Source organism: Amblyomma mixtum, chromosome 3, assembly GCF_055824585.1.
Source record: "Amblyomma mixtum isolate Tamu chromosome 3, ASM5582458v1, whole genome shotgun sequence".
NCBI lineage: Eukaryota > Metazoa > Arthropoda > Arachnida > Ixodida > Ixodidae > Amblyomma > Amblyomma mixtum.
Genome location: NC_143014.1, coordinates 334,344,460 through 334,416,548, shown reverse-complemented (window position 1 = coordinate 334,416,548; position 72,089 = coordinate 334,344,460). Strand labels below are relative to the sequence as shown.

Sequence of the window (72,089 nt, the reverse complement as noted above, 5' to 3'; positions counted from 1 at the left end):
GCTCCTTCGCCAAACGTCTCGTTGCAGTCGAGTGAGCGAGACGCATGGCTCCGATGGGGCCCCGTGATTTCGCTTCAAGCAATTTGGGGAAAGCGACAGTGGGTTGGCCTCAAGGCTTTCGCCAAGCACACTTTAAAATTTCAAAAATGTCTTCAGTATTTTTTCGAGGAAAGAAAATGCGCAGTGTCTGTCTCCAACAGCTGCGAAAAGCAGAGGGTAAAATGTGTGAATTGGTTTTTAAGGAAATAAAATGCGCAGTATCTGCCTCACACATCTCGGTCGGTGGACACCTGAACCAGAGTGAAGGCGCATAACTGCCCTATTAGAGGAGTGGACACCTCAGTCGTGCTTTAAGCTACATGGCGGTAGTGACAGATGTGCGCTGCATGCTTTAGCATTGACAACGTTGTGCCAGAAACGCTGCCACCTGTCAGGGTGTCAGGGTCGGGGGGGACTTTAATGCAGATATAAAGACAATCGAGAATTTCTTATCACTTATGCGGGAGAACATCTCATTCCTCTCGCTCGTAGGGCCTCCCACAGCCGTGACAACCTCGCGAAATATATGCGCAGACCTCGTCTTTGGGAACCAGGCATTCGTGCAGCGAGTCGAGCATAGATCTGTCTATTTCGCCGAGATCAAAGCTTCCTTCATGACAATTAAGAACTGTTAGTGGAGTGGTTCTTGAAGAAATATACGTGAAAAATAAGAAGTTGTCTGTAATTGTACGTACATGTCTTGCTCGAATTCTTTGGCTCAATCTATTGAAAAGCTGAAACAGCTGATGAGCTGTGCTCAAATATCGCCTTAGAAAGTAGCGTAATCGTCTGTAATTTTTTTTTAGCTGTTAACCAGTCCTGAAGTCGCCCCAGTCAAGTAATTGCTTTGTCGGGACTAGTTTTGCTCATATCAAAGTTGAAGCGAGTTTTGTTCCTAGTCAGCATAACACGTTCATGTAAGCTCTTCAAGCACACTGCAGAAGTTCAAGGGCACTTGCCTTTGTGCCTAAAAGGCACCTGCATGTACTTGTTTAATGTGTTAAGACATTTCGTGCAGTAACATGACTCCTTTGGAAGACCTAAATAATTCATTCATTCATTCAAGATACGGAAATTACAAAAGTTATATTACAAATCTCAATTACATTACAAAAATTACAGGATAAATGTTCTTCGTCACAGTGAGACATGAATATATACAGATGAGAGAAGGTAACAAAATGCCACGCCCATTTGTTACAGCTGGTGCGACGCTACTCAGAACATACCCAAGCCTCTTTCCATTAGCTGCAGCTTGCCTGACGCTCCGCCCGACGCTGCCCTATCCCGAGCTTGCCAGAGTTATTCTGAGGCTTCATGAAAGGTTCTTGGCTGAGTTTGACCGTGTTAATTAGTGCTTTCGCACTAAAACATCGATGTGCTGTCCATCTCGGAGCATGCTAAAAAGAATTCTGTGTGGCAAACATTATTCTGAAGTCCTCCACTACAATGTCGCTCATACGCCAAGTGCAGCTTCACTCTTAGAACTAAAGGAGTGCAGAGGAGTGCCCAGAACACACTTTGAAGGAGTATTCGCTTGTCCCATATTCCACTCCTTTTTCCAGAATAAAATTACTCCCTCTCGACAAAGAGTGATCCAACACCTACTCAAGGAGTGCTGTACTACTCCTGCAATAGAGTACAGGCACTCCTCCGAGGGAGTAAAGCTACCACATTGAAACAGCATCCTACTACTCTTTCAGGTAGAGTTCCAGGACTCCGTTTGTTAGAGTGACTATACTCCTTCAAGGAGTATCAGCCCAGATCTTATTTTACTCCTTCAAAAGGAGTTTCACGTGTTTTCAATGTATCCTACTAATTTTCTTATTTCACATATTCTTCAGAGCAAGTTGGTCATATGTTTTGCAGGATCCACCTGCGCTACATCTACAAAAGAGTAATGAGCAAAAGGGATTATAATTTTTGCTCATACAACTACTTTATGGCTACACTACAGTTTGCACATTAGTATGGTGCTCTGTCTGCGTTGGGAATAACAATGGTTCAAGAAATAATGACACAAATGTACAACACTGATAACTTTTATTTCTCAAGTCATTGCTGTGATTGCTGTGGCTGCCCAAAACACGCTCGGGAGGCACTCGCTAGGATCAAGCCCCATTAGTGTCTCAAGCAGCAGACAAGCCCGCTTTGTTTTTGGGGTGTGCTTGACATTAAATGCCAAGAACACTGCCAAAAGCAAAGTAAACCCATCTACCAAATCCACCGCAGTGAGCTGTAAGCGCTCAAAAGAAACTAAGATGCTGGATGATGCCGTAGCTTGCTCGGCTGAGTGAAGGAGCTTTGGCTATGCGTGCATTTCTCCGGGTGCCTGCAAACATGAATTAAAATAATGCAAGTAAGAGTCAATTCCAATGCCCTTTTCATACTATCCTGCATATAACCCCATGAAAAAAAAGAAAGAATACAACTAGAATGTACTGATCGTGTGTGTCATGTCGCCACTAGTGTGTACCTATATTGTTACCAAGTGCAGACACCTTTCATTGCAAACCTTCATTCAGAGCTACAATTTTATGAAGCCCAATACAATTATCACTATGCTAGTCCTTTCAAAAGCTGTGTGCATGTAAAACAAGCACATATTTACCAAATGAAAATTTTAACATGAGCAACCTCTTCTGCAAGTATCATGATCAGCCTGACTACGCCTACTGCAGGGCAAAGGCCTCTCCCATGTTCTCCAATTAACCCTGTCCTTCGCCAGCTATGTCCACCGTGTTCCTGCAAACCTCCGCCCATGGAACTTTTTGCTGCTTCCTGCTACGTTTGCCTTCTCTTGGAATCCACTCCGTTACCCTTAAGGACCAGCGATTATCTTGCCTTCGTCTTACATGCCCTGCCCAAGCACCCTTTTTTCTCCTGATTTCGACTAGGATGTCTTCAACCCGCGTTTGTTCCCTCACCCACTCCGCCCGCTTCCGATCTCTTAACGTTACACCTATCATTTTTATTTCCATAGCTCGTTGCGTTGTCCTTAACTTAAGCTGAACCCTCTTCGTTAGCCTCCACGTTTCTGCCCCATAGGTGAATACCGGTAGGATACAGCTGTTGTATACTTTTCTCTTGAGGGGTATTGAAAACTGCCATTCATGATCTGAGAGAACCTGCCTATATGCACTCCGCCCCATCCATATTCCTCTAGTTATTACCCTTCATGATCCGGATCAGCCGTCACTGCCTGCTCTAAGTAAATGTATTCCCTTATCACTTCCAGTCATTTCTAAAACCACACCTATTGTGCTTGACGGTTTCTTGTCACGTAATACATTGTGCAGTTTAAAATATAGGGTAACCTTATGTATCAGCAGCGCGAACACCACACAGGAAGGAGAAGAAGGTAAAGAGCGCTGAACTTCCAACTTTTATTTGAGCAAAAATTGAACCCGCACTTTTATACACATACCAGGTAAAATCCCACCAGGGGGGTAACCAAAGCGTGCTATCGAATTCGGACCAACACGATGTCCAGGGCATCAAAAAGATAACTACTATCGCACTATACAAAGAATTCCATGAAAAGCACGAATGACATGCGGAAAAAAAAAACAAGACAATGTAAAGAACAGGGTTGAGTGTGCGCAAATGGAAAAATGGAAAAACAGGGTTGAGGGCGCGAATTTTGCTAAAACCATGAGAAGGCAAGAACACGGTAAAAAAGTAAAAACAGGGTTGAGTGTGCGCAAATGGAGAAAATGGAAAAACAGGGTTGAGGGCGCGAATTTTGCTAAAAGAAGAAAAAAAAAACATGAGAAGGCGAGACACGGTAACAACGTAAGCGATGCGAAGGGATGAGCGCCAACAATTAACACGGCTAGAACTAAAATGCAGTGTGCCCCTAAAAGCCAGGTAAAATCAGGTAAAACCAGAGGGAAAGGTGATTTCTTTTTCAGATAATGAGATGGAAGGGGTGCTTACGCAACCTTCTTTGAGCCCGGAGATGTAGGTAGCTTCAATGATTTCGCGTGTTAGTTGGTTTTTATGTTTCTTTAAGACGGTTGCTTTCTTAAAATGAGGAATGCACTTCTTTTGGCTGTCACATACGCTGCAATGGGCGGGCAGGTTCCTCAACGGCGCCCCAGTTAGATCGTTCCTATGTTCCATTAACCTTTCGTTTAAGCATCTTCCTGTTTGGCCTATGTACGCCTTACCGCAAGCTAAAGGTATAGAGTATACAACACCCTCCGCACAAGGCACAAAAGGATCTCGGTGCCCGGTTGTACAGCTACTATTCTTTTTCTTTTTATTAACTTTGTTGCACAGGCTTGACAGGCGCAGAGGGGCTGAAAAGACTACGTCTACGCCTGCTTTTCTGCCAATTTTCTTCAGATTATGCGAGATTTGGTGCAGGTATGGCAGAACGGCGACCTTTTTGTTCCGCTGTCGCGTATCATCCGGGGCTCCACATTCATGCTTCATACTTATCAGGACTTTTTTTGCAACAGACGAAAGGAGAGATTGCGGGTATCCTGATTGCGTCAGCCTCAGCACTTGGCTCGAAAAACTGTCCTGCAACCTGTGTTAACAAGATTTTGTGAGTGCGTTCTTAAAAGTTGACTTCACGATGTTCCTTTTTACAAGTTTTGAATGGGCTGAATCGTAGGGTAGGATGGGCTTATTGGCTCTTGGTTCAAATAACCAGCACACATGGTCCTCTCCGAAAAACAACTTTAACTCTAAAAACCGCATGGCGTTTTGTTCTGGGAATTCATGAGTAACTTCAAGAGGTGATATAGTATTAGAAAAAGTGTGGAGGACTTGAGTTGCTTGTGTTTTAAAGGCTTCAGTGTCGCAATCTAAGAGGACCAGGAAGTCATCGACGTACCGGAAAATTTTTAGAACGCTTGAAGACCCAAGCTTGTCCTTCAAGGATCTGTCATGCATAGCGAGTAAAAGGTCGCTCAAAATGGGGGCGATGCATGACCCTATACATATGCCTTACTTTTGTATGAATCTCGAAGCGTTCCACTCTGCCACTGTTGATTTTAGGTAAGCGCATAGCAATTCAATGAAGCCATCCGCAGAAACGCCACACTGCGGCCTTCCAAAATGAGTGTGGCGTTTCTATCCCCTCCCTCCTTTCTTTCTTTTCACTTCTACGCACTGCCTGCTATCCTTTATTTCAGCCGCCCCAGCTCAGGTGCTTCCAGCAGCGATAGCAGATGCAGGGGTAGAAAAAATTCTTCTACCTTCCATATTCAATGCAAAATATTAAAAAAACCATTACTACTACTACTCTTCCTGTGTGAATAGCCTTGGCTCGGATTGAACATGTCCGCATTATAAAAAAATATTTGCATCATTTTTCGCTTTTCCTAATTAGTAATTGGTAACTGAAACAGTTTGCGCGTCATTTTATTTACACAGTAAAAAAAGTGCAGCATATATATCAACTTATTTGTTCTGAAAGCTTCTCTTTGCCGCCGTCATGGCGCTGCCTTCAAGCAACGCAAAGCGACCATCCGCGACCCTATTCTATAGACAGAAAACGTGAACCCGTTCCCCTAACGCTAAGCGCATGCGGATAGGGTCACCCTATTCGCCACGACGCTATTCTAAAACTCTCTAATGTTGGCGGGCACGGAAACAGGTCTTGAGCGAGTCGCTGGCGGCGCAGTTCTTGCCTCCGGAACTGCGGCCGTTAGTTTTCCGCTTACGGGGCGGGTGGGCGGCGGAGCATCGGAGAGCGGGAACGTCGGCCTGGAGACGGTGAGCGGTGAGAGCGGAAATGGTAGCTAGGAGAAGAGGGATCCGGAGGCGGCTCATGTGACACAGGCGAGGAGGTCGGCGGAAGATCGTAGGTCGGCTCACGCGTATAAATGTACGGACGATGGTGGCGACTATGGCACAAGCGAGCCACGTGGCCAGCGACTCCGCAGGCGTAGCAAAAGGGGCGATTGTCTTGCTTACGCCAGGGGTTGAGAGGCTGTGGCTGCGATCTTGGGCGGCCAACCGGACGATAAGTGGTTGGTGCAGGCCACTGGGGTTCTAACAGGTGATGGGGAGGCCCGTAGACAGGAGCAGCAGGCGAAGGCCGCGGTCGCGCCACAGCATCCGCGTACGTTAAAGGGGCCGCGATCAGTGGCTGCTGAGGAGGTGGAGGAGAAGAGGGCAGTACCTCGGGGTCCCGCTCCTGTATGACACGCTGGATGTTGGGAGTGAGCGGCGGCGCAGGAGTAGGTGGGCTGGTCGACACGCATAGCTGGCGGGCGACTTCCTCGCGGACAAACTGCTGAATGTGCTGGAGGAGGGACTGGTGGTCCAGAGCACCCTCCTGGGGAAGAGCCAAGCTGGAAATAGATGCCTCGTGAAAGTCCGCTCGGCGGGTGCAAAGGCGCTGTTTGCGCAGCTCGTCGAAGCTTTGGCAGTAGCTTGTGACGTCGGAGACAGACTGGGGATCTTTCGCGACGAGCATCTGAAAGGCGTCATCATCAATGCCTTTCAGAATATTTCAGATCTTGTCGGCCTCGCTCATGGAAGCGTTGATGCGCTCGCAAAGGTCGACGACATCCTCGATATAGCTGGTAAAATTTTCGCCGCTTTGTTGTGCCCGACTGCGCAAGCGGTCCTCGGTACGAAGCTTACGCACAGCGGGACGGCCGAAGACCTCTGTGAGGCTGGTTTGAAGATCTGCCCAGCTGGATATGTCCGCCTCGTGGCTGCCGAACCAGAGATTGGCCACGTCGCTCAAATAAAATATAGCGTTGGTGAGTTTCATGCTTTCGTCCCACTTATTATACGCACTTACGCGCTCATAGGACGCCAACCAGTCCTCCATATCCGTGCCATCCGTGCCGTTGAAGATTGTAGGGTCGCGCTGACGGAGGGCTCCAGAACAGATAACAGGAGGGCCAACAGGCTGGGTAGGTGGGGCCGGGGTTTAGGGCACAGTAGTAGAGCTTGGAAGCCTGGGCATCTTGGCGTATCACGATGGTGAGAGCAGACAGCACCTCCACCTAGTGTAGTGTAGGACGTCTTCGAAGGCGCTGCGTCGCGAACGGCTAGCGGTACGTCTCGGTTCAGTCCAGAGGCAGCGATCAGTCCCAGCGGCAGCGATAAACGCACACGTTGTTGTTGTTGTTGTTGTCCTCTACGAGCATCGGCGCCGTTGTCTTCGTGGTCTTCTTCCTTAAGCCAGCCGCCGAGGGTTCGGGAGCCGAAGGCCCCGACAATTGTATCTTTGTTTCTCACAAGCCCTATCGCTTGTTCGACGTGAATCCTTATGTTAGCCAATTCTCTTGTGTACTCAACTTCTTTGGCACTTAACTGACGTTTTCCTCTCGTGAAGGGCGGAACATGGAGCCTTGCAGCACCTAATCCAACGCTTTCTGCGATCGGAAATCCCCTGTCAGCAAGTACAACATCGTCGTACTCTAGGATCGGTAATACACCACAGTCCTCAGTTACGTGCTTGTCGCTGCACCTATCTCCACACTCCTTAGATGAAAAACGAATGCTTCCCGGCGCGCAAACTGCAATTAAGAATTTGACGCTATTAAGTTGCTTGTAGTTAGACCAAGTCCCAGCACGCGAGTGTAACACATTGCCCCTATCTGCAAACACTTCAAAACAGTCCAGAATAACGCGCACCTTTCTTCCAAAATTATTAACCAAAGACATAGACATAGTTTTCATGACCTGTTTTATTCAGGCCATTAGATAAGTGGCTTCAGCCTGTCGAAGCAGCCATCGAGCCATTTTTCGCAGACCCGAGACACTGTTGCCTGCGATACGCCGAACCTGTATGCAATGTCTTCCATGCAAATCTAAGACGCAACAGGAATGTCATCATTTCTTCAAAACGTCGTAAGGGCATTGATGCTAGTGTGTGGCAGGTATGGCTGCACAATCTGAAATACCTACATCAACTCCAGGAATGATGGAAGGCCACTAAAGAATGTCACTCGGTCGTAGTCGTGCTGCAGAGCCTATTGTGTGAAATTCACTTTGCCTGCCGCAACCCGAAGTTCATACACCTCTGCATTTCGAAGATGAAGCTCTTGCTCCAGGCTTGCGATGTCAGCAGTAGTGAGGTCAGTCTGGCACAGTGCATTTCTGTACATGGATTAAAATGCAACAAAACATCTTCGCCACTGTACAACTGCCTTCTGTTACACCAAAAGAAAACATAGCATCTTTAATGATATGAAAAAAAATCAAAATGGCAATCATTGCAATTCTTTCGAACATTTGGGCACTAAATTCGACCGATATAACTTGCGTAAGTAGCATGGGTTGAAAGGAAAGTTGGGCAGATGATTTAGGAAGACAACCAAAATATAGTGCGGACATTGATGTTCACCTTCTTTTTAGTACAGAGACCCTGAACCACTTTACGCATAAGTGGAAAGGTCGACACTGAGGGAGAAAGATCTGGAAGAGGTTCTGCACTTTATTTCTGCCTGATGCTCACACTATTTGCAAGGGCTTTATAACTGTTCAGGATAGAAAGCATTGCCTTTCAGCTCTGCCACGGTGTTATTCACATATGCTGGTTGGTCCTGTGTGCCTATAAAGCAGCACTACCTGTATTCTGAGATTTTTTTCTCTCCTAACACCGATCACATAGTCTCTGGCAGAGACGACGTAACAGCGCTTCAGACAGGACAAAGTATGTGTGTCATTGTCTTTGTCCTATCTTAATTGGTGTTACATTCTCTCAGTCAATACGTACCAATCAGCCGGCATCAGCCCTCTTCTGGAACACAGCCTTTCTTGGGCTCTGGACAAAGCATACTTGTGGCAACGCAGATGCACTTTGCATACGGGTGAACAATGTGCGCATTTCAAGAGCAAAGAAGTTTAAGGTAATACTAGTCATTTGTAGCTTACAGAGCATTTCCATGCTTAGATCTCAAATGTGCTTTGCTTATGCAGCTAGTCCATTCAAAAGTCATCTCTATGCTAAGCTAGAAAAGTAAAGTCGCTTGCAAGATGATTACCTGGTTCTGCACGCACAAGAGCAGGCTCAGTTACCAATGCGTATAAACGTGAATCTAGAACAATTTAAAAAAATTAAGAAAAATACTGCTTACAGTTAGTCATAATTTAGAAGGGAGAAGAAAATCTAAGATGAGGGTGACCACAACAAGATACACAGAACAAGAGCAGGAAGGGACATACAGAACGTGACAAGGAGAGCAAGATGGAGTGAATCATTTCAGAGAACACCACAAAGGCGCAGCTAGGGGTATGAAAAGAAATGCACCATCATGGCTCAAGAAAACATCGAAGGGAATACACTTCAGCTCTTGCATTAGAGGATGTTCCAACGTGCTGACGAGGCAACGCCACATGGCTGGTGTCTTTCTTCTGCTCTGCCAGCAGTGCTGAGAACGTCCCAGCAGTGGCAGCTACCTCAAGCAGAGGTGGAACGTTAACCTTAATTGTTCCTGCTGATGCTTTTGTACCTGTGGCAGTGCTTCGAAGAGAAGTTGACAGCAGCGAACCTGAATTTGGTAAATGACAATAACCCAGATGAAACACTCACCAACTGGCTCTATGCTTTCTGACCTCTTGTTTGCTATTTCCTCAAGGTTAAGCACCACGAGACGGTTATTTTAGATGGAAAAATGGTTGTTCGATTGATGACAAATGGGCAGAATTTTTTATGCTGACTTTAGCATCCTATCTCTTACCACACTTTCAGAAGAATAAAGTGTACGAAAGCAGACGATAAGAGTACTGTTCATTGTGCATATCTTCAGTGCTTGAGGGACGCTAAGGCTCTACTGCGCGGTGAAGAAGCACATGAAGCAGCTTGGTTATTTTTGGTAAAGACTGCACTTGTCTGCTTTTCATTTTATCTCTCTTGTCCTGAAGTATGTGTGCTTGAAGTTATGCAATCTACCTTGGCAAGGCCATTGGCAATATATCTGGCAAACTGCGAATTGCTAATGCTTACATAATGCCAAAGGGTAACTGCAACACTAAGTTAAATCATAAAACAGCACTGCAACTCCACACCACTCGCACAAATATTTTCAAGTGCTCATTTGCCCCCTCTCATATAAGCTGCCACCGTGCTTCCCGATTAGAACACTTGGACTGGAAAACCAGTAATGAGTATAAAACGAAGCAGAAGTAAATGTATTTGCAAAGAGCTGATTTCTCAACATAGCAGCAAGGCGAGCTCGCGTGCTAGCAAGTGACTACTCCTTGCCGACAGAAGGGCCAAGTCGCTCACCAGCATCAGCCTTTGCCTCTTCGCTTTGCGAACCAGCAGCAGCAGCAGCTTCCTCGGAGGGATGTTCAGCGGTGTTGTCATGAGCTAGTATGAACAGTTTTGTGTCATGGATTACATGTCATAATGCGCTGCTTGAAATTAGTGTTCCCTCAAAAACAAACTTTCTGCACCTGATGAGGAAGATTCCTGTCTTGAAGAAGGGCATTGCTGCGTCACCGGTGTGTTTGCTGCCAATCGCCGGCGCTGCAGCCGATCACAGCGGCTCGCATCGGTCGTGCCACTGGCGTCGCCGTAACCAAGATGGAAAATGGGCGCCCAGTCTGGATTGCACTGGAAAAAAGTGTAGGCGGTGCCCCTGCACAAATCGGAGAATTCATTTCGTCATGGTTTTCTCAGCGCACAGGAGTCAGTCATGCAGGCGAGGAGTAGGATGATAGCGCTGAAAGAACTACGACGATGCGCAATCAACTCGCCCAGTAAAGTGTGAGTTTACGCTATCGATGTGCTCAAAACAAACGACGCTACACTTACCGCTAAACATATTTCGGTCGAACATTTCAGCATGGAGAAAAATTGCATACGAGCAAGTACTTAAGTAAGGAGCGGTGTCAACTATTTAGATATAACTAGTACATTTCAGTGCGGCAATGCAAACGTGAGAACACTTGTCCGAGCGATCGAGCGGCACAACGCGGAGCGAGGACAGCAGATTTTTAATGCAGGTACACTGTTTCGCCGCCAGTGCTGTTGCTCGATCGCAGCCGCACACCAATGTCGCTGCGCTAACATTTTGTTCTGCAGCAGACTGTTCCATCGCTCTTCAGCCTGTCACGGAAGACCATGGGGACAAGCGGCCAGGGCGCGGCCGTTCGGAGATGAAGTTTGAAATAAATTCCTAGATTACCTGAAACGAAGTGCCGAGAACGAACTTGGTACTTGTCGACGTCCGAATCAAGGTCCTTCCTGTTGATCAACGCAAGCCATTCGCGCCGGCGTCTTTCCGACAACAGCCGTGTCTTCTCACATTCGTTCACGCGCACTTTCGGCACCTTGAAGATCCTAAGGTCCGCTTCTTTGTTCTCAATCTTCCGTTTCTTCGTTTGAGTGCAACTACGCACCCAATGATTGCGCAAAAGCCCATCGAACCGCGGTTGCAGGTGTTAGCACTGCGTCATTCACACTGCATACAGCGATAAGAGGAGGAGCGAACGCGAACTGTACCACAAAATGGCTGCTAATCCCAGCATGCGTCGGTTTGCTGACGTAGGGGAATATCACCTATATCCCATCTTGCTTTGTACATCGCAAAAATGACATGGCCTTCAGCAGAGTTTCCCATACTTGCTTTCAAAGCTGTATTCTGGCTTGTGCAAATGCAATATGAGCTCAGGATAAAATGCTAAAGAACAACCTGATGGCCTGCTGTCTCTGTGCAGTATGCTGTCAGTATAGTCTCCTGTCTCTTTGTAGATCAAGTTTGTAAAAAGTCAGTTTTCTGTCTGGCTACGTATTTATATTATTGGCTTAAATGTACCAAGCGCTTGTGTTTACGTCACTTGTACGTAAGAAACAACATGCACTGAAGCTGCTGCCTGGCAGTCACCAGCAAAGTTAGCACAAGTTAATTTTTTTCCATTACACATTTCGCGTTGGTCCTCAGGCCTTCTTTGGGACAAGCTGTGCACCTCTCTCCGTATACTAATTTCGACGACTGTCCTACTCCCCCAACAACATCAGAAAAAACAGAGTTGCCGGTATCCAAAATGCCGTCAGAGCAATACTTTGGTTGTTGCTGACATCACCTGACGTGACTTTTGCGTCTCAGCTTGCTATTCAGGATAACAGTATTTCAAGGAAGACATTTTATGCTGAATGCTTATCGGCGGTATGATAGAAAGAATCGTTAGGGGATTTTGGGTTCGCGTTTACGTTTCTTTAGAAGCTCTAGCTGAGGTAGTTGCCGAGAGATAGTGTTTATGAATTGTAGTACATTTACAATCAAATACTCTTCTCACAAGAGTGTTGTTGGCCGTCGGGTCTGTTTTTTAAGCAAGCACGTCAAGAGGCCGGGGTCTTGTATGTAGCAACACGGCTCATACGACCCGTGTTGGTGATGGGGCGTGTGTCGGCTCGTCCGGAGGAATTTTTTACGTTTTTTTTTTCAAGCGCCGTCACAGTGACAGCTTTTAGTTCCTCCGCGATCACATCTGATGGAGTATATCCGCATTCTAGTCTATCCGAGTCTATGTGCATTCTTTGCGTTTCGAGCAGCCAGCGCAACAGACTAGTCCTCAAGAGGCGCTAGTGAAACTCGAGTTTCCTAACGACCTCCAAGACCCTCGAGTGGACATGACAATACTTCGCTCTAATCCGTTGGTAAAAAGCGCCTTCATCAAATACAACATGGCAACGTGCTCGTCTGCTCCTGTAGAAGGGCTGTTTTCATTTTCAACGTTTTTAGCATGGCCGAATCGCGGCGCTCTTTCGGACCGGCGGTTTGAGCAAATGCTGTTGCTTAATAGTTTTAAGTAAAGTTAACATCGTAACTACGGAGGCTACAAACATCGTTTTTCCCAAACGAAGGATCTTGCATCTTTCAGCACAGGGAAAAGGCAGAGGTGAATGCGGCATGTAACAAATGAAGATTCTCAATAAATACTTTAAAACTTATACGACTGTAGTTTAGTGGTCACAGAGAAATGCGCGGAAAGAACATCAGCTTAAAAAAATGAGTTTGCTAGTATGCTAAATATGGCCCCTTATTTTCCTTCGCTTGTCTGCTAAAATAAATACGGCGCCAGACCAATGCTTTAGCGAATTCAGCGGCGGCGACGGTGCGCTTTGAAGAAATTGCAGCCTAATTAAACTCGTGCGACCGGGCTAGTTTCAGCCCTTTAAGAATATTTTGCTATATTGTACGCACTTAAGGTTCTAGAATCCATGAAGAAATTATCCTAGCCAATGACAGTACTCTCATTTTAAATAATAGATCGAACACTGTGTGCTGATCTCCTTTTATTACTCCGCCTTCTATTACACCCTAATCTTGAAACAAACAGCTGCACACTGCCTCTTGTATTTCCTTAAAACGGCGACTTTCCGGCTCCACTTTTTGACAATCTATGATGGTCGTCAAATGCTACTCGATCGATGTGAACCATTTTAATGCCCTCTGCCTCTTTGACCCTGCGTTCAATGTTACTTCTAGCCCAATCCTGGTTTTAAGCATAACTATTATTAGCGTTCAGAGTCTTTCTCCACTATGCTTTTATGCTTTTTTCGTGATAGTACTTAAGAGCTATACCTTCCCCGTTTTCTGGAATACGGACAGCGGTCTAGTTCACTTGTTTTGCTAATTCGTGGGGCATGACAACAAATAAGGGCTGAATTCTTTTTCTGGAAATTAAACTGCACGATGGTCGCGAAGGTTGGATATGATAACCTTTTTATCGGTTCGGTGTAACAAACGGACTAACGTACTACTCGGGTCTTACGCTTTTTATTTTTATTTGCGCACTCGACCTGTACCCCCGTGTGGACGCTTTGTCTAATAGTCCTGCAGCGTGAGATGGGCAACCGCTTTGTAGAAATGCTAAATTTGGGCAATTTTCTACTTTAATTTTACCGGTACGACTTTAAACAATAAAAACCCCAGTCCTTGTTCAATTTAAAGCCGCCGTAAAAGTGCGATTGGAACGGCAGAAGCCTGTAGTACCGAGTTTTTGTCAACCAGAGCTGACTGCTTTCGCTCTCATCGGTCATCATCAGCCTGACTACGCCCGCTGCAGGGAAAAGGCCTCTCCCATGTCTGTCCAATTAACCCTGCCTTTCGGCAGTTGCGACCGCCGTATCCCCCGCAGACTTATTCATCTCTTCCGCCCAACTAACTTTCTGCTCCCTCCTGTTACGCTTGCCTTCTCTTATAATCCACTCCGTAGCCATTAAGAAAAATCGGTTTTCCTGCCTTCGCATTGCATGCCCTCCGGAAGCTCATTTTTTCCCTCTTGATTTGGACCAGGATGTCATTAACCCACGTTTGTTCCTTGACCCACTCCGCCCGCTTCCGATCTTGTAACGTTACAGTGATCATTTTTCTTTCCAGAGCTCGCTGGGTTGGCCTTAACTTAAGCTGAACCCTCTTCGTTAGCCTCCACGTTTTTGACCCATAGGTGAGTACCGGTAGGATACAGCTGTTGTACGCTTGTCTCATGAGGGATATCGGTAAACTGCCATTCATGATCTGAGAGTCTGCCATATGCGCAACGCCCCATTCTTATTCTACGCATTTCCTTCTCATGATCAGGATTACTGGTGACTACCTGCCCTAAGTAGACATATTCCCTTACTATTTCCAGCACCTTCCTACGAATTGCAAACTGCTGTTCCCTTGCTAGACTGTTGAACCTTACTTTGGTTTTCAGCATGCTAATTTTTTGACCCATCTTTCTGCTCTGCCTGTCTAAATCATTAATCATGCTTTGCAGTTCAGGTCCTGAGTGACTTAACAAGGCAATGCCATATGCGCATGACAGATTACTTTGGTGTCTCCATTAACTCTTGTCCCCCAATATCTTCCAATATTTGTACATGAAACTCTTCTATACAATTATTGCGCGATGCCTGCACGACAGCTCAGGTTTCCACTGAGTCAAATGCTTTCGGGTAATCAATGAAGGCTACATGTATAGGGGTTGGTTATATTGCGCACATTTCTCTATCATCTGAGTGATAGCGTGAACATGATCTATTGTTGAATATCCTTTACAAAAGCCTGCCTGATCATTTGGTTTATTGAAGTCTAAGGTTGACCTTACACTATTAGCGATACCTTAGCAAATACTTTGTACGCAACGGACAGAAAGCAATCGGCCTAGTTTTTCTAGCATAATCTCTCCTCCGTCCTTCAACAAATCAGCTGTTACCTGATCCTCACCAGCTGCTTTACCCCTTTTCGTTGATACTAAGGCTTTTTTTTCTTCGTCTTTTGTTACTGGTGGGATGTCCTATTGCTGTGCGCTACTGTCTCTCTCATTAACGCTCTGACTGCACTCACTACTCTATAGATTCGTGCAGAATTCTTCGGCTATTTTAACTATCACATCCATATTGCTAATGACAGTGCCCTCTTGGCCTCTAAACGCATACATCAGATTTTAAGCTATGCCTAATTTACTGCTCACCACTTTTAGGCTGCTTCCGTTGTTTGAAGCATGCTCAATTTTCTTGATATCAAACTTTTTCTTAGCTATATTGCGTCTATTTACTAACTTTGATAGCTACGCTAGTTCTATTGTGTGTGCAAAGTTGGGCGCAGGGACCACATCATCGGTCTTCTCTAGACTTCATTAGATTTGCCAACGTGTTTTTTTATTGGTGCAACGGTCCACCTTTTACGCCATGAAGCAATGAACTCCGCATTAGGAATAGTGTCGTCCATGCTCCTTCAGCGTTTCGTCTTGTCTATAGTTTGTATTCTGACAATTTCATGTAATCTTCACAGCACCGTAATACATTGCTTCAAACAACGAAACCTTCCCTTAGACGGCGATTGCGTCGATGAAACCTGCTGCAGTGAACACCTGCGGTAGAGCCACCAAGCCTTGGCCGCCCACTTGATAGCCCGCGATGAGCGGCCGTCTTGCCATGCTATGTGGAGCTTCTACCACATCTTAATGTCCAAAATCTCGGGGATGCCAAATATAAAGAATCAAAAAGGTTTCCGGCTGTAAAAAAAAACATTTATTGTATCCTTACATCCTGACTCTCACACATTATCCTTCTGTTTCTGTTCTCTCATATGTCGAATGACCAAATCGTCCTCGTCTTCATATCCGGTGTCCTCTTCTTCATCTTTAAACAAGGGAATTGCGCTAAAGAAGACACGGACAAGAAGGGGTCAAGGACGGGCGCAAACTCGCGACTGATTTTATTCAGAAAGAACATATATATATATATATATATATATATATATATATATATATATATATATATATATATATATATATATATATATATATATATATATATATATAATTTGATGCTTATACAATCATTGCTAAGGGCACATGCCAGGAAAGTTTTCTCTTTCTTATACAATTTGATAGTAGAATTGTTTACGCATTCATAACCTGACTTATCAATGAATAAAGCCTCTGCGAGTTCATGTGCTATCTGGTTACGACTGCGCCTTAAGATTTTGGTTCTAGCCAGCAAAGGCTAGCATTCCTTGCCAGGCATAGCCAAAGGGCATGCACTGCAATGTAAGGGCAAATTCGACCCTTTTCCGTTATTCATAGAAAGTTGATGTTCCCTTAGTCGTTCATTTATACAACGGCCCGTCTGGCCGATGTAAACTTTTCCACATGTCAGGGGAATTTCATACACAGCCCCTACAGAACACCTGACAAACTTGGTGGCATGACGCTTCGTGAAGTTTCGCAAGCACTCCTCGCCGGAGACAATCCGGGAGCACAAAGAGGCCAACTTGCGCGGGGCAGAAAATACCACCGGCACACCGTAGCGATTGGCTGCATTCTTTAGGTTGTGGGACACCCTATGAATATAGGTGATAACCGCCGGTCTGGTCTTCAATTGACCACCATCTTCTTGAGGTGTTCTAGCCTTGAAACTTTGCAGAAGCTTCTCTGCCATAGCAGCCACCATTGAAACAGGAAAACCAGCTTACTGTAACCTGCCAACCTGATTGTTGACTCTGTCATTTCCCAGGTGAACACATGATTTCTACAAGGCTTCTTTCAGGCACAGCATAAAAATGGCGCGTTTTACCGTCTTAAAATGAGCAGTCTCCAACGGCAACATGTCTTTCCGGGCTCGTGGTGAGTACATCCAACACGTGTGACCTGGTGTTAAAGTGATGCTAATATCTAAAAACTGCAATCTACCTTGTTCAGGTAACTCGTGGGTTAGAACCCTCCCGTGTCGTTTAAAGACAGATCAAGTCTCTTGCACGGTGACCGTTTGTGTCAAACCGGGTTGCTTCTTAAGAATCACCAAATAATCGTCCAAATGGCACCCCAGATCACGATCAATGCTGGCCAATAAAATGTTAGCCAGTACAGGTGCCACACAAGACCAGATGCAAATGCCCTGACGTTGAACATGAAAATGGTTGTCAAAAGTTACAAAAGTGGACTCAAGATAAAATTCCAGTAGCTTCATTAAATTGTCCAGGGTTATGCCGCTGGTGTTCTGAAAAGCTACGACACCCTTGTTTAAGTATGTACGACCGACTCGCCCAACAACGTGCTCTCTTCTTCATCTCCAGATGGAGGCTCATTATAAATGGTAATGACAAGTCAAAAAGAGACGCCATTATTCCTACTATCTGCTCAGCGTAACGTTCTTTAAGAACATTTGGAAGAACGTATGTCTCGTGGAGTGCGCCGTGATACCGCTAGGCAAGGGCGACAGCAGAAGGCGAAAAAAAAAACCTTTCTCACTGAAGTTGGCAAGCGGTAACTCCCTCAAAGTGGGTATACGCCATTTATGCCTGGCGAACAACAAGAAGAAGACGAAGGGTCACATGGTCTCGAGGTAACGCAGCCATTGGGTCCTTCTCTTCTGAAAGACGGTGGACACTCCTGGCCTACCAGCTGCGTTTCCTCCTGTCTATGATCCGAGCACATCCCAGAAGGATGGCCCAATGGAAACTTGCTCCTCGCTACCTTCGGTAAGAGCGGTGGGTCCGATGGCTTCGGAGTGTGGGAAATCCTGTGTGCAGGTATCCGCACTGCCAGTTCCTTCTGCGCAGGGACGTCAGCCCTAGGCGCCATGAGAGCATGGAGCAGCGGTCGGCTAACATGCTCTACTCCGCCGTCTTCGCGTTCCTGGGCGTCGGCTACACGCTCCTGCTCTGTGCTCTTCTCTTAGAAGAAAACCAGGTGCGTATTATCGCGTTAGCGGCCCTGTGTAGCAGAAAAACCGTCGTCAACACTGGCCGGTGATATGGCTGTGCATTTAAACATAACCGCCCGGTTCATAACGTCACAACCACATTACCTCGCGCCGGAACTTCTAACAGCCCCGTGCGATCACACTCTCGCTTAGTGTATTTGTAGGCTGCTCCGTCAACACGGGGAACCGGCGGTGTGGATATAAATTGTTGCTAGCGTGCTTGCAATGCGAACACGTAATTTTTATATGCGAATTAAATTAATTGCGATGAAAAGTAAACTGGGGGAAATTTGATCCCACGACCCCTGAATTCCGAGACGGGCACGCTATCCTTAGGCCAGAAACGATCGTCTGTTTAACCGGGATAGAGGAGTACCTGGTGAGCGCGGTGCGGTCTTTGGCTTGCTGTGCTGTCTTAATGACGTCTACTGGTGCATGCATAGCTAATTTCGACTGTGCTGAACAGTGATTAGGTAACTCAACCACATTAATTCGATTTCTGAGATGGTTCATTGTATCGAACGGACTGATGCGTGTATATGTGTGATGCATCGATGTGTAACGTATGATTCAGACATCACTGATGGGGGAATAGAGAGAGGTATAAACCCGCGGCGAGGCTGCTGAGTGTGTGGCCGCGTGGTGATGCGATACTATTTTCACACTAGGTCTCGTCTCTCTGGAGGAAAATGTCCATCCGAAGCGAAGTCCGTTGTGGGGCGCTAGAATCCCGTTCGTCTGCGGAGGCGGGCGGATGAGCGGCCGGGGCGGTTAGCGGCGGGCCGATAGTGGCTGCGTCCGATAGCGGCTACCGATTAGCGGACCGATAGCGGTTTGCGAAATGGAGCCGATTACTCTATTGAATTCTCATATTAAAGGCCAAGCTTAAGTAGCCTCCAACTTTTTTGCGGCACTGAAGCTAAGGCTAGGGAGAAAAGACAAGACAGGCCTTTGTTCCCTTGCCATGTCACTGAGGTATTGTCACTGCGCGAAGTACTCCGGCAAGTAGTGTTGTTTCCTCCTGCCTCCTTTTCCCTCTGTAAACCAAACAACGAAGCCTGGGTCGAAGACACAAAGCTTTGACCACCGCTTTCTCCCCTGCCGCATAATGAGAATTGCGACAGGCTACTCGTTGGGTCCTTCTGTTCTCGAGCGCGAGAGAGGAGTGGAAGCATTTTGTGTAAGCATGTTAGCTTCCTTACCAACATCTTTAGGACTATGTTCTGATGAGGAATGATGCTTGCGCTTCGGTCCTCCAGCTTTGACTGTAGCGCCACAGAAAGCTGTCCGCGAGTATATCCTGAAGTCGGCCTAATGAAGTAGCGTTGCTGAGAGAGGGGCCGTAGCTAACAGCACCCAATGCAAAAAGGAGTGACAATAGAAAGAAATGGTGAAATTCACTTTTAACACCTCGTATCATTAATGTCCTCTACATCAGTTCTTGTATACTACATTGTATCATTCATGGCAGCCTCGTGGGGCATTAGTGGGCGAAGAGCTACAGTCAGAAACACTTCTGGTTTGGTTTGGTTTATGGGGTTTAACGCCCCAAAGAGACGCCGTAGTGGAGGGCTCCCGAAATTTCGACCACTTGGGGTTCTTTAACGTGCACTGACATCGCACAGCACACGGCGTCTAAAATTTCTCCTCCAAAGAAATTCAACCGCCGGGGCCGGGATCAAACCCGCGTCTTTCGGGTCAGCAGACGAGCACCATAACCACTGAGCCACCGCGGCGGCTGAGAAGCACTTCTCAAAGTGTTATCGCGAAAGCGGGCGCTTTCCAATGGACCAATGGGAGTGGGTGCGCTTGGATCCTGAGGTAGAACAGGCGCAGTTCGCTGCAGCGAGAGCAGTTTAAGCTGCTTCTTCGTAAAAAGCGGAGTGATAGCAATTCACGCGACCTTATAAAGTCGAGCAACACTTGTTGTTGGGCTAGTTGGTAATACATACTTCTGAAGGAACCAGCGCACAAAACACAACGGACAAGAAAAAGGCGGAACACGACGGACAGGAGCGCTGAACTTACAACTTTATTTCGGAAGTACAGATGCAACGTGTATACATATATATAGCCATACATATAGCCATACATATATATAGCCAAGGAACAAGTGGAATCTACAAGGTCATGAAGAGACAAGCGACACAAGCAAACCAAAGATCTTAACTAATATAACAAGTGAAGGTGAGAAGTTTCAATGGAGGCAAGAATGGAGGCAAGAATATTAGTTAAGATCTTTGGTTTGCTTGTGTCGCTTGTCTCTTCATGACCTTGTAGATTTCACTTGTTCCTTCTTTCCTTGTGTGGCACGCCCCCCTGACATGGCTATATATATATATATATACGTTGCATCTGTACTTCCGAAATAAAGTTGTAAGTTCAGCGCTCCTGTCCGTCGTGTTCCGCCTTTTTCTTGTCCGTTGTGTTTTGTGCGCTGGTTCCTTCAGACTTATAAAGTCATATTCTTGCTGTCCGCAGGGTTCGTGTGTGCCATATCGGGGATTGTGGACACTCAATTGAGAGGTTTTAGAGATTGCAAATGGCCATCTAGCGTTGCATTGACAACAGTGATCTGAAATGGACGATTGCTTACATCGCAGGATGTGCGTTGAATGAATGAGAAGCGCTGCTGTGACCCAGCCTGCCGAGCAATGAATATGTTATGCTACCAGCAGCAGTCGTCGGCGTCGCTTGTGGATAACAAATTAAGCCGTTTAATTCAATGAAAACAGGCACTTAACACACTTCTAGATAAAGTGATTTAAACTGATGTTTTGGTCACTCGGGCGAAAGCAGAGAACACCGGTCCTACGCGATGTCAGCACTGCGGCTTTCACTTGCTTATTCCCAGGTGGGCGGTCGCGGTGGCACTTCTTACATAGTTGGCACACTTCATAAACAAACATGGCTGCAGCCTCTAGAAAAATGCAGAGTTTATTTAATGTAAATAAGACGTAGTCTGCGTTTTATGTCATAGCACAGATGCAAACAAGGCTACTGGAATTAATGCAGTCGTCGTCATCGGCGCATTCCTGGGAAGATATCGAGCTGACGCGGTAAATTCTGAATTTCGTGCTGTTATCTTGAAGGGCGAATTTAGTACTTTGCTAAACAAGCAACAGAAAAAAGCAAGCAGCAAATATTGAAATCAGGAGCCAGAGAGCCGATGCACTCGTGTTTGCAGCATGTTTGCTGGGCCTACCATCCGAGGTCTAAATCTTCTCCTGTGCTTAACATCGTCACATTCGGAGGTGGTCTCGTGCTTGAAGTCGGCGCTCACAAAATCATGCGGTCATCAGATGGGCTCTGCCTTCGCTCTTCATTGTGAAAGGTTCGCCGCAGCCGGCTATCCACAATGGCTGTTTGGCTGTGTGTGTGATGCATGCGGAGGTTTGCTAAAAAGCCTCACGAAGAGTCATGTGATGACACCGGGTGAAGGTAGATCGGTAGGGAAGAGCCTACTGTCATACCAGGCGTGCATAAGTTGTCTCATGGCGTGAACAGTATAAGCGCGAAGTACGCAGTACGCGTGGTTTCCTCGGCGCCGAAAAAGTTTAGAAGGATCAGCCCCATCCTAGAGTGCCGGATGGAAACAGCTCCTCAAACTCTATGGGATTTGTGAGGTAAGCTTATTTTAGAAGGTGCCGTTTTCGTGTGGCCGCAACTATTATAAGCCAGAGAAGCCGCTGCGTCTGCGAGCTTGCCATTTCTTTGGGTGGCATGGCAAGCTCACATCTGTCAGCACATTGTGCCACATATAGCCACAAGGAACGAGAAAATAGTGGTAAGAAAAAGAAATGAGTGCCTAAGCCGCTGCTGCATGAAGCACAGATTTTATTTTGTCACCATCATAAGTAAACAAAAGAAGTGTCTGAAGCCTTTCATATCTGGAGAGGTTGGGTGAATGCGTTCGCCGCCCCTCCAATCAGCTGTTTGATAGGGAATCTACATTTTGTTTGGCATTATCGGTGAAAACGCGTCCGGTTGTGGGTTTTCAATTTACGCCCGCCTTCCTGCATGGGCATACCTCAAGATTATAAATCTGCTACTGTCGTTTAATAAACTTTTCAGATGTGAGACAACGCAGTATTTTTTCTCTTTCATCTTGGTCATTCTTTTTCGCGCTGATTTATTTAAATATGAATTATTTCTAACTAGCGCCGTTCGCCGTCCTAAGAGAATAGGCGCTATGAAAAATTCGGCAAGTCAGCTTCTCTGTGCAGCGAAAGCCCCTTCACCATGGCGGCCAAACCTTTGCTCGAGCAGAAATCTGATGTAGAGCTTGAAATACAGTTGCGCCGATTTAAAACGAACCTGGTGGTCGCGTGGATTGCGTTCGTTGTATCCCAGATTCGTAGTAAGTGAACTTCTCTTGTTACATGAAGTCGGACAGCATCTGCTTATAAAACCTACATCCTATTTTAGCGCCTTCCAAGCTCCTCAGTGCAGTCGCATGCTCACCGTCGATAGCGTTGCTACTCACAATCTGCTTTAGGGACGCGATATAACTAACCGCGGTTGAAGCGTCCACGGCAGCTCGTGGTAGGTCACCTACCGTGCACGTCGTCTTCATCAAATTCCTGGCAACGGAAGAGTGTTCGTACTTCGCGCACTAATTTTCTCGTGAGTTTAAGGTACTCCGATCTCAGCATCATCACCAGCAGCAACGAAGCAACTACAGGCAACCTCAGCTCGAGCTAGGTGGGCATCGACGACACGTTGCCACAAATGACGGCACGTTGCCACAAATGCATACGTGTCCGATAACTTGGGTGCTCTGCACCGTCCTCCATCATCCATCATACCTGGGCCTGTCAACTCTGCTCTATAGAAGCAATTGTTTATGCATCTTTATGCATTCCGCAGTCAGTTCCGCCCACGCGTCCTTAACATTCCATGGTGCATGAAAGAGGTCCAAAATGGGACGCTGTCCCCTGGTCAGTCAGTTGCTACCCGTATGCGCTGCTTACACGCCGCAGATAGGACACCATGAGCACGTGTATTATGCTCATGTCAAGAGGCTGGTCTTGCTCGTCGCTTTCGGTGGCAGAAGACCGTGGTCACCGCAGCGAGGGAAGCCGGCACTTAGTGTGTTGCGCAGTTGTCTAGCTCGAGCAAAGCAGACATTTGGGCTAGTTGGTGTGAATTCATGGTTGAAAAAACAGCGCAAACTATGAGAGAAAACACAGAACAAAAGGGGAGACACTACAAGCGCTGACTCGGAACTAAGGTTTATTAGAAAAAAAACCAGACAGAATATATACAGTAACCAAAAAAAAAAACCGCAAACGGTGCGTCAGTGAACCTTCAGTGGCCTTGTCAGATTTGGAATTTAGGTACTTAAATAACCGGGTGGACACGCGCGCTGCTCCTGTTCAGATCATCTTTCACGCCATACATGTAATATCTTTTTCCCCGGTGTTATGACGTACGCAGTCGTGGGTGGTTACTGTATATATTCTGTCTGTTTTTTCTAATAAACCTTAGTTGCGAGTCAGGGCTTGTAGTGTCTCCCCTCTTGTTCTGTGTTTTCTGTCTTAGCTTGCGCTGTTTTTTCCACCATGTCTAGCTCGAACAAGACATTCCAATTCTTTTCTAGCCACTCGAACAATTTTCTTGTCATCTCCATGCACACACAAATTTGCGCCTAGTGGCACGCTCGTTGAGTAAAAAAGGTCGCGTATCATCCAAGCCTTTAGTTCGCGCCTGTAGCGGACGAGAACATAGGTTCCAAAGCGGTCCTCTTAGTGAGTCTCCCTGATGACAAACAGCGACCGCAGATCGCTGTCGTCCATGCCCATGCCCGTGCACAGAAGTACACTAACGCCAAACTTTTATTGCGTAAGCAATACTGCGCCAGGTTTCGAGCCGTCGTGTAGCTCCCAGCGGTGGCCGAGGTGAAACAGATGGAGCGCCGTTGCCATAGCAACCGCTTCAGCCGCGCTCCACCAGGAGGCAGGGCTGCCGCTGCCGCGCGCCTAGTCGAGCGCTCTCGACGCATATGTCGGAATGTGGAGGGAGGGAAACGGGGAATAAACACGCGCGTTCGCCTCGGGCAAAACAGTTGCTGCTTGCTTACGCAACTTGCCCGGTTTAACCAGAGCTAAACCTGAGCTAATTGTTTTTTTTTTGCGGTGACCGCCTTCTATCCTTAGAAAAGTGAAGGGGGAAGGGGGGCTCATGGCAGTTTGGACTCGCTCGTCCCTCTCTGCACAAAGATAATTTATTGTGTACTTACATCACGTACAGAACATACATGACGTCCCCTAAGGGACCTTACAAAACAGAACACAAAGTGCTGTGCGCTCCATACACAAAACTAAAACAGTGCAAGAGGGGAGGGGGGGACTAAGTCTCCCCTACAAATTCACAGCAAAGACCTGTAGGTAACGGGGAGGGGGGTGTTTCGGCTCCGCGGACGAGCGTACAGGGCCTCCTCGTTCTCTGTAACCCAGTTTGCGGCCACAGTTGTTTCTTGCACCTGAGAATCCATGCCATTGCCATAAAGTGGGATACAACTTATAAAAACAGCAGTTTGTAACACTAGGCTACGGTCTGCGGCGTCCTGTCTTACTGCGCTCCCCAATAACAGCAGTAAAGGAAATCGGATTTTTTATGTTTGTCTGTTAAATGAGGAATCAAAATTCTAGAGCCTCTAATTTTTCTTATTTTAATTACCTTCATGATTAGGTAAGAAGCAAAGTTTTAATAAGACTACTTTTTGTCGCAGAAGAATTCTGTGCGTCGCTCCTGAATGTGGGCGGAGCTTCACAACAGAGTTAAGTTGTATCCGACTATAATATATGTATATTTTCATGGGAGCCTCGCTGTTGTTCATAATGAGCGAGCGTTCGTTACGTCTGCGGCCATTATATATGTGGTCAACTTAAATCTATTGTCCGAATAGTGCTGCGTGCCCTTCTTGCACGATTCTGCATTGTGTTACAGCGATAAAAGGATTAAGCAGAGGTTTTCCATGCCATTGGTGCCCAGGCGCAGTTCAACCTGTTGCGACCTTCCGGCGCGACAGTCAAGGGCGACCTTCCGGCGCGACGGTCAGGGACGGGCTAACCCTACCGCCCATTAGTGTTCCTTTTTTGTGTGTGCCATCTCCCACTTGTCATTTTCAGCCACATGTCCTTCTGGCCCGGGGAGCGCCTGGGGGGGTCGTTTGGAGGCTCGCGCTCTGGTCTTCCGAAGTAATCAGTTATGAGCCGTGCCGGCTCACCCAAAGCGGAAGCTCTTTGTGTGAGCGCGGGCGCCGATGCCCCCTCAAAGGTGCCGCGGTTGGAAGGGGCTTGGGACAGCGGGGGGAGAGCGAGGGCCAGTTGTACTCCGGACGCCGAACGACGAGCAGCTAGCTTCGCTGACTGCTCGAGCGTTCCGGGAGATGTGCAGTTGCGTTGCATTTGATTCTTGTATTTAACTTATAAATAAATTCAACAAGTTAAGTTTCAACGACTGGATCAAGTCTGATCATTTGTGATTACGACAACGAATAGCGGCAGCTACGCATAGTTACAACAAAAGTTCTGGTGCCGAAACCCGGGAACGGATTTCTTACATCGACCGGACCCCAACGACAACGACAAGATGGAGGTGCTGAAGAAGAAGAGGAAGGCTGTCAGATCATCAGCGACGCGTCTTACTAAAGAAGCCGACGACATCTTGGCCCGCCGAGACAGCACCCGACATCGAAAAGGTGAGCGTTCTTCTCGAGCGCTTACAATTGGTGCAACGGCAGCTCAACGATGTGGACTCCGCGATCGAGCCACATATCAAAGATGACGACGCAGACGCTGAGTTTGAACAGGTCCTTCAGTATACCGACAAGATTGCCATTAGCATCTGCAGATTAAAACTCAAGACAAATCCTGAAAGCCGGAAGGAATCAGCGACCACCTCTACGACTTCCGCACATCACAAGATAAAACTTCCGAAATTGGAACTATCGAAATTCGACGGAAGAAGAAAAAATTGGCAGGCGTTCTGGCAGCAGTTTGAGCCAGCAATTCATACGAATCCGGACCTCTCCCCTGTTGACCGCTTTAACTACCTAAAGTCGCTGCTTTCTGGACAAGCTGAAGCCGCCATCGCCGGGCTTCAAGCTACAGCTGAGTGCTATACCGATGCCATCGAAATCCTCAAGCAGCGATTCGGCGACCAAGCGGCCTTGATACAGGAACACATGCAGGGGCTCATCGATATCCGGGGTGTTATGTCTGCGGGAAAAGTACGTGACTTACGGCGGCTCTACGACGACGTGCAAGTGCGTATGCGAGGCTTGAGAGCATTAGGTGTTGGCGACGACAGTTACAACGCGATGCTCTATACCGTCCTGCTTCGTGCACTTCCAAGGGAGCTCGTCCTCGCCTATCACCGCGCGCACGCAGAGGACCAACATGCTCCGAGTACAACGTCATCGACAACGGCAGAAGATTGTGCCCGGTCCACGACATCCTCAGCAACAGTGACGGTCAGCCGGACACCACTCAAGTCTCTACTTCGGTTCTTCAGACTGGAGTTGGAGAGCCGCGAGAAAGCCTTCGAGCATCCACCTGACACTGCATCCGGTAAGCCAACGTCTCATTTTCACGGGCCAAAGGAAGAATCAAGAGGGAGCATTCGACCTTCCTCGGCCGCAGTTTTGCATAGCTCAGCATCAAACATCTCCTGCCCAATCTGCGGATCAAGCAATCATGGAGGGGAAGATTGCAATTCAGATCTGGATGTAAAGCGGAAGAAAGCAATTTTAACGTCCAAAGGCAGGTGCTTTCGCTGCACGAAACAAGGTCATAGATCCAAGAATTGCAGAGTGAGATTGATCTGTAAGAAATGCGCACTAAGGCATGCGACCTCCATGTGCGATCCCGCCTTCATTAAGAACTCATCGAAAGGAGAGAGAGCTACCGAAAGAGCTGGAGGAGTCATCCTGCAGGCTTCCGAAGCCGAGGAGAATCGCCCCAAACAAAATGTGCTAATGCCGACGGTGACCGCTTGGAACAAAGGGGCTAGGGCAAAACGAATGTCTCGACTATTATTTGACAGCGGAAGCCAAAGAAGCTTCATTTCCGAAGATTGCTCGCGACAGCTCGGTTGCCGACTGCTAGGAACCGAAATACTCACTATTGGAGTTTTCGGAGGAGTACAGAAGCAGCGCACATTCCGACGCGTCGAAGTGCATCTACTCGGAAAAGGTGACCCCAAAACAGAATGTAAAATTGAGGCCTTGGAGGTACCTACTATATGCGACCAAGCCATCCCTGGTCCCGACGAGCAGATCAGGAAGACTCTGCGCGAGCTCTCATTGTCACCGGGTGACGAATTTCAGCATCCCCACACTGCCCTGATCGATGTCCTGGTCGGTTCAGATCACTTCTGGGAATTTCTAACTGGCAGGATGGAGAAATTGGACGCTCGGCTAACGGCACTCGAAACAGTGTTTGGATGGGCAGTGCAAGGCAAAACTTCATTTTCCTGTCAGGAAGCGACTTGCGCTCATGCAGTCGTATTGAGAGCGACGGTTGCAGATGAACAGGTGGAGCCTGTTTTGAACCTTTTCACACCTGTCGAGCTTGAAGAACAAAGGGGAGTAAAAGCCACGAAGCCCGTCTGCGGAGAAGAAAGCGAACTCCTAGACTTGAATCGATTCAACTCCGTAACTAACGTAAACCGGGTGACAGGTTGGATTCTGCGGTTTGTAAATAACCTGCAAACGAAACAAAGGCATACGGGACCCCTAACGGCTCTTGAATTGGAACGTGCACAACTTTATTGGCTGAAGCAGGCACAGAAATCGACATTCAGTACCGAGCTGCAGCGCGTAGCCAAAGGAGACAGGACGCCGCGTGATTCACCCCTCAACGACTTCGTTTTACGGAGAGATGACAACGGGTTGCTACGGATACGCAATCACCCCTGTTCAGCGGACAAGGACTACGACGAGCGGCAACCTATCGTCCTACCGAAGCAGTACCGATACACTGTCTTGTTAGTGCGTCAGGCTCACAAGAAGTTGTTGCATGCAGGAGTGCGGGACACGCACGTCCAACTGCGCGAAGGGTTTTGGATAGTGCGTGGCCGGCATTTGGTGAAAAGTGTAGTGCGCTCCTGTGTTGTGTGCCGGCGGCTGAGTGCCACCCGCGTCGAATTGGACACGGACCAACTCCCCCCCGACAGAACTTCTCAAGCAGAGCCTTTCGAAGTCGTCGGAGTAGATTTTGCGGGCCCACTCCTACATTGTTCTGTTCACTTGTGCTGTGACGCGTGCTGTGCATTTAGAACTGGTGAAGGACATGAACACGAAGCCTGGGGACATTGTTTTGGTCCGCGAAAGCTTTCCTCGCCTCCTGTGGAAAAGCGGAGTCGTTGTAACGTGTGTTCCACGGACGCGACGGAAAGATAAGGTCTTGCGAAGTCCGGCTGCCGAAGGGCAAAGTGGTTAGACGACCTGTACAACTTTTGTACCCGATTGAGCTGTCAGAAGCGTAGAATGAGTCGTTGACCCATTCGGCGGGGGAGTGTTGCGACCTTCCGGCGCGACAGTCAAGGGCGACCTTCCGGCGCGACGGTCAGGGACGGGCTAACCCTACCGCCCATTAGTGTTCCTTTTTTGTGTGTGCCATCTCCCACTTGTCATTTTCAGCCACATGTCCTTCTGGCCCGGGGAGCGCCTGGGGGGGTCGTTTGGAGGCTCGCGCTCTGGTCTTCCGAAGTAATCAGTTATGAGCCGTGCCGGCTCACCCAAAGCGGAAGCTCTTTGTGTGAGCGCGGGCGCCGATGCCCCCTCAAAGGTGCCGCGGTTGGAAGGGGCTTGGGACAGCGTGGGGAGAGCGAGGGCCAGTTGTACTCCGGACGCCGAACGACGAGCAGCTAGCTTCGCTGACTGCTCGAGCGTTCCGGGAGATGTGCAGTTGCGTTGCATTTGATTCTTGTATTTAACTTATAAATAAATTCAACAAGTTAAGTTTCAACGACTGGATCAAGTCTGATCATTTGTGATTACGACAACGAATAGCGGCAGCTACGCATAGTTACAACAAAAGTTCTGAAAACCTCTCCGCGTTACAGTCGTGAAGGAAGCGTGAAACGCAGCGGTACCGAGTAGTATTCAGCGCTACGCCCAAATTCTGCCCCTAGGACGGGCCTTGATGCCATGGTGAAGGGGCTTTTGCTAAGCAGGAAAGGTGACTTGTGGAGCCTTGCAAAGGTTCAAACGGAATGTTTGCACTCGCAGAAAACCGGCGCCACAAGTATTCACTTTACATGTGCGGACAGCAAAATTTCGTCATAAAGAGTGTAGTTTAGACTGCCTTTACAAGCATGTGCGCGTGAGGACGGATATATGTGAATTTCCTCGATCTTTATTGGTAGCCATGGATATTATGATGTGTTCTCTTTCGGATCTTTCCAACTGTAAACTTAACGCGTCCAAAGCACGCTTGCATAATGTTAGCTGCTGCGATCGTTGTGTTTATTGAAAAGGAAAATTAAAGGAGGGGATATACATTAAACGCTTAATAATACAGAAGATAATTTTTGTACACATTGAAAAATGAGCCTAACATTTCGTAAATAACATTATGCGTCGCAAACTGACTACCGGGAGGTCAGTAGTAAGCGCCTCATTTATTTTCGGGATGCTATTTGCGACGCTGCCAGCGGCCGCATGCAAACATTTTCTGCCCTGTCTTGTGTTTATATCGCTGACCAGAACCAATTGAAACTATGCCAGGCGCACGTTAATGAAGTACTCGTGCAAAATACGCGAGTTTGATTATTTATGCTTTACTGAACAAACATTAAGCTGAAATTAAGAGTGAGTTGATCCTTCCGGCGACAAGGACTGATCGCCAATTGCTGTGACATTGTCGTTTTTAAGGACGCTTACCAGGCAGAGTGACGCGGCGTTTGCTTTGCGGTGTCGAAAAGAGGTGCCATGAGCTCGGACGTTGGTCACCTCGGCTCGCTGCCATGCGCGGGTTGACTAGATCGGCCTAAAAGTAACGCCAATCTTTGAAGGATGCCGCCCGCCTCCATCCCTGCGCATTCCCTCGAATTTTAGACCTGTCCACTCGCTGGACGACATGATGTGTTTTCACGCGCTTTTTTGCTGTTCTTGTGTTGTTCCTTCCTCTTGCCTCGCGGTACCAAGAAACCCGAGCGGCTTATCCAGCCACGAATGCGATGAGTAGGGTGATCGCTCCCGAGAGCGTCTGCTGGTTCAGCGCCATGTAGAGGGAGCCATGGTCGAAATGGGAGAGAGGGAGCGGCGGTGCAGGAAGAGGAGAGAGATGGCGCTGCTTTTGCATTATTCAAGGGATTTAGAGGGGCCGCATGCACGCTTGCAGAAGCGCAATCCATGACGTCAGCACTGCTCGCTGAGCGTCATGTATGCATTCTGCTAAGACGCTGTGCATCTATTTTCCTAATGCTGATGCTCATGTGCACCCTCTCACATCGGTCACGCGCTTATCTTTTATATCTCAAATGTTGGACACGTCGCTTCAGACAAATTGCCAATTGCACAAATTGCACAAAATGCACAAATGTACAAATTGCAGCTGTCCCAAAACAAGAACGGAGCACGCGAGCAGAGAAAATTATTAGAAGCGGCATTCTCTAACATCCGGTGCGCATTCATAAGCCATGGGCACACGTTGCATACCGGGCTGACCTGCGCTATAATCGTGGTCTCGTTTTGGTAGGTTGGTTGGTTTATGGGGTTTAACGTCCCAAAGCGACTAAGGCTATGAGAGACGCCGTAGTGGAGGGTCCGGAAATTTTGACCACCCGGGGTTCTTTTACCTGCACTGACATCGCACAGTACACAGGCCTCTAGAATTTCTCCTCCAAACAAATTCAACCACCGCGGCCGGGATCGAACCCGCGTATTTCGGGTCAGCAGCCGAGCAGCATAACCGCGGTGGCCGCCTGGTCTCGTTTTAACGGCGAACTGGACGATTAATCGCAATTATCCCTCAAACGCGTGCTGCGTTGTACTTTAGGAGCAGCTTCACACCGATGGCTTTACGGGCCAGCCGTGAAGTACGGCCGAGAGAGTTGAAGCCCACGTCCTGCCGTCGCGCCAGCCAACTGATGATACGGACTCGTTTTTAGCATCGAGCTTCCTCAGCTCAGCGATCACCTTAGCGTCAATATATGCAAGGCGGTGTCTTTGAATAGGTGCCCCGGAGACGGAATCAATCAATCAATCAATCAATCAATCAATCAATCAATCAATCAATCGGTCGGTCGGTCGGTCGGCTCATGCCTTCATGCTGACGTTTATGTCACTAGTAGACAATAACGGCGACGAAAGCAGTGTCATCCATGTAAGAGGTATTGCAAAAGGGTACCTGTCTTGGCTAGTCGGTAGGTTTCGCAAGAAAAGGTACAGACACAGGACAGACACAGGCGCTGATTTACGGCTGAAGATTTTATTGCTATGATGGCGCAATGAAAAGGAGAATCTATGCGCAATCAACACGTCGGTTTGCATCGCTGATTCAGCATGTCAACAAACAGGACGAAAGAAAGAAAGATGTAAAACCAATGGTAGACACTTAGACGCGGAGATAATAAATTTCTTTTTGAGTGAGCGCAAGAGATGACTTGCCCACGCACTTTTCTTGTTCTTGATGAAGCAGGAACGCTCCAACTATTTCCCTCGTGGGCTGGTCTCCATGCTTGTCGAAAGTGGTTGTTCTGCTGAAGGCTGCGGTGCATTTGCACTCAAGCCAATGTAAAGCATAGATTTGGGGGTGGTGCCAAGGAGTATTCATGTTCTCTTAAGCGATCATTCACGCATCTCCCTGTTTGTCCGATGTAGCATAGTCCACTGGATAGCTCACTTTTGTACAATACTTTTTTTCGGCATGGCACACAAAGGAATTCATGATTCTTTTCACATTCGGCAGGTGGCGGTCTTTCAGAGTTGACTATTCGCACACCAGCTTTCCCGGCTACTCTTTTCAAGTTGTGCGATACCTTATGTACATAAAGTATTACCGCAAAAATACGGCTCGGCAAATATTTACAAGAGGCACTTTTTGTTCTTCGTTGGAGGTTGTTGTTATTAGTGGCTATTTATTGGCATAAAAATAAAAACTGAAGGAACAGATGTTGCTAGCCGCGGCATCTGCAATCAAAGCCTGAAGCACCTGAGGTGCGGCAAGTGAAAATATAAGGACACTGAGAAGGAACGAAATGGGGAAGTGATAGAAGAAGGATAGGGGTAGGGCGGCAGTGTACACTATGTAGAAATACAGGATATGAAAATAAGAACAAATGTGGGGTGCTGCGCCGCACAAGGCTTTCGAGAGTATGCGGTGCGTGAGTGTGCAAATTTTGTGGTGGAAGTGGAGCGGCCAATTGTGCCCCGCGCGATGACTTTCAGGCCGGCACAGGTGCGTTGACCTGCGCCAGTGAGAGCATCGCGCGGGGCCATTGTTCGTGGGGGAGCATCAGAGCACCTGCACACTCAATTGGTGGTCGGAGGCCGGCCGCTCAAGATAAATATTCAAATGCCGCGCGCGTGCCGTGTCCTCTTTCGAGAGAAAGGAAAAACAGGACAAAAGAAAAACACACGCTCGCGGCTCACTGTACAGATAAGCTGGTGTGGGGGCACCCAGCTGTAAAGCGTCCGAAGGTAACACACGCGGAGATTTTGTCACTGCGGGTAACTCCCTGGCGCGGAACAGACGGGACGTCAAATCCGGCTGTTTGAAGTACACACAGAGGCTCATCAGAGTTCACTCACGGGTGCACGCTCTGCCCTGCGGCCATATAAGCAGCGATACGGCAAGCATCTTTTCCGCCACTGCGTGCATGATGTGTTCCGGAAAACCTGCCGTTCCCAGCCTCAATATCTAGCTTTTGAAGCTTGCTTGCCAGCATATTTATTGCGCCATCATAGCAATAAAATCATCAGTGGTAAGTCAGCGCCTGCCTGTCCGCTCTTTGGTCCTTTCTATTTTGCGCTATACCTTTTTTCTGCGTGTAAGAGGTATAGAAAAGGTCCTACACACTCTAGCCGATGTGTATTGTGATAGAAAAAAGAAACAGTGGGCAGTATATACATCCGCTTCGGAAAAGAACGTATTCGTTTCAAGTCGAATGTGCCAAAATGCCTGCCTGGCGGGACATGCAGCAAAGTAAAAGCTTAGGTCTGGTTATTAACGAGGTCCGGCCCGGGGGCCGATCGTCTCTTTAGGCCGTGCAGGTGCGCTCTGACTTCTGCCACTGTTATGGGCGCGTCAAGCTCGCGGTTCGCCGGTCCGTTGTAATCTCTGTAACGCGCTGTGTCGGGGGGAAGCTACGTACGTGGACTTGAGCTTCTCGATGAGCTGTTTGTCCGTACCCTTAAAGTTATACCTCGCCTTGACCTGTTCTATGTTGGTAGCCGTTTTGGACTTACTGGTGTCTATCAGGAACCTGAGCAGTTACCAGGTCTCTGCCCCATTCACGGTGGCCTCCATCTCGTCGCAGTTGTTATCCGAAAGCTGCGACTCGAGTTTCCGAGCGTATTTTTCTATTTCGACGTTGTGTCTGGCTATCTCTATCCTGTGATTTCGGTTCCACTTTTGCTTTTTGAGTTTCTTCGTTAGCTCTTCTTTCTTTTTGAACATGCCGAATAGCCTGCTATCCATCGCCTTAGGGAGAGCTTCGCCTTTAATTTCTTCGGTGGCTTCGTTTACATGGTTAATTAACTGGGTGGCCCAATTTTGAATGCCCTCAATATCCACAATTTCTTCCCGTTCTCTGATCTGTCTGATTTTATCCCAATCCACTTTGGTTTCCTTCCGATGCACAGCGGGCTTAACGCTCACTTTCCTGCTTAGTTCTACCTCTAGCATGTAATGATAGCTACCGAGATCCTGATGCTTGTTCGTCCACTTGACTATGCCAGTTCTATGGCAGAGCCAAGTCCGGGTTTGTGTCCACTGAAACACTGTTGCCCACCCTCGTCGGGCATGTGATGTCGTTAGCGATGTAAAGGTTTGACTCATTGATCTCTTCCAACAGCGTTTGACCCTTCGGACTACTGGTCGTGTAAACCCCATTCTCGATGTCTGGCATTAAAATCGCCGGCTATTATTAGCGGGTTCTTACCTGCCAGGCTAATCGCTCTCTTAAATATCGGGCCAAACCTCGTTAATAACAAGATGCTCGGCAGTCTGGACGACGAATCGATCAGAGCCTTAACCAGATATCTAAATCAGGTGTGGGAGAGTGGTCAAGTACCCTAAGAGTGGAAGAGGGCTAAGATCACCCTAATCCACAAGCAGGGAAAAGCACCGGGCTTAGAGAATCTCCGCCCAATATCACTAACCTCCTGTGTAGGTAAACTACTAGAGAAAGTCATTCAGAGGGGGCTAACCACATACACCGAAGAGAATGATGCGCGGCCGGCTGAATTGGTCGGATTCAGGCACGGCCTCTGTACGCAAGATACCATGCTCAGACTACATAACGATGTAGTCAGCGACTTCAGGAAAAAAAAATACGAAAGCCATTCTAGGCTTAGATCTCAAGAAAGCTTTCGACAACGTCAGCGACGACGCCATTATCGACGGGCTCGCTGAGCTAGGAGTAGGCGAAAGAACCTACAACTACATTAGATCATTCCTGCGAGATAGGACGGCGATCATCAGCTTTCAGGGCTTAACATCGGAGGAGTTCCCGTTGGGCAATAGAGGCACTCCGCAGGGGGCTGTGCACTCGCCCTTCTTTTTTAACATCGTAATGAGGAAGCTCCCCCGTAAGCTTGGGCATCTCGATGACTTAAAACAAAGCATCTACGCGGACGATGTGACCGTCTGGATCTGCGAAGGAAACGACTCGTCCATCACATCCAGGCTCCAAGAGGCAGCAGATATAATCAGCAAACACGCAGAGGACGTAGGTCTATGCTGTTCGTCAAAAAAATCGGAGCTCCTGGTAATGACCAGCAGTAGCGGGAAGATAACTCCAGGTACCAAAATTAAAGTCAACGGGAACGAGGTTCCGAGAGTAGATGAAATTAGGTATGATTATCAACCGTAGGGATAGTATGAAAACCCTGATTAAGAAATTAAAAAACCAGGCGGAGCTCGTAGTCAGAGTTTTTAAGAAGACGTGCAACAGAAGGAGTGGTCTCACGGAGGCTAGTAAATTCAGACTCGTATAGGCTTTTGTCACGAGCAGAATCTGCTACGCGACTCCATTCCTAAATGTCAACAAGAGCGAAGAACGGGAAATAAACACCATAATTAAGAGATGCACGAAGTGCGTTCTAGGGCTCCCCATAACTACTTGTAACGACATTCTAGAGAAAATGGGGTTGCATAATGAGTGGAAGAGCTGGCTGAGACAGTCAGGATATCCCAGAGAGAGCGACTCGCAGGAACGACGGAAGGTAGACAAATCCTCGACTGGGTAAACCTACTAGCGCCCGGGGAAGACGAAAGTGTCAGGGAAAACATAGATCGAGAAATCAGAAAGCATCTATACGTGTCGCCCATACCGAAGAACATGCACCCCGTACGCGACGAGGGGAGGAGGAAAAGCAGAGCCAAGCACCTCGCCAACAAACTGGACAAACTCCCGCCGGGATCGGTCACCTACACCGATGCACCAATCGGGAAAGAAGCCGGCGTAACCTCAGTCGCCCTATTAGACACCGGGATCGCCATAGGAATCGAAAGAAACCGAGATCTACCGCCGTTAGAGGCGGAGGAGATTGCAATGGCCATTGCCATTGCACGACTAGGCGTGAAACACGTCGTCAGCAATAGCAAAGCGGCGGTTAGGAATTTTAGTAAGGGTAGAGTGAGCAATTCTGCTGCCAAAATTCTGAACGAGACGTCTCTCGCCGAAAGTGTGACTATAATCTGGACCCCAGCACACGCCGGTCTCGCCGGCAACGAGGCTGCCCACATGCTCGCCCGCTCCTCGCTACCTCGGGGTGCTGCGGACGCCTCCACAACATCAGCTAAAAGCAAATAATGTATTGGTACGTTTAGGGATGTAACCGAAAATCTGAAGAAAGACCAGAGGATATATCCGCCACCGGATAGATCCCTGAGTAAAAAGGAGTCGTACGACTGGAGAAGACTCCAAGCTCGAAATTTCTTCTCGCCCCTGTTGAGGAGTTGGACGGGTGCCAGAGGGCGGAAGAGGGACGGTGCAGAAACCGAAATTTGTAAATTTTGCGGCCACGTGGCAACATTAGATCACATAATTTAGAGATGCGTTCATGCCCCAGGGTGCAACGCGATTAAAACTAGCGATGAATGGGAGACCATGCTGAGAACCTCCGACGAAAAAATCGCTGAGGCTTAGCTAAGGTTAAGCCTAGTCAGATGCGAAGCATATTGATGGCTAGGCTTGGTAATACATGGCTTTTCTTGGTTGACGTTCATCCCGCTCTTCATCGGTATCTGTGGCACGCTGAAGCTTTCGCTTCTCGTTCAAATCAGCCCTGCTTCTAGGCGGCATCCCAACACCTGGCCGCCTCGTAAGTGCCCGGAGAGCGAGGCAAGCTCAGCTTTATACCGCTGCTGTAGCGTCACGTGGTCAGCTGCAGCGCCTCTGATGTGGAGCCGCCACCGCCGCGGCCGACCGCGCGAGCCGGCAGCCCATCTCTCCTCTGCTGTGACGTCATGTTGTCACGTGGTCAGCCGCCGCGCCTCTGATGTGGAGCCTCCACCGCCGCGGCCGACCGCGCGAGCCGGCAGCCCATCTCTCCTCTGCTGTGACGTCATGTTGTCACGTGGTGTCACGTGGTCACGCTAAAGGTCAATGGTAGCTCCACCGCCGCGCTCGACGGGCTGTAGTGTAGCTCTAGTATTATGCTTCGCATAAAATCTCAGCGCTTCACCGTCCGCCTGGCGGCCGAGGCTGAAGTCCTCTTCTCCTAGACGGGATCGGATGTACTCCGGCCGCGGTGCGACAGACTGCCTCCCCGGATGCCTGCGTGCGGACCCGGAGGTGGCTGCCGCGCCATATTCGGCGAAAATAAATGTTCTTCCTCCTCCTCCTCCTTAGATCTGGTTACGCTTTGTGTAATACATGCATTCTTTGTGAATTATTCGGGAAGCACTGAAACAGGGATTGAGAGGTTTGTCACCCGCCGAACAATGAACTCGCGGCAGCAAGTCGACAGTGTAAGGAGCGCTTCGTTCACAACCCGTTCCGCTGTTTTTACATATCACGACGAACTCAAGTCCAATGGTTGGCAGGTAGGAAAAGAACCCAACGGCGTGAATGGGCCGCTGTCTGTGTGTGCAGGAGTCCCGCTGCTGCGTCTGCCTCGTGCCGCCGTCCACCCTGCAGCTGGACGAGACGCTGAGAAGGGCGTCGACAGCGTCGACAGCTGACGAGACGCTGTCGACGCCCTTCTCGGCGTCTCCGCCGGTCCTCGTCTGCGCCAAACTGGGGACCATCCCCCGCTGGGACGTCGACTGGGCGGTAAGCGATGCGCTTTCCCGGGCGTCACGCACCTCTTGGCGCTGCCAGCTGCCTACACTAGCTCCCAGTGATAGATGCGAAATAAATTTTATTTGGTTCTCTCAAACCCACTGAACAAGCTTTTAACTTGTGCACTGTGCGTGGTTAACGGTTAATGAGCCAGTGTCTTCGAAAAGGCGACGTCGTCGCCGGAGTCGTTTCCGTGCGCGATAAATCCACGGAAAATCCCCAGAGAAGCATCCTAGGTGTCTCACTCAGGCGGGCCTCGTAGGTGGAAGGTGGGCCACCTCGGTCACGTGACCTGGTGACGTCGTCGCAGCTTACCCATCGGATAGTGAGCAAACTGCCCATCTGGAGAGTTGCCAGTTAAATTAATGATTGGCCGCTGCAGTTTGCTCGCGAAGAGCAACATTGGTCGCCGAAGCCCCACCGGTGGCCGCACCTGCCATCGCTTAGCACTTCACCACTGCGCCAAGAGCAGTATGAGGGCGCCTAGCGATCGATGAATATAAAGTATATAAGGACCTATTCCGCATATATCGGCATTACTCTATTAACGCTATCGTGTGGCACCCTTATGGCGGAGTTCAGTCTCCCCTCTGATTTTATTGGAAGGGATTCATAACGCTGTAAATGATTTTGCTTTCGCAGTTCTGTGTGGATTACTGAACCGAAAACTAATCCATAACTGGTCGGTTTCCTAAGAGTTACTTCGAGCAGTGTGGTTTATTGTATATGCCATTTATTAACCTAGCTGATGGTAAAGCAACGCGATTGCCTTCTAGTTCCTTTCCTCTATATACCACGGGCACATGGGCCCACTTTATGCACATTTAACCAATGATCACGAAAGCCGATGCTCATATTACAACACAGCCGTTTTCAATGCCTATCGACGCCACCGAAGTATGATATTTGATCGGCAACACTTAACTCTACGGACTAGTTAACTTCGACTACAAAGAGACCTTTAAGCGCGGCACCCAAAGCAGCGATGCAAGGTCTCGTTTAAATATTTATTACAAGCACGTGACATCGGCCAGCAGCTCAGAGTCGCTCCACTGCTGGCGCCTTCATGCCTAATACTAAAGTTGATTTTTCCTTTGCAAATACAATTTAACTCTGCAATAAATTAGTGACAAGGGATTTTTTACGTGTGTGCTTTGTTTACGTTGCTGGGAATGGACTTTTGCGCCAAAACTAGGTGCATCAGGCATTGCCTCAGTCAAGGCCGCCTTGGAATGCGTTACTAACAGGGAGTTTATGTAGTCTTGTATCTGTTCGGAAGTAAGTATTGTCTCGCTCTTGACTGTACCTCTTCCCGTTTTTAGGCCCTTACCCGATAACTGTGGCACTGCAAAGGGGCAAGCGGGTACCTTAAAAGCAACGTAAAATACACGGACCATGGCTGGTGTTTTCATTGTATAACAAATTCCTCTCATCCGTAATGTCGTCTGCAACCCAGTGTCCATCACTGAGCCTTGATAGCTTTGCGGGAAGGTGTGTCACGGGAGCACGTAAGACCAGTACAGCCGTGTTCATACTCACGACGCACAGTTCAGCTGACGAAGCAGCAATAAAAGCATCGGCTCAATGGAGGCAGGTAGCGAAGGCCGTGGAGATGATGACAGCGCCCATGAAGCCAGCGAGGTTTTCAGCAAATATACCTCACGACGGCGCTGAGTTTTGCTGGTATAAAGGGAAAGCAGCCAAGGTGTCAGGCAGCAAGGAAGAGGCAGGTCGAAGCACCGGATGATTGAAATTTTTATGCAGGGAAAGGTCACATACATCGCATGATCGTCCGAACATTCGCTTTCATTGTAATAATGGCTTGGTGGCTCATGCCGGATATTGACACATAACAATACACTGTAGCTATGGCGGTCAAAATTCGAAAGAATGCTGAAATTATTCAATAATCAGTGAGTGGGAAAATTCCAGAACGGTGTTTAGGGATCCGCGATAGCCAGCAATATGTCAAAACTACTGCAAATAAATAAAAAAATTGTCTCTGGCTTAGCTTAGTTATGCCTGGATGTGCGTAGCGAGAGGTACGGTTAATCTTATTGCTTAGCTTGGCTATCTTTATGCTTACATCTTTATCGTTTAACTTGGTTATCTTTATGGTTACATCTTTATCGTTTAGCTTGGCACGTCTCAGTGATTGTTTTATTGTTACATATCGTTAAGTTATGGTTGCATTAGAGTGTAGACATTTTTAAAGAGTAACGCATTTATTTTCAATGTCTTCATCTTGTTGTTTCTCAGTTGCCACAAATGCGACCCAGGCACGAGATGCCGAACTAGACTACGAAGCATCCTCATCTGAACCCACTGGTCTGGCCGCTTCGTACTTACGACACTTCTCGAGGCATGCGGCTCGTTCTTCCTCCGCCTCCTTGGCTCGCTGCCTCCTCTTGGTTTCGTTCCGATGACGAAGCCTGGCTTCTTTCTGTCTCTCCGACTTACTTTTCATACCTGCTGACGAATCCCTCCGAGCCGACCCTCCTATATACACGATGCAACTCCGGCTCCTCCTCTGTTGTTGCAACGCGATTTCACCTGCTCCTCCTCTGACATCATACCATGGCGCGGCGAGCAGCGCTGCCAGCTGCGGCGGTTGCCAGGCAACGGCTCAGCTCGCGGTGTGGCCACCGACTACAGCGAAACGGGGAGAATACGGACATGTAGCTCTCGCTAGAAGATCAAAATAAAACATCATAATGATGAGGAATAGTAGAATGAAACTTGTACGACCCCTTTCCCGAGCTCTCAGCTGTGGTTGCTTGTCATCGGCTTAAATGGCTCGTTTAGATCCGCGTGCTGAGCTTTTCGGTACCGAATTTCTTGGTCGAACAATGCATCGTGCCACTTAAAACACACTGACGGTTTGTCTTGTTGTTGAAGACCACCTCAAAGATTTTCCTCGCCTGGTGTTCTTTATTTTTTGTAAAGCCTTGCACTTATCAAACGCTGAAGTGCATTCGCAGATAGCGTAGTGCGCGCACAAGTTTCTTCCCGTTGGAAGTTTTGACGAGCATGCATGCTACCTTAGCCTAAATTTAGATTTGTATTACTAAGGAGCGCTTAGCCTGGGTTTCCTTGTTTAACTGTACCAGCGCTGTTCTGCATTGATGCATTGATGCGATGGGCCAACTAGCCCAACTTCAGGCATGCTGCAGATGTTTACTGTCAACCCGAAGATCAATAGCCACTTGACTTTCACATGGCGCCAGATCTACAGCTTTTTAACTTCGTCATTCAAGTTGATACCCTCTTCCCATATTCCCGCATTAACTCTTCTGGCTACCTAGATAGTTCTAGCTTACCTGGTCGCTGGTACTACTGACGAGCAGTGTTAAACATTTGCACTTTGAACCAGTCTCTGTCACTCTAAGTCATGGCATCCCTGGCACGCAGTATTTCTCTTTATGCTGCTAGTTTCGTCATTGGTCGCGCTCTTATTCGTGGAGGAAAAGTGAAATTCAGTATTGGCAATTGTTTCCACCCATTTGATCATATAGGTGTTTTCTGAGCACTTTTTTCTTTCCTAACCAGCCGTCAAGCGTGCTGTTCATAGCAACTTAGTCGCACTCTGGCTCTGCGGAGCAGCACAGAAGTTGCCCAGAGCCTAGCTTCAACTGTGACCACGGAATGCGGCCGCAGGTTCGATTCCGGGACACTACAGCCCGCGTGCACTCGGCGCGCTCAGTGCGTCCTTGCGTGCCTGGGGGACGCGCGGTTGCGGCCGGCCGCTGGTGGTTCGTCGGGGCTGCGACACGAGACAGGCTGCCCGGCCTCTCCGTCAGCCGCCAATCCTTTGGGCGGCTGCGCATTTGACTCCCCGGCGTGAAGGGTGCCTCAAGCTCGGCGTTTGTCGAGGACCACTGCTTGCGCGCGCTGGCGGGAGTGCCTTGCCGTGAGATCGTCACCAGCATGGCCTGCACAGACCTGCGCGCGCAAGCAGTCGTGTAATGTGTAATGTGTAATGTTCGTTTAATCTTTTATCGCAAATAAATGTGTGTGATGATCCCCAACAATGTCTCCGTTGTGTGTGGTACACTGCCCTGTTTTCTTTTTTCTTTGAATAGTCCAGCATGTTAGGCTGCGTTAACGAGAATAAAGCCATTGCGGGGAAGATGTTCTAGGCAGAGTGCCAGTTAAGGATGACCTTCCTGCCGGATAGCAGAGAGAATTCTCTTCACACAGAACGTAGATTGTAGCGCTGCCTTTGGATCTGAAGGAGGCCCAGCGCAAAATTGGCGAAGCTGGAATATCTCAATTTTGTGTGGGGCAAAGCGTAGCTATAAGGAGCCGAAATTATTTTTCGTTCTTAAAAAACGAGTTATTGTGCATAATAACAAAGTACTAACTCATCAGCATCCGCCCAAGCGCAGCGGCATGGTCACAAAGAAAAGCTATAAGGTTTCGTGGAAGCTTCGATGTTGAAGAAAAATTCTTCCTGCTTCAGGAATTGTACCACAATGCGAGCCGAATCAATTCAGCCTCGTCCTGCCACCCACTAGCCGCCCTGCTTAGCTCAGGGGGTAGAGCGACTGCCCAGGCCAGGAGGTGTGCCCAGGTTCTGGTTGTATCCACGAAACAGTGCGAATTTCAGACAAAGCTCTATATCGCTTTTATATGTACCCATTACAAGTCTACTCCACCTTGAGAGATTCCCCTAAACTTCTTGGACAGACTATTAGTCACGAATTGGCGAAACGTAATGTTAAACAGCGTGTGTCTCACGAATTGCACTGAAAACAACTCCAGGGCAAGTGTTTTTGGTTGAGTTCAAGGAAGTATGCGTATGGTATTCTAGAACCTCTAGGTTTCGGCGAAGGAAAGAATTTAACTGGGATACCGAATCATGCAGAACAACTTGTACAGTAACGGACAAAATTTAGTAGATTGCAAAACATAGCACACCTTTGCCTAACTACCAGACTTGACTGTGGCACCAGTGTGACACTGGACACGGGACGCAGCTAATAGGGACGCTTGGCATTACACGGCGCTGGCTGCTGGGAGAGAAAAGCATGACCAGATTAGAGCGCTCGTCCTTAATTCGAACTTTAGCAGGGAAGGCGAAGTGGTTTTTGTCAAGAAAGTGTCCGCGGCGAGTACGAAATGCGGAGGCTCACGTGAAGGCACAAAAATGATAAAAAAACTGCGCGCAAACGCCACATTAAGGCTTCGAAGAAAAAGGAACAACGCAGAAAGAGACGGTAAAGAGGGGCGGGAGCCAACGAAGTCCAACATTTTCGAACAAAAATTTTTAAAATTGAAAAATTGTAAGGTGCTTTTATGTAAATATTGAAGGCAGTGGTCCAGTGTTCTGATATGTAGCAAATTTTTTCTTTTAAAGTGTTTCCATCGATCGCATCAAAGAGTTAAGACTGCCATAGAAATCCAATGGGGGAACGTATTTCACCTTAGCAAAAATGTTATTAGAAAAAAATGCTAGACTACCGTTTGCTGATCTGCGGATATATTGATTGTTTTATGGATATATTACATTATCTGAAGAGACTGCCCTCATAAAAGTTTTCTCGCTCAAAAATGTTTTTGTCTAGAATTGTTGTGTATGGTTGTAAAACAACCACTACACTCCAGTCTATTCTCAAGATCTCCAGTCTTGAGAATAGGAACTACTTTGCTAGTTTTCCAATCATCGGGAACCGTGCTTGTTGATAGTGACTTCCTAAAAACTAGTACGAGGTATCTAGCTGACCATTCTGCGATTACAGATCATGAATATCATCAGGACCTATTGATTTTGATGTTTTTAGGCTCAACAATAAGGTTTGGTTTGGTTTATGGGGTTTAACGTCCCAAAGCGACTAAGGCTATGAGAGACGCCATAGTGGAGGGCTCCAGAAATTTCGACCACCTGGGGTTCTTAACGTGCACTGCCATCGCACAGTACACGGGCCTCTAGAATTTCTCCTCCAAAGAAATTCTAGCCGCCGCGGTCGGGATCAAACCCGCGTCTTTTGGGTCAGCAGCCGACCACCATAACCGCTGAGCCACCGCGGCGGCGCTCAACAATAAATTCAGTACGCCTTCTATCGATAAGCTTATGTCGTCAGTTACGCGTGTTTCAACAGCGAACCTAGTATCCGCTCGCTTGTTATCGTCTTCACTGAAAACACTTGCAAAGTATCTATTGAAAAGATCGCACATTTCAGTCTTATCACTTATAGGGCCGCTCTCTGCGCTTATCTCCGCGACTTTTTTCTTTGGTACTGCCAAGTGTCTCCAAAACTTTTGAGGTGATTTTCGTAGAAATTTTTTCAATGTAAAGTTATAAAACTTAAATTTAGATTCTTTTATGTGTGACCTCAGATTACTACTTAGAGCTAGCACGTCACTCAACGCAGCCGGATCGAGTGTGCGTCGGTACTTTTTCCTACGCCTGCCGATTTTTCTTTTTAGTTGAATAATGTTCCTTGTTATCCAAGGACTGCATGCACGTTTCTTTTTTGTGACCAGTGGCACATAACGAGTTATGCACCTATGGACTAAAGATTTGAATTCTAACCATAGTTCATTAACAGTTACTGATTCGTTACAGCTTAGTTCTTCAAACGGGCCAAAAGCAGTAATCTAGCTCGTCAAGTACGGCGATGTCGTCTGCCCTATTAAAATGTCTAAGATGACACTTCAATCGTCTTCTTTCGAACAGAAGCAAAGGACAATTTCATACTAACCAAACAATGATCGGAAAGACCAGGTAACACTTCTACCTCCACCGGCTGTGACAAAAGACCTTGAATTAGAAAAATAAGGTCTAAAACTGAGTTGCTGTTACCCTGTACTCTTGTGTACTCTCGTACTACCTGCTGAAGCCCATGAGAAAAGCACAAATCTAGAAGACCGAGCGCTGCCTCTCGTTCACGTTGGCCCGCCATCATTTCATCCCATTTCACATCCGCGACGTTAAAATCCTCCGCGATTATCGCGTTTTTGTTTTGAATTCGCAAGTGGTGTAGAAAGTCGTTCAATGCATCAATGACGTCTGAAGTTGCGCCCGGAGGACGATACAGAGCGCCAATTAAAATTTCATGTGTTCCGCGATAGACTCGGCAAAAAGCGGATTCGATGTTATGAGGGCCTGAAATAACCGTGTGCTGTATCGTATTGTCAATGAAAATAGCTACGCCTCCCCCTAGGCTGCTGCTGTCAAATCTGATAACGCCGTACCCAGGGGGCATATCTCCGTATCCAAGATATCAGGGTGAAGCCAAGTTTCCGTGACAACTGCGACATCAGGTTGGTGTTCTAATAAAACGTGCTCCAGCTCCTCTGTCTTATTAACAAGACTGCGTGCATTTATGTTTAGTATATGACATTCATTTCCGCTTGCCTGTCAGTCTTGAACAGATGGAGAAGCACTCCTCCGGGTAGGCGTAGAAGCTCTCTCTCGGGCAGACGTGGAAGCATTTGATAGCGGCTGATGAACCTGATAACGTTCGCTTGTAACGTCATTCCAAGCATACGTGACCCCATCTATTTTCAGCTTATCAAAAATTAAAGCCACTTTTTGTCCGTTGTTTCGGCTATCTGCAGCACTCTTCCAAAGCTTTTGCCTTCTGTTCCTGACGATACTTGAGAAATCTTCGTGAACGGAAAAATTTGTATCCCTCAACTTCTTGGTATTTTTAAGTACTTCTACATTTTCATTGTAGTTGCCAAAACGCACAATTACAGGCCTGAGACGCTCTGTGCTTGGCCGTCCTATCCTATCGCCACGGAAACGCCCAGTTTTTCATGAAAAACACCGCTTACTACACTGGTTTTTAGCTGTTCGTACGTTTCATCTGGAGCCTCACGAATACCGTGAACGACAACATTGTTTCGACGAGAACGATTCTCGAGGTCGTCGATCTTTCTCAACATGTTATCCATGCTTGCACGCAAACTAGATAGTTCTTCCTCAGAGCCGCCGCGGTGGCTCAGTGGCTATGGTGCTCGGCTGCTATCCCGAAAGACGCGGGTTCGATCCCGGCTGCGGCGGCCGAATTTCTTTGGAAGAGAAATTCGAGGCCTGTGTACTGTGCGATGTCAGTGCACGTTAAAGAACCCCAGGTGGTCGAAATTTCCGGAGCCCTCCACTACGGCGTCTCTCATAGCCTCAGTCGCTTTGGGACGTTAAACCCCAATAAACCAAACCAAACCAAACCAGTTCTTCCTCAGACTCCTCAAGCCTTTTAGCCAATTCACTCACATGAGATACCACCGTTTCCATGTTAGACAGCTTTTGCTTCATTTCTGATATATCCGCCTTGATTTCGTTTTGACCGTCAAGAATAGTTTGCAACAAAGCCGCCGTATCGGGCCCCGGGTTCGTTTCAATATCGCCACAACACAGCAGAATGCTAGAAATGACATCGCAACACTCAACAGCAATAGACAAGAGGGCATGTGGGCTCGGCAGCACTAGCAAGCCAGGACAATCGTCCCTAATACTGCTGTACTAACGTTTTTCACTAACCTGGAGAACGGTGACAAGTGAATTGTTCATTCTGTTCGCGCCGGTGCCGCCAAGCCCACTGCTGAAATCAGGGACAGGCAGGTTGAACGAAAACGCCTCCGCCGATAATGTCGATGCTCCTGGTGCTGTGCCGACGCAGCGGTTGCCGGTCCATTGCCATTCGTCAGAGCTTGTTGCAGCGGCTCGTGTTTCTTGTGCGGCGCAAAGGAATGCCGTATTCCACGCTACGTTGACGACACCATGTTCCGGTAGAACTTGTGCAGAATAGGCCAGCACCTGGAGGAGGGTGAGAAGTGAATTGTTCATTCTGTTCGTGCCAGTGCCGCCAAGCCCACTCTAACCCCCGAATGCAGAAATCTAACTTCACTCGAACTTGACTTCCATCGGTCTAAAGGCAGCTCCATCCTGTTTCATAAACCAAACTCGACTTGAAAGGCGACATGCGATCGACTTGGCTCGATCTCATTTGGTCCAAACTTTCAAGTCGGCTTAGGGGCTAGCTTGACGCTGACTTCGTAGTTCTTTCCAACATGGCCGCCTACCGAACGGACGTCGCGCGGAGAGTAGCTGCGTTCGAGTTCGCGTGCCACGCCATGGACGTTGCGTTTTCGGAGGCTCATTGGTTGACGAAGATCCCCCGGCCAGCTTTATGCGATCGGGGTAACCCCATGGAGCTGTACAACGACGAGCGGTTCCTCGCCCGCTATCGCTTCTCGAAGAGCGCCGTGCGGGAGCTCCTCACCTTGTTGCCTCTGCGCGAAAGTCCCGACAACAGGGGACAGCCGGTGCCTCCGATGCTGCAGCTGCTCCTGGCGCTAAGATTTTACGGGCCCGGCACGTTTCAAACTGTGACGGGGGATCTGGTGCGGATCTCGCAGTCTACGGTGTGCCGCGCAGTTGACATGGTCACCTTGCTGATTGCCCAGCACTTGCGCCCGATGTTTGTGCAGTTTCCAGCCGTCTCGCAGCTGGGAAATCTGATGCGGGACTTTTATTATATCGCCGAATTTCCTGGTTTAACCGGCTGCATTGATTGCACCCATGTCCGCATCAACAGCCCTGGAGGCGCAGATGCGGAAGTGTACCGAAACCGCAAGGGCTATTTCTCCATCAATGTGCAGGTGAGCAATGAAAATTGAAGTTCTCTGAACAGTTACGACTGTTCAGCTCACGCCTATTCATTCGTGCAGTGCACGTGCTGTCATTTTTCTTCTATCCCCGCGGTGCTACGAACGTACTGCAATCACAAGCATGCTTGCCTGAAAGACGAGGGTTCAATCCCGCTACGGCGTCACTACGGCGTCTCTCCTAGGCTGAATCGCTTTGGGACGTTAAAAAACTTCGAAAACAAAAGTATGCTCGCGTCGAGCGCTGGCAGATAGGGAAATATGTCTCTTTGGAATATGCGAACGAGGTCGAGCATTTTCTTTTGAAGAAAATACTGCGTTATAATGTAGCATCGTTCTCCATGAACAGAAACACTGTACGTCGTTATTACTTTTTTTTTTCTTGGGTGCGCATGAAAGCGGGTTTCGCGAGTGTTCAGAACTGCGCGTTCTTAGCGATAGGCTGTCGTATCAACAGTTACATTACGAGTTGAAGAAATAGAAGGCGCCATGTGTCTGCTTGCTTTTGCTGATTGGTCTTATTGCTGGTTTTGTACAGGCTGTCAGCGGACCCCAGCTGCAGTTCTTTGACGTTGTTGCCGACTGGCCAGGCTCCGTCCATGACAGTCGGATATTCGACAATTCCCGCCTGCGGGTACTCTACGAGGAAAGTCGGATGCCTGGAGTCCTGCTGGGGGATGCTGGCTACGCATGCCACCCTTTCCACATGACACCGCTGTCAGACCCTGGCCCAGCAAATTCGCCGCAAGGAAGGTTAGTTAATATGTTGCCAATGTCATTACATGACAAAGTTCAATCATCCCGCAGAGGCACCTTGAGTCTCAAGGTGATGGTGTTTGGTGCCACCACATATCTCAGTTGTCCACACATTAATCATATGCCCGAGATTGGAAACAGAAAGACGACAGCACTTTCCAGAACTATACACATTCCAAATACCAATGCACCCCTCTTTATTCTTAGGTGATGACTGCATGTTTTCTTTCGATATGGTTCTTAAATTTTTAGCTCATATAGGCTTTTTACAAGTTATCCCTTATTCCAAATAACCTCAGCCCTTCCTCATTGCTGAGCAGAAGGCTAAGCTTAGCCTTAACTGTCAGATTCCTTGCCCATCTTGCTGGATAGAGTACTGTGGTTGAGGCTACCTGGCTTCACATTTTACATACCGCAATTCTTACCACAATTTTTTGGCGCTATACATCACTTAAGGCCATTCCACCTGACTTACACCCTCCGGACGCACTATAATCATGCGCATACTCACTACTCTTTTAGGCCCTATACCCCCTGTTTTGCTTTTAACACGTGTACATATTTTAACCTCAGCCAGACAAAGACCTTGTTTTTGGCGCTCTTTGGCTGTAGCTGCCCTTGCTCCAAAAAACTGATCATCATCACAAAGTTCGACCACACTTTCTAGCTGTTGCATTACACCAACTCAATATTTCTTTATCCATGCAAGTACCAGAAAGCCCACATCAAGACCCGTAATGTGGTCGGGCGAGCATTCGGTGTCTGGAAGCGCCGCTTCCCTTGTTTGGATATGGGGCTCCAGCACAAGTCGAAACATGCTGCAGTAATCATTGCTGCCTGTGCAGCACTGCATAACTTCGCGTGCTCGAGGAAGGAGCCGCAGCCTCCTATTCAGACTGCTCCCGCCCAGAGTGCCCCACTCAACCGCACCAGCACGACAGCAGCAAGGCGGCCACAGCACCTGCCACCTGCTGATGCTGTCACCGACAGCTTGTCAGGAATGCAGGCACGACGGGTGCTCATCCAGAAGAGCTTCACTTAGGTAAATGTAACAGAGAAAGGCGGGCTAGTTGGCGACTATTATTAGAATGTATCTTGGGACAGTGCAAAAAGACAGCGGACGAAGAAGAGACCAACAAGACAGAGCGTGGCACTTCAACTGAGTTTATTACACAGGTGCGTCAGATTTATACATTCATCGCAATCACAAACTAACCTAACAAGCGACCATCACATGACACTGTTGTGCTGCCGTGTACGGTACAGCAAATTATCCAGACATGCAAACTATTGACCACACAAGTGCATGGAGGTTTTGCTGACACAAGAGCTGGATTCCTTCTTAATACAGTAGGCTTCGTACGCTTCTCTACTTACTTTAAATGCAAACTTTTAAGTATGAAATGCCTTTAGCTAACGTTGTCGGCATTGTGGTGACGTCACGCCGAGACCGAGAGCCATCATCCGGGCATTGAATTCAACTCATCCGGGCTCTGAAACGTGAACATCCGGGCACCGTACGAGACGTAACGAGATTCAACGAGACTCTCTAAGCCCTCCTACGGGACCGGCATACAAGCGCCGGTTGCTCTCCAAACGAGTCACAAAAAATAACTGCTGCCAGTGTCTTCTCAATGTTTATCAAGATATCAGTCGAGCTGTGCATTTGATAATGCACGGAATTATAATTTCCGATTTCTAATAACGCGTGGAAAAAGCAACTACATGCCACAATGCACTTTGTTGTCATACGTGATCTGTTAGGGGCTTTGAGAGCAGGCCGCTTAGAGAAAGAGAGCGAGAAGGGCTTTCGGCGGAAAACTTTCGCTCCCTCCCCAAGGATGGCGCTGCGGTCCCACACTCACGCATGTAAAAGACCGGCCGCTTGGCCTTCAAGCTGCTTAAGCCGAGCAATGTAGCCTGTGTTAGGCCCGTAAACATTTCATGCTTACTCTACTCTCGGTTACGGGAGAGGCGCAATTTTTTTAAGACGAGGCGGGCAACCACGGCAGTGGCGACAATAGTTCGCCACATGCCCACCCGCCGCCAATGCGCCTACTCCTGCGTGGTGCTCCTGAAGTCTGACGTTTATACAAATTCCAGTTTGTCCATTGTAGCTTTTGCGAGGAAGATTGTAGTATTAAGCACGCAGACAGATTCGCCCCGTGCATGAGCGGGGTCGTTTATCGCATGAATACCCCTGTCCAGTGGCAAAAGCTACATTGGACAAACTGAAAACTTCAGGAGCACCACGTAGGAGTAGCCGCATTGGCGGGGGGATGGGCATGTGGCCGACCATTGTTGTCACTGCCATGGTTGCATGCCACGGTTCCACGAAACGAGTCTCTAAAAAATTTGCATCTAAACTGAGTCGAGAATTGTATGAAGCTTAATGTATTAAGGAAGAATCTGGCTCTTGTGTAAGCAAAACCTCGGTTGACTTGATAAAGAGTTTGCATATCTGGATAACATGCTGTCCCGCACAAGGCAACGCACCAGTGTCATGTGATGGTGGTTTGTTAAGTTTTGAGATGGATGTATAAATGTGACGCACCTGTGTAATCAACTCAGTTGAAGTTCCACGCTCTGTCTTGCTGGTCTCTTCCTCATTTGTTGTTTTTTTGCTCGGCCCCAAGATACATCCTAATCACATAGGTAAGAAATACACGATTCGCTACATTCTCTCATGCATATTCAATCAAGCATGTTTATAATGCACAGCTCCTCATGCTACCCATATCCCTACTTTTGTGCAGGAACTAAGAAATGCTACAATTATTTCTCAGCTTGGGAATCTTTTCAGTTGCGAGCTTGTTGCACTAACAGGGTGCTACTCTTCAAGTTCAGTGTCCTGCATTTGTTGCTATGGCGTTCTGTTTCAAATGCTATTTTTCAAGAACGCTGTATTTATCTTGCAGGAGATGAATACCACTGGGTCCGTCCACTCTTGTCACTACATGGACGTGGAGGCTGCCTAGAAAAGCTCTTGTCTGTGACCCTGCTGCTGAGGATATTAGTGGAGCTCAGTTCATTGTTTTAAGAACTGCTGCCTCGGTGTCTTTGCTTACACACGTTTGGTTTGGTTTGTGGTGGTTTTAATGTCCCAAGGCGACTTAGGCTATGAGAGACGCCGTAGTGAAGGGCTCCGGGAATTTCGACCACTTTTGGTTCTTCAACGTGCCCTGACATCGCACAGTACACGGGCCCCTAGAATTTCGCTGGGATCAAACCCACGTGTTTTGGGTGAGCAGCCGAGTGCCATAATCACTCAGCCACCGCAGTGGGGCAGATCAGTTTGTGTTATCACTTCAAAGTTGTGTATTTTGCCTTTTCAAGGGATGCGTGTTACGAATCAGCTATTAAATGGCGCACTTTTATTTTTGGCTAGTGTAGAGTTCAAAATAAACGATTAATGTATTGTTTTTATTTGGTTTGGATTGAAGATGGTATAGAACAGCCAATCCTTCAGCTGTTAAACTGGAGCCTTCTTTTCAGGGAACTAATGCGTGAGCGGTTGGTAGTGTATTGTCACTCTCTCTTGTCTGTGTCCAAAGTGGGAGTTGGTTGGTAGTTGTCATGGTATGGCGCAAAAGGTTGATTCTTTTGGTCTGCAATGTGCTTCCCGACATGATTCATACACCTCTTCTAGCTCCGTCTCTTGCGAAAAAGGTGCATAACGGGCAGCAACTAGCACTGAGAAAGAAGTAAAGTCTACGGCAGCATATGTGCCAAGAGGAGTGCAGGCATTGCTGTGTCATGGTGAAACGCGCCAAAAAACAGTTTGCGACCCGTGAGCATTTTGAATTTCCGTGTGTAAAGGTAATGGTAGTACACTGAACTCCTGTAGCTCTCGCAGAAGCTACACAATCTGTCTGCAAGTAGTTGCACTCAACAGTCTGTTCTTGAGCCAAATGCACCTGATGTTTGTTAGCTGCCTTGACCTATGTCACAGTCGTGGTGGACCACTGAAAAAAAATTTATGACCCCTGTAGTGTTTGCGACATTTTGTTTTGTGGTTCAATGAACAGTTGGTGATATGACTAGGTAGTTAGTTCTAGCTTGGAAGTGTTTTAGTGAAATTATTCACATGCAAACACATAGCATAGTGTTTTTTTTTACTTGTACCTGCAGGTACTCGTTGGCTGTAGTTGCGCCCGCCTTCTTGGAATAGTACCGATTCCACTCGACGAGAACTCGCATCTCTTGAAATTGTTACAGGCTTTGGGGGTTCAAAATAGCAGAACATGAGTGCCATCAGCAAGTGCTTGGTGACGTATGCTTCTTTTAAGTCTTTTCCGTGCCTTGTGAAGGTTGTCGCAGGAATGTGGTGCCCATGTTTTCAAGGATTGAATTACTTCAGCATAGTGGCATTGCATTGACTCGAGCTCTGGGCGAACCTAGTAGAGAGCATAGGAGGAACCGCGTTCTTTAAGGGTTTAGGTTCTTGTGTAGGAGGCCTTAGGTTAGACGACACAACATAGATAATAGAACTAGGAGAGAGCAGTATTGGCCTTTGAGCACTTATGGTGTTGACTCTTCCATGAGCATAGATTGTTGCGACTCTTCATACATGGAACCTTTGCCAGTGTGGCCTGAATTTTCCCTACCGATTGGTTCTGCAAGCCGTGCCAGGGGAGGATTTTCGTTCCAAGAGCAGCCAGATTTGTAGCATACAGCAGTGCATACTTCCGCGAATTAATTACTGTTTGAATACAAAGACCCACAAGCACCATGTAGCCATAGCAGCAGGAGGAGGAGTACCATGCCTCCCACTGAGTCATGTACTTAAAACCATACGGGTGCCAATGAAGTGACGTTATGTGGATTTGCCACATACTATTCGTGCAAGCATTCAGACAACATTCCAGTTTCTTTCACTTGTAGGCACTGTTTTATTCTGGTGCCTCTCGCAGCCTGCGAAGCTGTTCCAGTTTGATATCTTTTTCTATTTGGAGAATCTCAATTTTTAGTTCTTTTTCCTGAATATCTAGAACTTTTTTCTCTCTTCGTTCTTCGAGAAGACTTTGGTGGTCCTCCCGCATCAGCTGGAGGCGCACCGCATGTTCTTCTCGAAGTAGATAGGCTCTGACATCATTTTCGTCGGCCAGAGACCTCTCCAAAAGGGCCATCCGCCCTCTCGGCGCCCTGCCACCATCGCCAGTGGCCACTGCTTCAGCAGCAGTGCAAGCGTCAGCTCCAGAAGCAACTGCAGCTGTGCTGGGAGCATCGGTAGGTTCCACAGGTGTATAAAATGCACCGCTCTCCTGCTGAGTTGCTTCTGGAGCTGCCGCACTTGGGCCAACAGGAGCCGTTGATGGCTGCTCCTCGTCAACAGGAGGAGCTTCCCAGTCTTCCTCTGTAATAAACAAAAAGTAAAAATTAGTGGGAAAATAAATCTAAGCTAACAATACATTACCCTCCTACCTCAATAGTGCGAACTGTTGGGTCACTTAGTAAACAGAAATTATAACGAAACCTTTATAATGTTCCTTAGAAGTAAGTGAGGCATCAGTTGCCTTTTTCAGCACCAAATAACTGCCATTGCATCTTTGGGCCATGGTTTAGGTGTTCTGTTTTGGTCTGTTATATTCTTCGCAATTCGCTCTGAGCTATGCCTCATGGCCTCACTTTTGTGTTTTTTCTGCTAATATGCTAATATAGTCGTGCTGGCCCAGAGTTTTTACACATGTGGTTATTCTTTCATTCTGTGCCTGCACCTTTTTGTTCTTTCAGTGGATTTCATTATTTTTTAATTTTAGTACATTTCTGATAATTTGTGTGTTTCTCCCTTTTGTCCTGTGTTTTTTACAATCGTTTCCTTATAATTACTTTCAACCTCCTTAGCCACATATATGCGATACCAATGCTAAGGTGGGGCATACAAGAAAAGTGAAGAACACTGCAGCCTGTGGCACAGCCTATAATGGGTGTGTGTAAGCTACTCTACAAAGCTGCTATTTCTCGCGTCTCATTATAGGAGTCCTGAATCAAAGTCACTGTAAACTGTTGCACTGTGGTTGTATTACATTGGCAGTGCCATTCCTGTAGCTAGTATTACAATTTCCTTTCTGTTTATCTAATATAGTGCATTGTACAAATAAAGTATGCACAAGTGACAATTCAATGCTGTGTTGTGCCACAAATTTTTATTGTTGATGCTACCTCCATAAATATTACTGCACAGTTTGTGTACACACTGCTGCCACTAGTGCTACTTTTCAGTCTGCACTAATAAGCACGTTGTTAGGCCACCAAATTCAGGGCTACAGAAAACACTCCTCAAGTAAAACCTCTGCAATGCAAAACACAATTTGCTTCACACTAGCAGTCAGATTCCGAAAGTATTTCGAGCATTGCACAGAGGCAAGCTGCAATATTATTCAGAACGAGAATGTTGTTAGCTTATCCCTCAAGTACTACCATGTACAAGTGCACACAAATATGAAAATGTATGTGGAGTGCATGCATAATGGAACTGCATGAAAGTTGACATTCGTTTAAAGAGATGCCGGAATGCCCAGCCGGGCTCAAAAACACGAAATAAGCTGGTGAAAATGTCATAATGAATGCAGTTCAGGTTGCAGCACGGAACAAGGTTGCTACATCAGTGCCCGACGGTTGACTCGCCTCCTTTCACTACAGAAAAACAGCATACCACTTACATGCATGCGCACCACCAAGACAGAATGCCTTCGGAGTGCTGTCCAACAAGATGCAGCTTGGAGCAGGTCATCCATTTGCATTGTCAACCAATGCAGCCTTGATCTGCACAAACATTCAGCCAACCCCGTGTACAGCAGCTTGCAACAGTGTTGTATTAAATGAGATTTTTATAATTTGCTGTAGCTGAACCCTATAATCCTCACAGTAGATTAAAGGCAATAAAAAAATCGAAGCAGCGTCACTTGCAACAGTGCACACTGCCATGCAAAGTGCCCTACCTGCATAGTGGAATTCCATGTCGCCTGGTCCATCGACAATTGGCTGCAAGAGCCTAACTACAGGCAAACTTGCCACTGGCAAGAGGCCAATGCCCCTGTCCGAGTCTGTTTGATTGCCAGCACGCGTTGAAATGTGGCTGGCAACAGCCAGCACTTGTTCACTTTGCGGGCTTATTGCGCACTCTGCTGGCCCTCCCCGTGAAAAGAAAACAAAAACATATAGCACACAGTAAACCTAGTTTTAATAGATGTAAAATGTGGCATTCAAATACTGTTTTGTTCATGAAGTCCCATACAAAAGCAACTGAAGGCACATCATTGCGCCCGGTGTTGTTTTCGCTCCATTTTTGTGCCACTAGTCCCAATAGTGTCATGAACGAGTAAAGGTAGGTTACTCTATGCACAGCCTTCCGGATTTTCAATAGTACCAATCAACTCTCAATCGCGCAGCAAGTTTCCTCATGAACATAAAGTTCGCCAGTGTTGACGTCGTCTGAACTAGGTCAGCGGTACGAATCGTCCGTTGTCTGTTCGCTGCCGGCCTGACGCGAACGCTCCATCGCATGGTATTGCCCGCTCATCGTCGTCTTCTATGTAGCAGAAATCTGTGCTTTCGCACTGGCTCGAGTGTAGTAAACATTCTCCGTAGTTTTTATGAATCAAGGAGGCTGTACAGGATACTGCTTGCGCATTATTTACACGATTAAAGCAGGCTGCATTTATCTGCATTCGTAAATGAAGCAGAGTGCACTTCGCGGGAAGCGTGATTACGCGCCAATTTACGCCTTATTATACCGTTCCTAAAACTATGCATTCCAGCACACGCTGCTTACGAAGACCAAGTAGAATAATCGCGCCCTTATCCATGGCACACGAAACATGCAGGAACAAGCGTTTGTAAACGGCCTGAAAGCTGCGCTCACCTGTCTGATGGCAATCTCTCCGTTTCCTCGCATCCTCCTCCTTTTATTTTTGCTTCATGTTGTTCCAGCATTTTTTAAGCTGGTGAGGGTCGCGTCGGGTCACCCCGTGGTTGCTATTAAAAATTCTGGCAATTTCTTTCCATGTCTCGCTTTTTTTTCGCCAGCAAAGACGCATCCGTTTTTTTGCACTGAAGTATGTGCTGATGTGCCTTCACCAGCGCCGTTACCAGCTCCTTTTCTTCAAATGTGAAGCGAGGCGCTGGTCTCCGCTGACAGCCCGAGTCTTGAGAGTGTTGCGACATTTCGCGATTTCTGCTCACGTGGATAACGTAGGTAAACAAGCCTTGCTGGTAGGCAAACGTGAACAGAAAAGAAACAACGTAGAAAAAACTGGCTATGGCTCAACTAGAATTGGCTCAATGTGGGACACGTTGCCAACCAAAGACGTCATTCGAGCGCAAGCGGCCGGTAGCACTGAAATGTGGTTTTATTGTTAGCATTTTTCTGCAGAAGTCACTCACACCTAGTGCCTGTTTATTATTGCTGAACGAAACGCGCTGTTTTATACGAGTAAAACTTGCGTTATTATAATAGAATGTTGAATACTCTCTTTCCCAGACGAGCAATGCGCCCTCGCGTTCAAGCACGCGCTTCACTTGACGAAGCAATCAGGTTGAGCGTCTATGAAACACGAAACCAAACTTGGGGGTCCTGAAGTCGACTTGATGCTTCACGTCGACTTACCGTAGTCAAGTCCAAGCGCGATACAAGTTCGAGTGAAGTTAGATTTCTGCATTCGGGGGTAAGTTTTTCGTCTTTCTAGGCAGGTGAAGACATTTCCAACAACAGCAGTATTAAACGTGTTTTGCTGGCTTCCCTTGCTTGATCAGCCTAATTCCGTCACCAGTGCAGTATAAGACTTAGAGCGAATAAAATGCAATTAGAAAAAACTAAAACATTTTTGATTCCGGTTATGACTGACGTCGTGCGTTACTTGCCGGTTGAGGGATATTTTCATTGCAAATATTTTGCTAAGAGACTCCCGCTCAAGATTGCGCTTAATTTTGTTTGATCTTTTTCTTTCCTCGTGACACTGTAGCCAGCAAAGACCTCGCATTTCAAACTATTTATGCCTACTGTTTATGTGCCGATCACACCACAAGGAGTTAAATACGAATCACGTGGCTACTGCGACCAAATCCTGAAATGCACCAGGAAAACTCTACTTGGCACAGTCCTTCAATTGTTTGACTACCTTCGTGTTTTTTTTTCCTCATCACAGAGACTGCTAGTTAACTGCACTCGATTAAAGGGAAGTCGTTTCAAGAGTGCATGGCAAAGAGAAGAAGCACTTGGACAAAATACTGGCCACCGATTATGCGCGTTACAGGCACTCCGTCAATCCTGCTGGTGTAGGCTCCAGCTACTATCAGTGCCGACCACTGAGGGGAGCCTTGGGGACATGGAGGACCGCCTTCAGCAGGCCGCTTCCATAGTCGATGCGTATGCTATTGACTGTGGGCTCCAGTGTGCTCCAGCGAATCAGAGCTTCTGCATGTCAGAGCGAACCCAAAGGATAGGACAGCAATTCGCATCTCTCTATCAGGGGGTACTGTTAGAGAGGTGGGGGAGCTCCGTATCCTGGGCCTTTTCATTCACCATTGACTCAGACCGGACTCCACTATTGTGAAACTCAAGAGAGTAGGCGAACAGGTAGGGCGCATGATCCGCCGCGTTTGCAACAAGCGGGGCAGTCTGCAGGGCAGGGACGCGCTTCGGCTCGTCTACGCCTTCGTGACTAGCCGGATCCTCTACGCCGTGCCATATCTCCGCACTACTAAGCAGGACGAGGCGCGAATAGACGCCATCATCCGCAAGGCAACAAAGCGAGCCCTGGATCTCCCGGTGGCTACCTCTAATGCCAAACTCAAGGCATTGGGGGTGCTAAACTCCTACCAGGAGCTGCGGGAGGCCCACCTCGTGAATCACTACAAGCGGCTCATGCAGACGGCCCCTGGGCGCCGCCTGCTAAACCGCTTACACATCCAACACGACTGCACTCCAGAGGAGGCGGAGCGTATCCCAGTACTGTGGCGCCATATGCTCTGGGTCTCCCCGCTCCCCCGTAACATGGACACCGACATGCACGAAAACAGACGAGAAGCGCGGGCTCGGGCTCTTGAGAGACAACACGGCTCCCGACCCGGTGTATATTATGTAGACGTAGAAGGACCATCGCCCACAGGATTTTACACGGCCGCTGTCGTTCACCAGGAAATGCACGTTGATGGACTCTCCTTTCGAGCACCGAATTCAATGCGAGCCGAGTAAGTAGGGATAGCGCTTGCTGCCGCCCACGCCAATTCGAGAATCATCATCACGGACTCCCGAAAAGCATGTGATCATTACTTGGCAGGGGAGATCTCCCCCTTAGCTGCTTGCATTCTAAGACGGACTGCCACTGATCCAACACCGAAAAGAATCATTTGGGCTCCTGGCCACCAGGGCTTACGAGGTAATGAGGCCGCTGACGCGGCTGCCCGAGCGCTTATTCACCGGGCTCCTCATTCCAGCTCTTCTGGCTAGGAGACTAACCAGTCGCTGCTGCGATTCAAAGATATAATAACGCATTATAGCGACAACCACCGCCTTTTCCTGGCTCCTGAAAAGGGGCTGAGTAAGACGGAGGAGCGCACTTTAAGGCGCCTGAAGACAGGTGCTCTACTCTGTCCTGCAATCATAAAACATTACGATCCTAACACGGATGGGCGATGCCCGCACTGTGGGGAGACCTGTGATATCTTCCTCATGGTGTGGGCATGTACTCAAAATCCCCACCTCCCCCCTTTCCATACCCCTTCCAGAGAGGCATGGGAGACTGCCCTCCTCAACTGCTCCTTGCCTGAGTCCCAAAGGGCTCTGGTGAAACGGGCGAGAGACGGGGCCTCGTTATGCGGTGTCCCGGACTAGGGACGCCGACCATGTAGCGGGGCCACTCTGTGGCTCCCAAACTTTATTTCATCAATTAAAAGTTTTCACCACCACCACCATGAAAGAAAGACATTCGAAGAGAGAGAATGAGAATCGCTTGCAAAACGCGCTTCAGGCACTTTAATGTCCCGTAGGATTTGCCATATTTGCATAAACAGAACTGAAAACTGCTATTTTATGGGTCCTCGGAACGCCAAATTGGTGGTGAAGGGATTTCACGCGAAGCGGATTTGAACTTTAACATCTGCTGTCTTAAGGAGCAATTGTGTCTCCTGACGTATTGTATTGTCATGCATTGTATTGCATTGCCACGCATTTCTGTTCTGCACGCGCTCACGCGCACTCAAAAGTTACATTTGTACAGAATAGTCTTGCAGTTCCACTTGTCTTCCGGTACATTGTACTTGCGACTGACTGCAGTTCGTTTCTGGTGTTGTGTTTAATGTTAGCCTTGTCTCTCTTTTTTTCTTCTTTTCTTTTCTTTTTTTGTGTGTATTAAGTGCTTGTGTAAGGATTCATTAGAAACTTGTGTTTTTTCCTAATGACCTATTTTGTATCGTGTTGTGCTGCCACAACCCTTCTCTGAGTGGGATTTTGCAAATTCTTGCGCACTAGCGTTTTTTTTCTTCTTTTTTATTTTTTCTTTTTAATTTTTCGGAGGTGTTCGTTTGACATTCCTGCGAACCCGCGTCCCTACTACTTTCTCCTGGAATGTTGCTGTGCAGCTATAAAGCGCGCTTCACGCTTGTCGCCGAAATGCGTAATGAGCTGCTACAACCCTTTTTTGAGTGGGATTTTGCAAGGTCTCAATCAGCAGCGTTTTTCTTTTTTTTTTCGGAGGTGTTTCTTCGGCATTCCTGGTGAACCCCATCCCTACTAATTTCTCCTGAAATGTTGCCTCCCCGCTGTGCAGCTGTCAAGCGCTTCGGGTTGTAACCGGCCTCGATCGGCACTCCCCTGTCTGAAAATTCCCCCCCGCTTTTTACTTTCTGTCATTCCCTCCTTCTGAACACCTGTATCCACGTCAGGGGATCGCCGTTTCTAGTTGTAACCAATTCTTTTTCTCCTTTTTTTTTCATTCCACCGCCCCTTCACCACTCTTTGCATTCGTGCTTGACGCTTTTTCGTGTACCTCGCGAGTGCTATAAAAGCTGCTCGTTTCGAATACTGTAATACACTCGAAAAAGGCTAGTCCTCCAGACGAAACGTCGTGAATTAAATCTTGTTATGTTTATATATATATATATATATATATATATATATATATATATATATATATATATATAGATATATATATATATATATATATATATATATTGTCACGTAGCAGTTGGTACAGGTAGCGCCGCGTCCAGACGGCAGAGGAACGCCAACACCGAGATAATGCCAGCGCATACCGAGACGGCCAGGATGGAACGTCCAGTTTTGTCTTCTTCAGCAGCGAACAACGTGGCGCACGAGCTGCGTGCCGAACAGCCCCCGAGCGGCTACTGTTGTAGACGCGGCAATATATATATATATATATATATATATATATATATATATATATATATATATATATATAAGGGAAGGGGATGAGGGGCTCGTTATAAATATGACAAAAGCCAACAGCCACAGAAACCAAGGGGCACAGGGGATTTTTTTTTAAGTTATTTATTTTGTGGTGTTGATCAATTTAGAATATTACTGAATATGTTATCGTTTAAAGATAAGTGATTAGAAAAGCAGAAGAAAAACAACCACCTGCCGCTGGTGGGATCCGAACCCACGACATTCGAATTACGCGTCCGGTGCTCTACCTCTAAGCTACGGCGACGGCTGTCAATTCTTCTGCTTTCGGGGGTATTTATGTTTACAAGTAACCTAACCTTGAGAGTGTTCATCAGCGCCACCCACGTTCGTAAGCGGCGGACGTAGAACGTCCTGAGTTGCCGCAGGTGTGACGTAGAACGTCATCGAACGGAGAGGGTGGAAGCTGCGTGAGAACCCTCTTATGCTGCCTAAGGCGTCAAGGCTGCCAGAATCGAGGCCCTCGCTAAGCAATTAAGCAAACAAGGGAAGGGGATGAGGTGCTCGTTATAAATATGACAGAAGCCAACAGCCACAGAAACCAAGGGGCACAGGGGATTTTTTTTTAAGTTATTTATTTTGTGGTGTTGATCAATTTAGAATATTACTGAATATGTTATCGTTTAAAGATAAGTGATTAGAAAAGCAGAAGAAAAACAACCACCTGCCGCCGGTGGGATCCGAACCCACGACCTCCGAATTACGCGTCCGGTGCTCTACCTCTAAGCTACGGCGACGGCTGTCAATTCTTCTGCTTTCGGGGGTATTTATGTTTACAAGTAACCTAACCTTGAGAGTGTTCATCAGCGCCACCCACGTTCATAAGCGGCGGACGTAGAACGTCCTGAGTTACCGCAGGTGTGACGTAGAACGTCATCGAACGGAGAGGGTGGAAGCTGCGTGAGAACCCTCTTATGCTGCCTAAGGCGTCAAGGCTGCCAGAATCGAGGCACTCGCTAAGCAATTAAGCCAACAAGGGAAGGGGATGAGGGGCTCGTTATAAATATGACAGAAGCCAACAGCCACAGAAACCAAGGGGCACAGGGGATTTTTTTTAAGTTATTTATTTTGTGGTGTTGATCAATTTAGAATATTACTTAATATGTTATCGTTTAAAGATAAGTGATTAGAAAAGCAGAAGAAAAACAACCACCTGCCGCCGGTGGGTGGCGCTGAACGTGGGTGGCGCTGATGAACACTCTCAAGGTTAGGTTACTTGTAAACATAAATACCCCCGAAAGCAGAAGAATTGACAGCCGTCGCAGTAGCTTAGAGGTAGAGCACCGGACGCGTAATTCGGAGGTCGTGGGTTCGGATCCCACCGGCGGCAGGTGGTTGTTTTTCTTCTGCTTTTCAAATCACTTATCTTTAAACGATAACATATTCAGTAATATTCTAAATTGATCAACACCACAAAATAAATAACTTAAAAAAAAATCCCCTGTGCCCCTTGGTTTCTGTGGCTGTTGGCTTCTGTCATATTTATAACGAGCCCCTCATCCCCTTCCCTTGTTTGCTTAATTGCTTAGCGAGGGCCTCGATTCTGGCAGCCTTGACGCCTTAGGAAGCATAAGAGGGTTCTCACGCAGCTTCCACCCTCTCCGTTCGATGACGTTCTACGTCACACCTGCGGTAACTCAGGACGTTCTACGTCCGCCGCTTATGAACGTGGGTGGCGCTGATGAACACTCTGAAGGTTAGGTTACTTGTAAACATAAATACCCCCGAAAGCAGAAGAATTGACAGCCGTCGCCGTAGCTTAGAGGTAGAGCACCGGACGCGTAATTCGGAGGTCGTGGGTTCGGATCCCACCGGCGGCAGGTGGTTGTTTTTCTTCTGCTTTTCTAATCACTTATCTTTAAACGATAACATATTCAGTAATATTCTAAATTGATCAACACCACAAAATCAATAACTTAAAAAAAATACCCTGTGCCCCTTGGTTTCTGTGGCTGTTGGCTTCTGTCATATTTATAACGAGCCCCTCATCCCCTTCCCTTGTTTGCTTAATTGCTTAGCGAGGGCCTCGATTCTGGCAGCCTTGACGCCTTAGGAAGCATAAGAGGGTTCTCACGCAGCTTCCACCCTCTCCGTTCGATGACGTTCTACGTCACACCTGCGGTAACTCAGGACGTTCTACGTCCGCCGCTTATGAACGTGGGTGGCGCTGATCAACACTCTCAAGGTTAGGTTACTTGTAAACATAAATACCCCCGAAAGCAGAAGAATTGACAACCGTCGCCGTAGCTTAGAGGTAGAGCACCAGACGCGTAATTCGGAGGTCGTGGGTTCGGATCCCACCGGCGGCAGGTGGTTGTTTTTCTTCTGCTTTTCTAATGACTTATCTTTAAACGATAACATATTCAGTAATATTATTAATTGATCAACACCACAAAATAAATAACTTTAAAAAAAATCCCCTGTGCCCCTTGGTTTCTGTGGCTGTTGGCTTCTGTCATATTTATAACGAGCCCCTCATCCCCTTCCCTTGTTTGCTTAATTGCTTAGCGAGGGCCTCGATTCTGGCAGCCTTGACGCCTTAGGAAGCATAAGAGGGTTCTCACGCAGCTTCCACCCGCTCCGTTCGATGACGTTCTACGTCACACCTGCGGTAACTCAGGACGTTCTACGTCCGCCGCTTATGAACGTGGGTGGCGCTGATGAACACTCTCAAGGTTAGGTTACTTGTAACATAAATACCCCCGAAAGCAGAAGAATTGACAGCCGTCGCCGTAGCTTAGAGGTAGAGCACCGGACGCGTAATTCGGAGGTCGTGGGTTCGGATCCCACCGGCGGCAGGTGGTTGTTTTTCTTCTGCTTTTCTAATCACTTATCTTTAAACGATAACATATTCAGTAATATTCTAAATTGATCAACACCACAAAATAAATAACTTAAAAAAAAATCCCCTGTGCCCCTTGGTTTCTGTGGCTGTTGGCTTCTGTCATATTTATAACGAGCCCCTCATCCCCTTCCCTTGTTTGCTTAATTGCTTAGCGAGGGCCTCGATTCTGGCAGCCTCGACGCCTTAGGAAGCATAAGAGGGTTCTCACGCAGCTTCCACCCTCTCCGTTCGATGACGTTCTACGTCACACCTGCGGTAACTCAGGACGTTCTACGTCCGCCGCTAATGAACGTGGGTGGCGCTGATGAACACTCTCAAGGTTAGGTTACTTGTAAACATAAATACCCCCGAAAGCAGAAGAATTGACAGCCGTCGCCGTAGCTTAGAGGTAGAGCACCGGACGCGTAATTCGGAGGTCGTGGGTTTGGATCCCACCGGCGGCAGGTGGTTGTTTTTCTTCTGCTTTTCTAATCACTTATCTTTAAACGATAACATATTCAGTAATATTCTAAATTGATCAACACCACAAAATAAATAACTTAAAAAAAAATCCCCTGTGCCCCTTGGTTTCTGTGGCTGTTGGCTTCTGTCACATATATATATATATATATATATATATATATATATATATATATATATATATATACACCCTACCGAAAAATCTCATATGAATTCATATGAGTCTCGTATCATTTCATATGTGTTACATACGAGCTATATGTGTCAAATGTGTGTCTCGTATCAACTCGTATGCAGCCCACATGAGTTATATGTGTCAATATATGTGCCTCATATGAACACATATATGCTTCATACGAGTTCATATGTGTCACATATGTGTCTCATATGGACTCATATGGGCAGCGTATGAGCCATCTGTGTCGACAAATGCGCCTCGTATCAGCACATATGTTTCATACGAGTTCATATGTGTCCCAAATGTGTCTCATATGAACGCGTATGGGCTGCGTACTAGGTCAAACGCGTCGCAAATGTCATGGATGAACACATGTGCTGCATATATAGTAGTTCACGCGCTACGGAAATGTGCCTTGTATGGACTTATAACATACGTGGCGTACCTCAACTGACACGCGACACTCGTGCGTTCACAAGAGCTCCGATATGCATCGTATCAGCTTACATCAATCTCGTGCGAAACAGATAGCGGCTCATGAGTGCCTCTTATAGAGTGGGCCTTGCTGTTCGAAACACGCGGAAAAGAATGGATGCACAAGCGATTAAGAAGTGCCCAACCAACGCGTAAAAAAAAACTCTTGGCCTGTTTCACGTAATTTTCTCCTTGATTCTCTGCTTCTGCCCTCTTGTTGTAAACAGCGGCTATCCAAACAGTCGGATGTTCGGCGTTCCCAATGTGCTTGGACAAACGTTTAGCTAGAAGGCAAATATTGCCTTCAGGGCTTAGTTGAGCTGTTGTAAAGCTACATTGCGAATAACGCCAGGTATTTTCATGGCAGAGCTTCGACTGTAGTTAACAATAGGTGCGCAATGAGAGTACTGCCACGAAAGGTGCAGGCGCTGTAAAAATTAAAATACATGCAAATATCAGATCTTTCAGTGCTTATCACAGGGCACATCAAGATTCACAATACCAGTGGAAGTGCAGTCGGCTATCGTTCAGCTCCTCAAACCTGGCAAATAAACATTTGACCTCGCACCTAACCGTCGAATTTCATAGTAGTGGTATGGTATAGTAGTGGGAAGCATAGCGTAAGTCTTGTCATGTGAATATAATGCAAACATTTTCGGTGGCAGCCATAGTTTTTCTTTGGGCGTCGACCTGGGAGAAAACCAGGCGAACCAACTTGTTTATTTCAGTCAAAAGCGATGGCGTTGGACTGGTTCATTTGTTTTTCCGTCAAGTGCTGTCGCGCTTTATTTTCCTTCGTGATCAAAATGACATATTTTTGAGAACTGTTATGCAAATGCGGTTGCAAAGGCTGCTCCCCGGAATCATAGTGTCATCGTGTGAAAACATGTGTGGTGCTGTAAACGGATATTTGCGTGAGGTTGTCCTTTCCTTCAGGTTGTTGGAAGTGCGTTTTTCACTAGAATACCTGTACAACGTTCCCAAAAAGAAGCTGTATAAGGATCTGGTTGATATTATGCTGCCGCCACCTTTGTATCGTGCGCCTTACCGTGGAGGCCCAGGGCAGGATATTTTAAAACGGGTGAAAATGATGCCGGTCCGGCCGACACTGAAAACATTCTTTTTCAAATTGCACTCTAATACACTACCCGTTAAAACCTGGCTCCATGAAAAAGGAATCTTTGTCCCATGGACAACAAATTGCCTGTTATGTAAGCAGCCGGAGACTATTGAACATGTTTTCCTAGACTGCTGGGACGCCATATTTTTCTGGGATGTCCTGCAGAGAACCATCAAGAAAGAACTACCACTGCACCCTTATGGGATCAGATTTCTACCAATTGATCGCAAAGAGGTACCCTATGACTTATTAATGCTTCTTGGCCTCCACAGCTTGTGGAAAACGCGAATGCAGGTAAGGCATGCTGATATAAACACTCGTAGTACACGTGAGAACATTGTTGAAAGTGCTGTTTATCGGCGGGAATGTTACCAGGCGCAGCGTGACCCACCCCAGTGGGTAACACTACTAGATGATCTAGTGAAACTTAAGAAATTTTAACTTCACCCGTATCAGCTCAAGTGTAGCTGAAGTGGTCTTATTGTTTTCATGTCAATCTCGAAAATAAAGAAAAAAAAAGCAGCCGTAGTGTAGTGGTTAGTGTAGTGGGTTGTAGATCTGTAGGACAGTGGTTCGATTCCCGAATGGTGCGTATTTTTGTTTCGCCCTCATATTTTTTTACTTTCTTTAGTTCACTAACTTCAATGGAAGCTATTTTATTGTTAACTGCCTTTTAATTCCACCCCAACCCTTCCCTTTCCTTTCCTTTCTCAATAACTGTAAACGAGGCACATATGACACATATGACACATATATATGAGATTTTTCGATAGGGTATATATATATATATATATTGTTACGAGGTGGCAAGCCTAGAAAAAGGACGACATGATGACAGATGATAATATGATTTAATGGCTGTGGGCCTAGCGCGAGCGCTCCGTCCCTCGCCACTGCCCTCTTGTTCTTCGTAGCATGACCCGGGTCCTCCGAGCGATCGTCCCGATCGATTTCTTAAAATCCCAATGATGAGGTGGTGATGACCATGATCACAAAGAATAGAAGAAGATGAAAGGCTTGCCACCAAGATGAACGAGATGATCTGGTGAACGGTTGACCCTGGAGCTTCAGGTCCACCGGTCGGTCGCCACAGCCGAAGGTCAGGGATTAAGGACTCGCCGGACAGCTTGGGCCGGGGTGCCGTCTTGATTCGGGTCGTCGTCGGGTCATGCTGCGTCTGGTCCTGGTCGTCGTGTCTTGTGGTCGGGGCTGGGGACGGGGCGGGGGAAAGCGACTGGTCGATACTGGTCTGGTCGGGCTCGGGTTGAGCCTGCGGCGGAGTGCAGGTCCCCTCGGCCAACGATGAATGCGAGCAGAAGGTGGCGATGCTCCAGGGACCAGGATGACGAAGAGGAACCCGCACCTCACACCAAATGTTACGAGGTGGCAAGCCTAGAAAAAGGACGACATGATGACAGATGATAATATGATTTAATGGCTGTTGGCCTAGCGCGAGCGCTCCGTCCCGCGCCACTGCCCTCTTCTTCTTCGTAGCAATATATATATATATATATATATAATACAGCAAAAAAGAAGGAATCTTGGCACGGTATGTAGTAGTAAGAACGTACGCCAACAATTGAAACACTTTATTGACGTTTTGACCGTGGAACGGCCTTCGCCAGAATCAAGGCCGTTCCACGGTCGAAACGTCAATAAAGTGTTTCAAACGTTGGTCTACGTTCTTGCTATATATATATCCGAACCGTAATTCGGATGTCGTGGGTTCGGATCCCATTCGGATCGTAATTCGGATCGTAACTCGGAGGTCGTGGGTTCGGATCCCACCGGCGGCATGTGGTAGTTTTTTCTTCTGCTTTTCTAATCAATTAGCTTTAAGCGACAACATATTCAGTAATATTCTTACTTGATCAACACCACAAAAAAATTAATTAATTAAAAAATCCCCTGTGCTCCCTGGTTTCTGTGGCTGTTGGCTTCTCTCATATTTATAATGAGCCCCTCATTCCCTTTCCCTTGTTTGCTTAATTGCTTAGCGAGGGCCTCGGTTCTGGCAGCCTTGACGCCATAGGAAGCATAAGAGGGTTCTCACACAGCTTCCACCCTCGACATTCGATGGCGTTCTACGTCACACCGGCGGTAACTCAGGAGGTTCCATGTCCGCCGCTTACGAACGTGGGTGGCGCTGATGAACACTCTCAAGGTTAGGTTATTTGTAAACATAAATACCCCCGAAAGCAGAAGGTTTGACAGCCGTCGCCGTAGCTCAGAGGTAGAGCACCGGACGCGTAATTCGGGGTTCGTGGGTTCGGATCCCACCGGCGGCATGTGGTTGTTTTTTCTTCTGCTTTTCTGATCAATTAGCTTTAAGCGACAACATATTCAGTAATATTCTTACTTGATCAACACCACAAAAAATTAATTAATTAAAAAATCCCTGTGCTCCTTGGTTTCTGTGGCTGTTGGCTTCTCTCATATTTATAACGAGCCCCTCATGCCCCTTCCCTTGTTTGCTTTATATATATATATATATATGCCCCGCCTGCCGCACTGGCTCAGTGCTTATGGCGCTCGGCTGCCAATAAATGAGCGTTTCGTTCGTGTGGCCCTCTTCTTCAATATACCGGGTGTTTCACCACGTTCAAAAATTTTCATACCTATGCTTTTTCGGGCAAATATATTCTTTTGCGGCATAGTATTACCAGTGTTGGCGGACGCCAGACAACCGGTTAACTAATTTATAATAATTAACTTTTTAACTAGTAAAGTTAGGCACATAGTTGTAATTTAGAGATTTGTAGCCGGTCGTTACTAATAGCCATATCAGTTTTTAGAATTTCGAAAACGAAAGTACCCTCGCCGCTGTGGGTCGACAAAATTTGGCTGCATTGTGCGAAAATACATGCGCTTTTGAACGCATGCAGGAAAAGCAACCTCTCTAGGGCGGGTAACTTGTGGAAAAAGCCAAATTTGGCCGAACCTCAACGAGAAGGGTAGTCGCGATTTGGAAATTTTAAAAACTGACATGGCTATTACTAACGACCGTACACAAATCTGTAATGGCAACCAGGTGCCTAACTCTGATAATTAAAAAGTTAATTATTAGAAATTAGTTAACCTTCTTACTAGTTCAGATGATTCACCCGTTTCCTGGTGTTCGCCATGTCTGGCAGTACCACACCGCAAAAGCCATAATTTTACCCCAAAAAGACCATTTTCGAATTTATTTAGTATTCGCTGAGACACCGGGGTGTCTGAGCTAAATGTGTCCACGGTTTTAAAAAAGACGAAGTGTCCTAGCCAAGTTAGACCAACTACGAGTTGTTGCCAGTCGCATGTCCTAGTCTGCAGTATTTTTTCGTTTGTGCAATCTCAATTAATTAGCAGGACCTAATTAGCTGAATTTTTAATTATTGCCTTCCGGAAGAAAGTTTCAATGTAGGAGTTGTAGACTGCATGGAAAAATACTCGGTTACTGTGTTTGCAATCAAGCACCACTGGTACAGCTCTAAATTGCCTGAAAACAAAGCCTGCGAAATACAAAAAGAACCAAGTAATAGGGCAGCAGTTTTAGCGCTCCCAGACGACCGGTCAAGCAACGACATCTGCTTATCGTTGCAACGCTGTCCCGAACGGGGTTCGGCGTTTTGCGGTGGTTGCGAGATATACGTCAGTAACTCTCTCAATTAAGGGGCAAACACAAGTGATCGGAACATGACGATGTATTTTCCTCGGCGACAAAAGTGTTCCGCGTGCAACATTTACTCAAGGCTGAGTTTTCTTTTCTTTGTAGCCTTGAGAGCTCGAAACTTCATTCCACGAGGGGTGCACATATCTAATATGAATGACTAGTTTACGCGACGTCACGTCGAAGTGGGAGGCACCCTCACCATGGCCGCTTGCACGGTGCGCCCGATAGTGATTCGTTACAAAAGTTAGTCTCGAATAAGATAGTCAACGACAAAGGAACGCTTGGACAGAAGGATGTTTCTTCATTTTTGTTCCGCACGGCGAGAGTAATGCGCTTTTCAAATGAGCAAAAGGGAAATATGATCCTTGTCTTGCGAGCCGCTCGCGGCAATAGGAGGAATGCCTCGAAAATACACAAATCTTGGCGCTGTAGAGGGAAGCCAACTCCATCCACAATAATGAAGACGTACCAGACGCGAAGGCAGACTGGGACTCGCAAGAGAGCGAGGAACAGAACTTCGGCTATAAGTGAAGAAGTGGAGACGGACATTTTGGCATTCATGGTTGGGAACCCTCACGCAAGTGTTCGTGACCTACGTGCTGACGCAAAGGTGTCGAAGTCATCTGCCTGGAGAATCGCTAAGGCAGAAGCTTCACCTGTACCATCTTCAACTCAACCACAAAAAGTGAATGATTTCCAAATCCGTCTTTACTTCAGCAACTGGATTTTGATAAAGTGTGACGATGAGCCATGCTTCCTTAACGACGTGCTCTTGAAGATCTTGAAGGGTCCAGTATACGAGGTCTGTTAGAAAAGTATCCGACCTTTGGCCGAAGCAAAAAAACTGGCATAACTGGAGCGTTGAAAACCTAACAACCTTCAAAGTAGTCTCCTTGGGACTCCACACACTTCTTCCAGCGGTGCTGCCATTGTTAGAAGTATTCCGAAAAGGCCCCTTTCGGAATGGAGTTTAGCTCAGCTGTCGTTGCAGCCATAATGTCCTCTCTTGTCTGAAATCGCGCTCCTTTCAATGTCCTCATGACTTTGGGAAACAGCCAGAAGTCGCAGGGGGCATATCAGGAGAGTAAAGAGTCTGTTGAACTACAGGAGTCTGGTTTTTCACCAAAAAAGTCTGAATCAAGTGCGAGGAATGTGTAGGAGCATTGTCGTGATGGATGCGCCAATTTCCTGTTGACCGCAACTCCGCTCTCTTGCGCCGCACAGCACCACGTTGGCAACGGAGGACGTCCCTGTAGTACTCTTTGGTCATTGCTTGACCCTGTGGGGTGCGTACTCGTGGTGTGCCACACAGAGGGAGTCAAAGAAAGCTGTCAGAATCACTTTGACATTGCTGCGCTCTTGGCGGACCTTCTTTGGTCTCGGTGACATGAAATGCTTCCACTGTGACGACTGGGATTTGGTTTCCGGGTCGTACCCGTACACCCAAGATTCGTCACCAGTGATTATGGTGTTTATGAAGTCGGGGTCACTGTTTGTGGAATCTAGCATGACCTGCGAGACTTCAACACGAAGCTGCTTTTGCTCCGCCGTGAGCAGCTTCGGCACGAATGTCACCGCAACTCTCTCCATGGCCAAATCTTCGGGGATAATGGAATGTGCAGAAAAATTCTGATGTCGTCCTCTTCCGCAATTTCTCGGATAGTCACACGGTGGTCCCGCATCACCACAGCGTTCACCTCGGCAATGTCCTGGTCATTTCGGCATGTTGATAGCCGACCGGAGCGTGGCTCGCTCTCCGCCGGTGTGCGGCCATCTTTAAACCAATTGTACCACTGTTTAATTTGTGTGCTGCTCATAGCATCTTCACCGAAAGCCGCACTGAATATTCCGAACAGTTTCCACTTGGTTTTCATCCCGTTTCTGGCAAAATTTGATGCAGTAGCGCTGCTCCTGTCGCACTGCCATTTTCCTTGTAATAAAAAACCGACGAGAGCACTGCGCACTGCCTCACTCAAACGCTGCGTCCCAGCGACTGACGCTATCGGCAGGCCGGAAAATATTCGTACATGCGCACGAAGGTTCATGGTCGGCTGGTGCAAGCGCGCTTGTTTCATATCCATCAGGTGTTCACAAAAAAAAATAAAGTCGGATACTTTTCTAACAGACCTCGTATAATTTGTGCAGTGTCCTTCCCCTGAGGCGTCTTCTGGATGCATGGTTCCAGCTTGATGGTGCGCCTCCCCACAGCACTACTGCAGCTCAAAGCTGGCTTGATGGCGTCTTCCAAAAGCAATGGATCCGGCAGCGCGGACCATTTTATGGCTTGCAAGGTCACCGGAAATGACCCCACTCGACTTCTTTTTGTGGGGATACATGAAAGGCTGGTTATATCGAACCGAGACAACCACGCCAGACGCTCTGAAAGCGAAAATTGCCCATGTTTGAAGCGAAATTTCTGCTGATCTCGTCAGAAGAGCAGCGGCAGACGTGTTGAAGAGGTGCCAGTTGTGCATAACTTCAGAAGGAGACTTGTTTGAGCACATTTTGTAATATGCAAAAACTGAACTGAGGCGCGTCAAGAATTTTTCGTTGAGCTGCCGTAAAACAACGATTGACCTTCATAACACGTTCTCGCAGTTTATTGTCGTCTTCTCCGGATCCTGAATAAGCGCGGACGAAATTCCTCCTACAATTTTTATTGCGTGTTGCCATAGTACTTGGCCTATCCATTATTTGCTGCATGCAGGTGGCTATTTGGGATACCTGTCCTTGTGGTGTTGCAAAGCGAATATCTATCTCTGCTAATTTGGTAGTAACGAGGCCTTGGAAGGGTGCTTGTTCTGTTGATATAGCGCTAGTTCTCTCTGACAGAGTACTGATGTCTGCCCTGAGTGTGGTAGGCGCTTTCGACGGCTGCGGGGTGTCGGCTTCCGAAGCCTGGGCTTTTCTTTTGGATTCATCGCTTTCTTTTGTAGGAAGCG

General features: G+C 47.5%; 2 pseudogenes; one reads left to right on the top strand and one right to left on the bottom strand.

The window, feature by feature from the left end:
- The first annotated feature begins 34,894 nt into the window (after positions 1-34,894).
- LOC149356018 (uncharacterized) lies at positions 34,895-58,829 on the top strand (annotated as a pseudogene).
- On the bottom strand, positions 52,888-55,917 carry LOC149356019 (uncharacterized; annotated as a pseudogene).
- Positions 58,830-72,089: the final 13,260 nt, after the last annotated feature.